Raw genomic sequence first — 61,514 nt, forward strand, 5'->3', positions numbered from 1 at the left:
GAATAATAGGGAGTTTAGTTTACGATCTACGACGCGGTTAGCTGACCTTGTTCGACGTCGCTATAGTCAAATATTTTGCTTGAAAAAAGCTACGGGAAATAATGCTTCTGTTGATGGTGGTAATGAGGATGATGATGTTGGCATATGCGATGATGATAGTCATGATGACGATGCTGGTGATGATGGTGGTGATGATGCATAGATTCACTGATTTTTCATACCATACATTCTTTTTAACGATTTTTTCAATTTCTGAATAGTTGCTTGTAAAACGACCAAGCATGCGCAGAGTAGTTCTTGATTTTTGTCACGCACAGCCTAAAGGTAACGATATTAAAAAGCAAGAAATCAAGATAATGTATAAAAGCTTAATAGTATGAAAAAAACGCAAACCTTACTTGTTGATCAAATAACGTTTCTAATGATTGAAAGATCAGAAAGGATGCGACAAGTTGTAGCATGTTTATCGAATCGAATAGTGTCATTATTTACGATTCTCTTATGTTTGGTAAAGTTCTTCAAAATTTTGAAAAAGTTAATAGTTGACAACATACTTTTTGTGCAGCGACTACACTCTAGAGTTGTGAAAATAGACAATTTTAATTAGTCACAATTTGGCTGACTCATTATATAGGGATAATAACTAGTAGGGCCGTCACTAGAAGCTTAATTGGGAAGAGGGGATGCATATTCATATATTCGTCTTATGCCCGACTAATTTCTTTATAGCTATTTTTACGGTTTACGCAATATATTAGTATGTAACCCCCTTCCCCAATCAGCTCTAGCGACGGCCCTGATATAACCAGTTAATTTAGTAAACGATGTTGCAGACTCAGGGAAAGTCAGATTATCACAGCTCTGACTTGAATTGTAATCATATATTGGTAGATTTTTAAGTAGAAATATTCTTTTGAAAATGGATAAACAACAGGGTTGGTATTATAAAGTATTTTGAAATTCTGAAATTAGGCCGTATAATATATTCCGACGTACCCTGAACTGGCATAGACTACCGTTGTCTGGTGAAGGAATTGTTAGCGCTAACCATAGTGCGACTAAATCAAGATTTGCTTACCCTCTCAATTGATGCTCAATATGGAAAATCAAGTCTTGGCCAGCAAGCAAAATCACAAAAAATTTCAGGACTTACCTTAATTCCTGGTACAGACTGGATTTCTATATCCCAGTGAATTAAAAAGAACCAAATCTCCTCATTTGATCCGGTATATAAAGATTGCATATCAATGTTGCTAGAGGAAGTAAATCGTTTGACAACATATATGAATTGACCCTTTTTTTTATATCAGACCAGCATTTGATTTAGGCAACAAAATGGGAATTTCCGAAAAGTGAAAACCAAACTTAGTAAAATTGCCAAGTTTGGCAGCGAAATATGGTAAAGTACGGAAATTATGGCCATGCGATGTAGGCGATTTTACTACGGAAATATAGTTACACGCTTCCGGGCATAGTAAAAAGATTACAAAATTTGCCTACTTTGCATGGCTATATATATTTCATACTACTCGACATTTTGCTGCCAAACCTGGCAATTACACTAATTTATGTATGCTGTTTTCTTTCTTCTTATTAACTAGAACATAAGTTGTTTAATTATGCAAATTATAGGTCCATTGTTTTAACGGGGCTAGTTTTTAGGCTAATAATCTTAGGAAAGTCTCAAGACGGTCAATCTCAGGGAAAGAAATAGAACTTAGAGAAGAATACTTCAACTTCAGATGAAATTTTCTTGCTTTTACAATTTTGCCACTATGATATCTTCTTATAGTTTTTCACACTGTTTTTTCTATCACGAAGTCATGAATAAGATATTTAATACACCTATTTCCAGTCTCCTTCGGCCTCTGCCACGGCTAAAGTAATACGGCTATAATTATATGGCCCATCCCCCAAATAGGTCAGCCTGATTCGATAAAATATCTACCTTATATCCAAAGCGAGTCTTTAAAATATGAAAATTTAATGTAAAAAAAAAACATTAGTAAAAAACATTACAAAGTCCCTTGAAAGTTTTTATAAAGGATCTGTTTGCTAACGCTAATCACTAACCTTGTTTCATCTTTAATTTTCCAGTTATTGATCAGAGATGACCAGACGCAAGCAACAGGATACACACCTACATTATATTATGAAAACTTATTTGATTATACCAATTTATTATATAGCTCAGCTGTATATTTGCATAATTTGAGGTATGCAGAGCATTGTCGAAAAACTCGAATTCTGAAGCTATATATAATCTACCAAAAACATTGAAAACAAGCAGTACTATTATTCATTGCTTATCTATTATATATATATATATATATATATATATATATATATATATATATATATATATATATATATACGGAAAAAGCATCCAACATTATTAATTATACTCTTTCCTATATACCAATATGATTTGCAGCCGCCACCAATGGTATTGATAAACACTTTGGGATAATCTAAACGAAATCAGTAAATGCTAGTAAAATAGAAGTGTAGGTAAGTGTAGGTAAGCAGATTATAGTTTAGCTATATAACTTTCAAATTGTTATCAGTGTTAGACCTCTATATGCATCAAGGGATTTGTATCATATTATTTTATAAAAGAATTCAAGCTGAATCCATGAACATAAATATCAGTTTACCTTTGGTGGATCGTTTTGCCCATTTTGCCAGACATAACCATGAGTAACAGCGGTAAGAACAGTCAACGCTCTTCCCCACTCCCGTTCACTTGCCAAGTGATTATGATCGAGTATTGGCATCTAGATTTGAAAGAAAATTTAGCAGCTTTTCTGTTATTTTCTGTATTTTCAGATAATATGTATCTATATGACTGTCGAATGGCCTGTAACGGTAAAGGGTAAACTAAAGGCCGTTTTCCACTTCAACCGTATCGTAGGGAAACGTAGCGTATCTCATTGTTTTAAAGTCGAATACTCCGTAAACAAAGAAATACGCTACGCTACGTTACGCTACGATACGATTGAAGTGGAAAACAGGCCTAAGGCTAAGACCCCGTTTACACTACACTCAATTTATTGGCACGGCGTCGGCAAGGCAAAAATGGGTACCAATTTTATTAGTGTTGAGGCTACCAAAACTAAGACAGACACGAGACGAAATGGGCCCGGGTACCGATTTTAACAGTGCCGTACTATTAAATCGAGTGGAGTGTAAACGCGGCTTAAGACCCTGTTTACATGCACTATACTGGATTGTTTCCGGAGTGGATCAAATTTTGTAGGGCAGTAAAAGGCAGTAAGAAATTTTACTAGTAGTGATAAAAAATATACCAAATCTATATACCAATTAAACTAATCAGCATAATCAACCAATCACAAGTTTTACTTACATACAAGTTTTACATATCGTCACAAGCGAGTCTGTTACAGTGTAAACGAGGCATAACCGGCTTCAATGCCAATGGGTTTGTCATTATGTGAAATTAAATTGAATATATATATTAAACTACGGGGAATTGCATTTTTATAATGCTGACCGTTTCATCTATATTATACGCAGTAGACAAAATATAACACATAAATACAGGCCCGTTGGAGAGACGTTGTTGAAGGCGGGCTAATTCATACAAAGATTTCCCCAGCTTGCGAAATATTTCTTATAGGTGCATGGGTTCTGCTTTCTTGACAAATAAAGTGTTGGTTACTTCTTGGTTTCCGTGTTTGGATGGCCTCATCCAAACATGCTGGAATGTTGCGAGAGTTAAGAAAATCGCGCGCGTGAAACACGAGCCGAAGGCGAGTGATTTTGCGAGCTTTTCTTAATCAAAGCAACATTCACAATTGTTTGGATCAAGCCGGCCATCGAAACACAGGAAACCATTAAGTCATTGTTTTATAAAATAACAACAACAAGGTAGTAAGTGCTCCAGGTTTGATTTCCATACGCGAATTAAATTTCGAAACACGTTATAATTTATTTTATAATAGGTGTTCATGAGCTTAATTATGACGAAGAAATTTGATTTTATACTAATTATGTTTTATAGTTTTAAACACTTTCGTAAATATCGGTCGTTCCTTACTTGTTCTACAGCTTGTTGTAGTTTCTTGAACTGAATGAGCGAGGTTAATTCATTGAAGATATCATCCCAGATTGAGAAGTATGGATTGCTAAATTTGAGCTGAAATATATAACTAGACAGTATTAGCTATATAACTACACAGTGTATTATTATTTGCGTTCTAATGCAGTATAATGATGAAAAATGTATATACATACAGTACTGTTTACATAAGTTCGCAGGAAGAAAGGAACAATTAATCTCGTTTCGGCGTTTAAAGGCAATTAATCGGCCAAAAGACGAAGATATGATTATGCACCCCTCCCAATTAAACTTCTAGCTATGACTCTGTGTTTTAATTCTCTTTCAAAAAGTGCTTGCCGTTCTTCAGTTGGCGCCTAATAATGGTTATTCAATTTCGTGGAGCGCGATATTTAAACGTCTGATTACCAACGAAAATAAAGTCTGCAAGTTATTGTGTAAGAAATCGAGTCATTAAAATGCTGATTGGCTGAGGATTATAAATATACTTACCAGAGGGTTTTGATGAGGAAGGAAACCACGAGTGTACGATACGTCGTATTTTTTTAATGAAGACATTACCCATTCCCTTTCTGATTCTATTATTTCAAACGCATTTAAGTGAAGGAATGTGTCGACGGTGTCGTTCATTTCAAAATTGGTGAAATAGAAATGTATCAAAATGAAGCAACAAGGATGTTTTTCAGTGACAAATGACAATGGCTGAGAAAAAGTCTTTGTTAAGATCTTTTAAATAGGGCGGAAGAATAAACTTCATAATGGAGAGATGACGTTCAACCTGAATTACCACATATTTGAATATTCAAACGTTTGGTGAATTGTTTATGGCAAAGGCATATTCGTGACGACGCCGGAATTGTCAAAAAGGTCACCGAGCTATTCTTCGAAGATAACGCAAAGGTCAAGCCACAAGTACCGGTTATTACGTTAGGAAAGGTTGGTTATTATACGTTGCGGCTACGTCAGAAATCAGGTTTTGTTATTGTCACTATAGTGAATAATTATGATCAGTGTTCATGACCATTCCCAAGTGCAGACGAATACTTTTCATGTTTTTGTGCATGCCTCGGAATATTATGATGCGACAAACATTGCATCGTTTAATGCGACCGCTACGTCTTTTCAAATGACTACAAAGAAAATATCATGAATTTATCTGTGGTATACAGATTAAAAAGTCTAGAAATAGTTGCTTTTAAGTCGCCCTTTCCAACCAATTCATAATTATATAATTTAATATACACGTGTCTCAAGTATATATTCATGAATTATATATCAGGTGAATTGGACAGTCCATATAGTCTGTAGGTGGTATCAAAGCCTCTTTAAAGATTCATTTGAATGTTTGGATAGTCTATGTTGCTAATCAGTAGGTGGTGTGTAGTTTGACTGTATATGTTCCGTAATGGTTTATTTATTTGATTTTGGCATCATTTGTCTTGTTCCTTACTCGTTTCAGAATAGACATATATTCTTAAAAAGAGAATGTGTAGTAACATGAAATTAATAATGTGCTCAAAAAACTGAAAAAATAATAAAAAATCACGAAATAAGATTAGAATTGTCTGCAAATGTTTCGTAGCCTGCATGCGTTAAAAAGAAATAAAAATGGGAAATTCTAAAGGCCAGTCAAATTTCAGTCCTGCTCTTACAGTATTCCATCAAAGAAAACAATGATAGTTTCCGTGCGATTTCGATAAGCAGCTCATGCATGAGTCAGAATATTATGCAATAAATTAAATAACAATGTAATTTCCCCCCTTCATATACCTGTGCCTGCTGTGCCTGATGTGCCTGCTGTGCCTGATGTGACGTGATATACTGCATGGTGCTGTACATGTTTCATTTTTCTTGTTCGCCGCTTGAATTGTCACATATCTGAAGGATTGAGACGAATTTGACGACTATTATTACAAGTTAACAAGTATTAAAACGCGTAGCTACACTGTAGGGGCGAGTCCCATGAGAAATACCCCTCACGTAATGTTTTATAGGGCCATTTAAACGAGGAAAAGGACGCGACCGGTTAAATAAGACCTCATCGTATAAACTATGCAAAATGCTTTTTCGCGTCTTAGATAAGACGCGTCTTGTGCAAGACGGGCCTGACAGGCGGGTATAAACGTACAGCTCCTGTCTTACTCGAGTTGCGTCGTATATAAGTTGCCACTTATATATTTTCCCTCATATAAATGGCCTTTTATCTCATTAAAACATCACTTTTATTTTTGCAGTAAAAATAAAGACTAATTTCGCGGATTTCTTCCGTTACTAAATATATGGAGTCAGACGGGGTTATATGAAATAAAATTAAATATTGAACTCGCCTAGTTACAACTTGAACATGCAGACTTCGAAACTGCACGAGGCTTTCCACGCATTCGTTGTATAGCTTCAACAATTCACCATTTTCGCTTCTTACGACTGTTAAAGTAAGGATATCTTATATTATTTGAAAGGAAACAAGGCAAGACATTTATGCACATGGGTAAACGTCATATGACAGCCATATATTGAAGTGAGCTTCAGAGGCCATGCAGTTTTATAATAACCGGCCCCTGATCTGAAGACAAGGACTAAACTGCCAATCTGCTGACACATCAAATTGAAATTTATGTTTCAAATTTGATTTACAAACCATAGTCACGAATAGACGGTCCTTTACGGATTTCTTTCACAAATTGCCGATGACCACGAGGCATATAATCCAACATTGATTCCAGAAATGCCTTTTCACCATCTAATAGAGAGAAGACAATAGAAATATATACGGTATCCAGTAGAAGAGGGTTAATTTTGTAGCCAGCTCGAATTACTTATGTATGTAATGCTTTGCATAATTATAATAATTATTAATTCATTCAGCCACAGTTAAGAGTTTGCAGATACATTGCCATGCTTCACAAAAGTTACACCGAGAATTTCCAAAACAATATGGTCGTGTTTGCATGTGAATTGAAATATCACTTCACTAGGCTGAGAAAAAAACACGAACAAAGCAAGTCATTCGAAATATACATGCATGCATGTATCTATACCTGACTTCAATGTGAGTTTTTGCCAATGTTTGCGGGCAATTTTTTCCGACAGTCTTAGAAAGTATTTGAATACTTCTTGTCTCCAAAACTCTTTATCGATACTCTAGCACACCGGGGAAAACTGTAAAATATAAAATATCTACCTTCGTGCGTAATGCCAAGAGCGGCATCAAACAGATGGAATCCAGTACTTTGTGCTCCACTTGCTCCTGAAAACTAATGATTTAATCATATAAAAATTATGATGTTCTACTAAAGAGGGATCTTCGTGCATGCGTATGGCACTGATCGGTTCTTTTTTCGGACTCAGTCGGATCTCAGCATATATCGGGTAATCAAGGTATTCAGGCACGCTCATTGAGCATTGTGGCGAAAGAAGTTTTGGCATATATTTTCATAGAAAAATCACGAAAATTCTCCAGGAGAGCATACTTTGATTCCCATGTCATCCACCAATGGCGCGATTCGGCGGCATGTTCTAAAGCATGGACTGGATCATGCATTGGACTGGAGTTGTAAACTATGGAGTGGTTGGACTTGTAAAACATGGACTTGTAAAATATTTACTTTTAAAATAATTTTTTATGGACTTGTAAAACATGGATTTGTAAAATATGGACTTGTAAAATATGGCCTTGTAAAACATGGCCTTGTAAAACATGGATTTGTAAAACATGCCTATTGTAAAACAAGAGGCTTGTAAAATATAGACATGTAAAATATGGACTTGTAAAACATGGACTTGTAAAACATGGATTTGTAAAACATGGACTTGTAAAACATGGACTTGTGAAATATGGACTTGTAAAATATGGACTTGTAAAACACGAACTTGTAGAACATGGGCTTGTAAAAAATAGACTTATAGTCTTGTAAATCATAAACACCAATCTTCGAATCTGCTGGTTTGAGCTCATTAAACACCCCATGCACACAACAACACATTACAAAATATCTTGTCACTCTCTGCCCCAAAATGCATGTCTTTGTATGTCTGTAAATAGTCGTTATCGCCGTCCAATTCCGACGGCAAATGAAGGAGGTGGCAGAGAGTGACAAAATATTTTGTAATGTAGATTGCCTTAGATTGGTGTCCATGTTTTACAAGACACAAGTCCATGTTTTGCAAGTCCAGGTTTTACAGGTCCATGTTTTACAAGTCCATGTTTTTTGAGTCCATAGTTTACAACTCCAGTCCAAACCATAGGCCAGTCTATGTTTTACAACATGCCCGATTCGGTGACAGAGAACTTTTAATCTAGACTAAGGAAAGACTATTCGTAGAATTTTTTACTGTAATCAGTTACTTAAAGTCAGTGAAGGAGTTGGCTATTCTAAAACGCACTTTCCCACTCCCAACTAGCTCCCAGCTAAAACGGCGCCAAACGGGGAAATATCCTGGGAAGCAGGTTGAGCCAGTGCAACTGACAAACGTCTTACAAACCTGAAATGGTTTTGAGCTTACTCCTTCATAAATAATTCCATCTGGCAACGATTTGTTGTTCTTCCACCTAAATGAAAACAAGTTTGATATACGTTATACTAATCGGCTCGGTGATCGCTGAATAAAAAGCTCGACTTCGTCAAAAATCAATTCAAGGTATTGTTTCCACAAAAAAAACGGCGTACAAAATTATTCTTATCGCCGTGCAAAAATTCAAAAAACTTTATTAGTTATTAGCTATAGTTTAAATTGTGTATGACAGAATACTCAATAACTAGTAAAGCATACTATACCCAGTTAGAAATGTCCGTAATTTTGTATAAAAGAAAGCAGGATTGCATTTTTCTATAAACATGGATATAAACTAGTATTACAATAATCATGATTTTAAGGGTGGTCACAATGAAAACCCTGATTTTTCATACCAGACATTCTTTTCAACGATATCTTCAATTTTTGAATTGTGTTTCGTAAAATAATCAGGCATGCGCGTAATAGTTCTTGGTTCTCGTCAAGAACAGCCTAGTTAAAAAGCGAATCAAAGATAAAATAAGGAGGGTTTCAATCAAAAGGATTTAGGGAAGACACTATTAATTTTGTCTTCCGTAGACAGTCGGACGCATTTTTGATGGAGTTGGGCACATCTTTTATTTGCGTCAATAACAATATAGGTATTTGTGACTATTGATTTTCCTGCATTCTGATTGGTCAAAATTCATTACCATTGAAGTGATAGTCAACGGTCAGTGACTATAGATTTTAATACTTTTTTTCAAATAAGAATTTTGAAGTTATTATAAATTTCAATGTAAATTTCATGAAATTGTGTTGTTTTTTATTTGTAAACACCTCGAAATTTATACTAAAACAATTAGTCGCCTCAGGCGCAGTATAATAACAATCACCTTCGCGACTAATTGTTAAATAACGTTAAACTAGCAGTCTTTCTAATCATGCATAGGGGTGCGGTGGCCAAGGGATTTGTTCTTGTGCGGGATGCCTGCGTTCCAATGCTGGATGTGCCCGACCATCAAAGATGTGCCCGACTGTCTACGAAAAGAGAGAAGAGACTCGTTCTATCAATAGACATCGGAGACAAAGAAAAAATATTCCGTTTTACGTTTACCATAAACTTTTACCTTTTGTGCAGCAGCTACACTCTAGAGGTAAAAAAGTACATATATGGTTTTTATCGGTGTCACGCGGTCTCAACCGGCTCCCAGTCCGAGTTATCGACTTCGAATAACTGCGCATGCGCTGAAAAAGTAGACCGTTGAGCACGTAGCTATACTGGTTGCGATGTTCTCCCCAGAGTTTCTACGTTCAATATGTTATCGTTTTTCTCGACGAAAAAAGCTATTCATTGTATTATTTGACAGAAGGCACGCTATTCTTAGATTTTTCAAGGCCGGTAGGCCACTATTTGTTGAATACTTGTGGTATTATTTCTTTATAATTATATGATCTTCATTGTACACTTCGAATACAAGCAAGCGTGTATTCACAAGATTGAGTGAGCGTTTATTCACAAGACTAAATAATCGCCGTTTACAACGACAGATTTCCATTTATGGTAAAAACCGTTGTAAAAGCCGTTAGCGTTCGGCTGAGCGGATTGGAAAACCGGTCCGCAAACGAACTTTTTAGGCTGAATAGCGTGAATACCGCACCATTTGGTTAACTGGAAAAATGGAAGTTGGATCCACGAAAGGGATTAGCATTTGCTGATAAAAATTTGTTAAGTTTAAAGACCTCATTAGCGCTCATGCAGTCAGTGGCAAATGAATTCCTAGTCAGCAAGTAAAATAAAAGAAAAAATGATATTATCAGGATTTACCTTAATTCCTGGAACAGATTGGATTTCTATATCCCAATGAATTAAGAAGAACCAAGTCTCCTCACTTGATCCAGTGTATAAAGATTGCATATCAATGTTGCTACAAGAAATTGTGCAAGCGTTTGACAATATAAATTGTTTGAACGCGGGCTAAGGCTTGCAAACACGGTCGTTTTTAACTCTTTTCCACCGTTAGCCTAAGGAGAAGCCAGGAATATCTGATTGATCGGTAGTGATAACACAATTTCTATGTGACACTCGATGAGTGTATGAGTGTGAGTCAGGGTGAGCTGGTTATAGTTTTTCCGCATTCCTTTTATCACAAAATTCCGCAATATAATACATTATAGGGTATTTAAGGAGATTTTTTTCAATACCCTTTTTCCCACAGCTGAATTGAATAAAATATCTACCTTATATCCAGAGCAGGTCTTCACAAGGTGAAAATTTAAATAAAAAATAACAGTAAAAAACATTGCAAGTTCCATTGAAAAATTCACAATGCAAGGTAATAATAATAATAAAATAATAATAATAATGATTTATTGCAGCTTATCCACAGCGTGGCTCTACATCTGCAAATAATTTATAATAAAATACATTTACTATATCTATAATAAACTGTCTCTATAGAAATTGAAGCTATACAAGGATTAATTAAGGTCCATTGGTATAATCACTAACCTTGCTTTATCTTTAATTTTCTAGTTATTGATGAGGGATGACCATAAGCAGGCAACAGGATACACACCTACATAATATGAAAACGTGTTTTTGAACTATACCATCGGGCCTAAACGAATTCATGACTACAAGTTGTTGACTGTCTTAAAAAATTAATGCATTATACTAATTATTTTAATTAAGAATAGTTCAAAGGCCGATACACATGCACTATAGGCCACAAATATCACTGCAACAAGTTGCTTCGTGCGTACATTTGGGCGGCAATGATGATATCATTGCACGCAAGAGCCATAATTACCTGTTGACCAGTCTCGTGGCTGCAACATGGCGCATAAAATTAAACTGTCTTGATGGTGCGACGTGTTGCATGCGGCAATAAAATTAATTTCGATCGGAGCAGAATTTTTTTTCGCTCAATTTTCCCTGTTTACACAGTGAAATTTGTTGACGTGTTGCAACGACGTGTTGCAGCGAATGGTCGCGTAGTGTATACCGGCCTTAATGTCATGGCTCAGTTGTATAAAAGACTAGTTAATTTTTAACTGTAATTGAAGACAGAATAGGCCAATCAAAGTCGTGTATTTCTGAGTTAACTTGGATTTAACTATGCAAAATGCATTTAAAGAGTTTTAAACAACCGGCGCAAGGTGAACAAGGGGGAATTTCGTTTTAGACAAACCAGCAAGTTTGTTTACATTCAGTAACCCAATCAGAATGCATAAATTTTGATAAAAAGTGCAATATAATTATACCATTTTACACGAGGCATTAAAAATTAAGGCATTCTGAAATTCTGATTGGCTTTACCTGAAAAATGTAAACAAATATGGCGATTAGTTTAAAACGAAATTCCTCCGTGTTCCCGAGGTGTATAACGTGAAGAAATCATTCGGCATTAGTTGTTGACTTTCCTACCGATATGATTTGCAGCTGCAACTAATGGTATTGATAAACACTTCGGGATAATCTAAACGAGATAAATAAAATGCAAACTATATGCATGAGTAGTGATACTCCCCACTTCAGGGTCGGAAGTAATTGCTGCATCATTAGGGAGATTTAGCATGAGGACGTGAAAGTCAAATACGACGTGAAAATATCGAGTAAATGGCGTGGCATGTCCATATTTGGATGTATCACGCCATTTATTCGCCATTTTCACGTCGTCTTTGACGTTCACGTCCTCGTGCTAAATCTCCCTATTATGTATTCATGACGTGCCTTGCTCTTTTAAGACCTTAACCCCGGCAGTGAACTGTAATAAATAACTGGAACGATACCTCCTCATTGTTTTTGTGAAGCCAAAATTTGCGGTACTTTACCTCCAGACACGCGTGTCTGAAGGTAAAGACTAAAGTTCCGCAAATTTTTTGCTTCATTGGCGGGTGACTCGCGAGATCAGTGCAGATGCAGAGCGAATTTGAAAGTAATTTGTTTTTTTTGTTTTTTTAATGGTTTTAAACGGTTTTTCCCCGAGCGGGCGCGGAGCGCCTGCGAGGGTACTAATTCCGCTCGGAGATTCTGAGTTACACCCGGAACCCGGTAGAACATAGCCGAATCCAAAGTTGTCCAAATTCTTTGTCATGGACGGTCGACGTTGGGTGGTTTTGTAAGCATGGGTGGTTTTGCATGCGCGAGTAACGTCTGGTAATCAACGAACATTCTGATTGGCTAAGACAGAAAGTTTGTATTTCAATGAGAACGTCAGCAATTTAAATTAACTGTCATTTCGTAAACATTTTTGTAATTTGTAAAAGTGTTTCATAAACTTTGTGCAAAGAAAGTAAAACGAGAAGAAACAAGATATATGAAGCATGACAGTTAGCAAAGATGAACGTGGATACGGTCAAGACAAAGCCGTGTAAGAGGAATAATTCATAATCTGCAAACTTATAAATGTTTTCAAAGAGAAAGGGTACGTGTTTACTTTGTTTATTTCGTATTTGTTTCGCGATAAGAAAGCCGTATTTGTATACTTTTCAGCTTTGTATGCCGTTTATTTGTAAAATTTTCAGCTTTTTATGCAAACGCATAAACCTGTGAAAGGCTATTACACCTTTGCTTTAACTTCAACAAGACGCCTGGGCAGGCGTACACTCCGGCTACGGCACAGGTTGGCGTACCGTATACATGCGTCCGTCAAAATAACGAGACCGGGCAGGGGTTTGTGATGCCTGAGAGCAATATTGTTCTTTCTTGAGGGCAAAATTTAGCTGTTGCTACCAATATTATTTTAATAGATGAGCTATAAAACGGGGACAACAATGATACGTGACATCTGTAGAGTTTTAATAGCTTAGAGTTCCAATGTAAAATTTCCACACATTGTTAAAGCTTCTCCAGTTCGTTTATCTTCCACAAAATATCAAGTTAATAAACAGGCACAGCCTGTATACAGTATATTAAAATCGAAGTTATTGTATATGATGCATATACGAAGCTATAATATTCACCAATGATCTAACGACTGATTGTGCCAAAATCCTACGAGTAAAACCCGACGCACTACGAGTGCTAATGCCAAGGAAAACAGTCGCAGTATTTGATGGAAAAACCAAAATTTAAATCCTTTCAAAGTTTATAATCCACGGCCATTTTGACGTGAGCCCGTGAACCGTTCGAGGAAAAAAGCGGTTAACTCCATGAACGTAGGTCGCATTTGTGACATCCAAAACTTCCGGCCGCTGGTGTTTTAAGACTCCGGCGTACCTACGGTAGCCGGAGTAAAAAGTGTTTTTGAAAGTGTAATTGAACGGGCAATGTTTACACTAGCTTTATGATTATTTTTGTATTGAATGATGGAAACATTAGCTATAATATACTCGGTAAAATATAATAGGACTGATTTGAGTTTTGTGTCATTTCATAATATAAGTTTAGGTCAGGTTAACTCAGGAAATTGTGTACTTGGTTTGAAATAGCGAGGGGTTGCTGCATGCATGTATTTCAAGTATAGAATTATAATGGATTAATCTTAAATTCAACCAGGTGAACTGTTTTATGATTTACGAAGGGATTTGCCGATCGGGTTGGCGACAAATTCTCTCAAACGGAACAAGTTTACAACGATGTGCAATTTTTACAACAATATTTGTACTACACAATATTTGTACTTATAGCCGCCTCCAAGGACGTTCCAAACTGACATTCGATCGAGACATTTCCGTTTCTAATCGGTTGTGCATGATCAACATGCAAGGCACAGGTCTGGAGTGAGATCAAACACAAACAGTGTAAAACCGTCTGCATATGCTTCACGAGTTATACCATTGCCCTGATTTTCAAACATTTTATGTGTCCCAGCGTACAGTGTTTGGAACGCTGAAATGTAGTTACTTCCTCTTGCATTCGCAAATTTTATTTGAAATGGTTTTCAGTCCTGAGGCTTTCAAACTGATATACATGCAAAGCTATTATATACATGTACATAAAAATGTTAAAACAATCGCCCATTTTTTTGCTTGGTTGTGCTTTTGGAACGCTTATATTCCGCAAAGACGGAATAAAAGAAATATTATCTAACATTTAGCCGTATATACATTAATTTTCTCGCTTTCGCAGTTTAAGTATATGTAAGCTAAATAGACACAAAGTCGACCAAAGTTTGAAACATTTATTTCTTTGTACAGCTGCTTGTAATCACGGCAATATATCCCCGTGGTTTAAAAGCATAGTGTTTACATGAAACGTTAAAGTTTCTTTATCGATTTGAACATGATTTTGCTGTAGTTCGTCAACAATCACGTCGAAACCACTCATCGTGCACGAACAAGATCCAAATGAATACAGACGTCAGACAAGCAAGCAGCGTTATATTTATGAAATATATATTTATTGAACTTCCATAAGCTATTGCTTTTATTGGTGATGCCATCGGCATTCCCATATATATTCAACATATGAATTGTACAAACGGCCGTGAAATTAAGGAAAAACGTGTTTAGGTTTATTTATATATACACACATAGACTCATAGTCAGTTCACTCTGCACTATGCATTATGTTATACAATCTATTAAATGTTATGTTCAGGATTGCTTAATAACAGTCTGTTTGTGCCTTCGTTGTCATCGGCAATTCTCGCATGTATTCAGCGTATGCCTCGTGAGGATTTTCCCGTGCGCTGAAAAGCCTGTTTCGGACACTGGATTACTCTGCATGTAATAGGCTAACTCTCTGAATGTGAGGAAAGTGGTCTTGGTCAAAAGGATTCTCTGGTGCGATTTTCCATTCAAAAAAGCCACAAGATTTTTCTCTGTCGTTTGGGCGGCAGAAGAACAGACGGTCTTGATTTTCTCTCCTTCCTTTTTAACTTTTCCCACACAAAAGTTTAACCCGTGCTGGAACTTCGGTTTCGGGAGCTCTAATCTGTCACCCCATTGCCAAAAGTTACACGGATTTTTACGATCGCATGCATGCAGCAAACAAAAAACGGTTTCCCAAAGTTGCGTTTACTTACATCCTTCACAACTCTCATCCTGCTAGGTCTTTGGTGGATATCACACAGTGGACGAATTGCGCCATTGGCCCTCCACATAACCATAGCCGTATCAAATAGCGAACGAGTTATTTGGGGAAATTAGGGGAAAAGAGTTCACAACATTTAGGGTTGTTCTTTGTTGCAAACCCAAAACTTTCCTTTCTTCGTAGAGATTGCGGTCGCACGCACTCCATGTAAGCACTCCATTGCCGTGTTTTCTCGGGCAATTTCTGTTCGATGTGCGATATTTATGTGCAAGCTACCCTTTGTTTGGAGGGGAACATGTTTTGGTTCGTCCTGTCATAAAAACCTATTACCGTTAATGTCGCATAAACACGTTTGGACAAAGTCATCAACTGACAATGTGTTCAGTCATATATTCAATTATGCCGGCGTTAATGACCCTTGCCATTGTCCTATACCATGTGCTATATGAAATTCCCCTTGTCGCTTTGAGAAAATCGGTTGAAAGGGATAATCAAATTGCACAAAGTAAAACTGGCAACTTGGATAGCAACCGCGATTGTATTGCGTCAGACCATAAGAATTTTATTCCGTAGCTGACCAAGTGAATTCGTCTTAAACCAGGTAAGCGAGGATATCGTTTGCGTAAAAACTAATATGAATTAAACTACAATTCTATCAAAATTTAATGACTGCAAACATAAAAAAGCATAGTGCTAGGATTTGGAATAGAACCCACATTAGATGTGCAACGCACATTAGATCTTAAGTGGCAGTCTCCCTAACAGCGGTCCGTCGAATTTCGCGTCAGAAAAACAATTTCTCTGAAACTTGGCCAATCAAAAGGGTTTGGTACAGAACTAATAAAAATGAAATACTTTTTTGGAAATATGTTTTTTTCGCTTTCCTAGAAGCTCGAACTTTCTTGTGCCGAGCCGGTTCATTTGGTCATCCCTTTCAAGGCCGAAATTTCGCAATATTTAGGACTGCACCGTATCAAAACTAAACGCTCTGGCAATGCGTTTTATTCACCATTTGTTTGATTCATTTTTACTTATAAAAACATACAAATGTCAAATTCATCGAGTGCTTAGTTGACAAGATGTCAGCCTTGAAAACCACCCCTCTGTGCAGGTTGCGGAAGTGCACTAAATTATAACAAAGTTCGGGAGCAAAATTCGCGTTTGTTTGACCAAAATTGAAATAAAAAATTACATCCATATGCAGATGATACCTTTATCTCCAAGGTTCTAAAGTCAAACCTTCGGGTATGCCGCTGTGTGCGAAGCAGCGAGAATGTCAATTTGGTCAAGTTGGCGCTTTGTTTACATAAAATAACACTTCTTAATCCGCACTGAAATTCATCAATTGCTTGCCTAAGAACTGCTCCCGGCTCGAATTATTCCAAGAATTATTCCTTAAACTCACCTAAACAAAGATACATGAATGATCTACGCAAGTTTATATGAAAATAGATTTAGAATACTGCGACAAAACCAAAGTTTAGCTAGCTATAGAGCTGTGCTGAGCTGTTCTGCAGAGGAAACCCCGCACAGTCATAAGCACCAGTGAAAAACCAGTGGAACAACTTATCTTTATTTACGCGTAATGCGAACTCTGTTGCAACTCCAGAAAATAATGCGACTTCTGTGTTGCATAAAACCAAGTAAAATACTGAGGGCTTGCCACAGGCTGTGGCGTAACTAGCCCCACCGAAGTTTTTGATCAGTGTAATTACGGTTTTGTCAATATGATTACGAATTTTGTACTTAATTGTAAAATCCATGGTTTGTTTTGTTAGATGAATAAAAGCCACACCCGTAACCTTAATAATTTCAAACCAGGCTTGTTTATTTGGCCGCCATTCGCGCTCCGTCGCAAAGGCTCAAATGCTATGTTGTGTTCATCAGTTTATTTGATCGCGGCATGCACCACCATAAAAGTCTCTAAGTAAATGCATCGGCGTAGCCGTCTTTGATCTAAAACAATAACAACCCGAGCTTCTTTTTTCCACCCTAATCCTGACTTTCTCACCAAAATTTGGCTTCATACTGCTGCTCCAGCATATTCATCTTGAAATTAGCTAGATAAATTCAGTGCAACATGACACACCCCTAATTAAACGGCTATCTTTAAAACCAGGAACGGGGAATCAAGGAACGGGGAACCAGGAACGGGGAACGGGGAATGAGAATCTCCGGAATCTTTAAAACCCGGAACGAGAATCTCCGGAATCTTTAAAACCCGGAACGAGAATCTCCGGAATCTTTAAAAGCCGGAATGAGAATCTCCGGAATCTTTAAAACCCGGAATGAGAATCTCCGGAATCTTTAAAACCCGGAACGAGAATCTCCGGAATCTTTAAAACCCGGAACGAGAATCTCCGGAATCTTTAAAAGCCGGAATGAGAATCTCCGGAATCTTTAAAACCCGGAATGAGAATCTCCGGAATCTTTAAAACCCGGAACGAGAATCTCCGGAATCTTTAAAACCCGGAATGAGAATCTCCGGAATCTTTAAAACCCGGAACGAGAATCTCCGGAATCTTTAAAACCCGGAATGAGAATCTCCGGAATCTTTAAAACCCGGAACGAGAATCTCCGGAATCTTTAAAAGCCGGAATGAGAATCTCCGGAATCTTTAAAACCCGGAACGAGAATCTCCGGAATCTTTAAAACCCGGAACGAGAACTCCGGAATCTTTAAAACCCGGAACGAGAATCTTCGGAATCTTTAAAACCCGGAATGAGAATCTCCGGAATCTTTAAAACCCGGAATGAAAATTTCCGGAATCTTTAAAACCCGGAACGAGAAACATGTAAACAGAAGGAGCAATAAAATAAATCCCGTTCTAAACAAGTGGTGTCATTCGATATCAACTTTTTTGACATAAAAACAGTCAATGTATGATAAAATGAGCCTGCCTCTTGAATTCTGTCGTTGGAATTTTCCAGATTCGGTCTAAAACGTGAAATAATGTTATTTGAATAGCCATGCTACAGTGCTACTACGCGCGCAATTTGTTAAATCAATGTCAAGTCTAAAATATCGTGAAAATCAAGCGTTATCGGATGCTTCTTATCCAGGCGAAATATTGGACCATCACCGAAGCCCTATTTTCTCTAAAAATGCGTTTTTCTTCGCCTCGTCGTGGTCCTTGTCCTCGCTGTCTAACCAATATATGAAATGTACATTGGAAATTGGAATACACTGGACAAGTGGCAGAAGGCATTCAATACGATCGAATTATGAAATGAATACATGTCCACATCCGTGGAAAAACGTTACAAAGTGAACTATCTTTTATGTAGTCGGGTGCATCATATCTTCTGTGATTAAAGCTGTTAAAAAGTAAGTTTTATCAAACCTAATATTACTATTAATATTGAGAGTAGTTTGGAAAAGCTAGCACTCAGTTCTAGCTTATATATATTAAACTGAAAAACACTGAAACGGTGAAACCCTTGCCCCCTAGCTCTCCTGCCCTACCATTTCAATGCCTAATGGTAGTTACAGGTTTGACGGGTACTCCCAGTGTATTTATAAACATTTTTGGTACATTTTTCCACCAGAGCCAGTAGGATGCACATAGACAGTCCAATCTAATTTATTCACACCAAAAATTTGAGCAGCTTTTGAACAAGTGAAATTATAACCATAATTTTTCCTCAGAAGAAAGAAATCAAAGGCCTAGCAATAACAATGTTAATTTAGCTTGTTCATTTAGCTTAATCCAGCACATACCTTGGCCTTTGGTTAAAAAAGCAGCACTTGGTTTGTCACTAGCTATTTGTTTTCCAAAGGGGTTGACAAGTGTTCACTTTGTTGTATATATAACATTTCAATTGTCATTTAGCTCAGGGTTGTTGAACTGTCAGTACATAGTTAGGGAGCAATGAAATTGTGCACATATGATATTGCACTGCATGAAAGCAAAAGAAATCATTTCAGTATTACTTTGTGACACCTAAAAAAATATTTTAGTGGTAAAATGAAAGTCAAACATATATAATTGAGGAAGCTAAAATCCTCACACAAATTTGAATCCCTTTACACCCATGTAAATTAATGTGACAGTTCAACAACCCTGAGCTAAATGACAATTGAAATGTTATATATACAACAAAGTGAACACTTGTCAACCCCTTTGGAAAACAAATAGCTAGTGACAAACCAAGTGCTGCTTTTTTAATCAAAGGCCAAGGTATGTGCTGGATTAAGCTAAATGAACAAGCTAAATTAACATTGTTATTGCTAGGCCTTTGATTTCTTTCTTCTGAGGAAAAATTATGGTTATAATTTCACTTGTTCAAAAGCTGCTCAAATTTTTGGTGTGAATAAATTAGATTGGACTGTCTATGTGCATCCTACTGGCTCTGGTGGAAAAATGTACCAAAAATGTTTATAAATACACTGGGAGTACCCGTCAAACCTGTAACTACCATTAGGCATTGAAATGGTAGGGCAGGAGAGCTAGGGGGCAAGGGTTTCACCGTTTCAGTGTTTTTCAGTTTAATATATATAAGCTAGAACTGAGTGCTAGCTTTTCCAAACTACTCTCAATATTAATAGTAATATTAGGTTTGATAAAACTTACTTTTTAACAGCTTTAATCACAGAAGATATGATGCACCCGACTACATAAAAGATAGTTCACTTTGTAACGTTTTTCCACGGATGTGGACATGTATTCATTTCATAATTCGATCGTATTGAATGCCTTCTGCCACTTGTCCAGTGTATTCCAATTTCCAATGTACATTTCATATATTGGTTAGACAGCGAGGACAAGGACCACGACGAGGCGAAGAAAAACGCATTTTTAGAGAAAATAGGGCTTCGGTGATGGTCCAATATTTCGCCTGGATAAGAAGCATCCGATAACGCTTGATTTTCACGATATTTTAGACTTGACATTGATTTAACAAATTGCGCGCGTAGTAGCACTGTAGCATGGCTATTCAAATAACATTATTTCACGTTTTAGACCGAATCTGGAAAATTCCAACGACAGAATTCAAGAGGCAGGCTCATTTTATCATACATTGACTGTTTTTATGTCAAAAAAGTTGATATCGAATGACACCACTTGTTTAGAACGGGATTTATTTTATTGCTCCTTCTGTTTACATGTTTCTCGTTCCGGGTTTTAAAGATTCCGGAAATTTTCATTCCGGGTTTTAAAGATTCCGGAGATTCTCATTCCGGGTTTTAAAGATTCCGAAGATTCTCGTTCCGGGTTTTAAAGATTCCGGAGTTCTCGTTCCGGGTTTTAAAGATTCCGGAGATTCTCGTTCCGGGTTTTAAAGATTCCGGAGATTCTCATTCCGGCTTTTAAAGATTCCGGAGATTCTCGTTCCGGGTTTTAAAGATTCCGGAGATTCTCATTCCGGCTTTTAAAGATTCCGGAGATTCTCGTTCCGGGTTTTAAAGATTCCGGAGATTCTCATTCCGGGTTTTAAAGATTCCGGAGATTCTCGTTCCGGGTTTTAAAGATTCCGGAGATTCTCATTCCGGGTTTTAAAGATTCCGGAGATTCTCGTTCCGGGTTTTAAAGATTCCGGAGATTCTCGTTCCGGGTTTTAAAGATTCCGGAGATTCTCGTTCCGGGTTTTAAAGATTCCGGAGATTCTCATTCCCCGTTCCCCGTTCCTGGTTCCCCGTTCCTTGATTCCCCGTTCCTGGTTTTAAAGATAGCCCTAATTAAACTGGTAGAGAACGAGTAAGCTATGACTCAGCCTGCGAATACAGAATCTATTTATATCGCTTATTCCACTGGGGGGGATATAATAATAATAAGCGATATAAATAGATTCTGTATTCGCAGGCTAGCTATGACTATGTCGAGTTGCTTTTTGAAAACGCGAGGATTTGGAGGTTGTGGAGAATTTCGAGGCAAAGCTGAACTTGTGTCACTGGACAAATGCACCAGTGATATTAACAGCCATTTGTCTCGCTGCCATTTGGGCCGCGAGGCCATTTCAGAGGGAGATCTAATATTAGCGCGGTTAGGGTTGTTTTGTACGCCCGAGACGCAGAAGAGGGATATGTTTATTTGTGCCAAGCATCGTGCACATCTTGGCCAATACTGGTCAAAGCCAAACGCCTGCAAGTACCCTGGCCACAAGGGAGGGCACAAGGCAGCCAAAACAGATCGCGCATTCACTCTTGCAATCGTGCAAGACGTTTGGAAAGTGTTTGGTGTCTTAGTTCCCGTTGGAGCGCGTAAGTACCACTGATTTTCCAGTTGCTTTCAATATTGGCAATTATTTTCAACTTTGCATGTTAGTGTAAGCCTTATAAACACGTTGTTTTTTCCCAGCAATTTGTAATAGCTGTCGGAAGGCACACAGTGAGAATGTCAAAAGCAATTGGCAGTGGGTCCATGAAGACGAAGTTGCAAGCCAAGGTGATACTGGAAGTGCGACGCCGCCGACTAGGTACCTATATGTAGTAATTAATAGGTTATGTTCATGAGGTGTTAAAGAGATTCAAAGGCGATAACCATGTTAATTCGTTTATTTACAAGTCATTTGCGCAATATCGTTTGTGTAAAAGCGACACGTCGATTACTGTCAGCATAAGTTCCAGCGATACTGCGCTGAAAACCTTTATCGAGCATGAATACGATCTTTAGCGATATTTGGGGGGTTTTTTGCATGGCACATGGGAAGGACCGGAATAAAATTGTGAAGCAAAAATATGAGGAAAGAAATCATAAATCCAAGAAATTAAAAAAGCAAGAGCTTTCTACCCTGATCCGCAAAAAATCGTGCGTAGAAAAACTACTTCCCCCCTAATTTCCCGCTATATGATACTTGACAAGCTTTTGCACGGAAAGAAATAGCCTGTGTAGCGGCCCTGTTGTATGAACGGAATGAGGGCCTGCAATAATCCCTACCGTATTTGAATATACGCCCCTAATTAAACATTCAACAAAATTGACCAATCAAGGAGGTCAATGGGGAAAACTGTCCCGAAAAATTGTTTTCACTTGAGTGCAGACGATGGGACGAACGGAGAATGGCTTCAAACCAATTGTGACATGTTTGTTTTTCTGTTGTCTAATCAAATTTAGCAGATCCGACGGTAATTAGATATACCAGACAGTTGAAGTTATTCAAACGTCAATCATGCGCCGGGACGATCAATCAAATTCTACGTCCAAAGTTTGGCCGCGTATATTCAAATACGGTAGGGCTTACTGCAGGCCCTCATTCTCCTCCCCTGCTCGCCCTTCCCTAGTGCGCGCGGTTTTCTTTCGCACCCGAATATTATACATAAGCAGGCTGGGAAAGAAACGTGCACTCTCATGACGCTATCCATGTACTCTGATAACTCGCAGCTCTCAGCCAATCAGCGCGTTTTGCCGACTGGATAATGTAGAATTATAATTCTTGACATATAAAAAGTCTTTTTTCTTTTCGCAACGTGCAGGGTCAGTAAAGAGAGAGCCCTTGCAGATATACGCGACATGCCGCCGGACACTCCATCAGTTTTATTGCACCCATCAGGGAATGACAAACAGTGGACTCCAGGGCAGTGGCGCAAAACTGCCGAGTCTTCAGACGAGAGCCCAGAAGACCTGTGCGCTCAAGCTCTACCTCCAGATCAAGTATTCACAACATATAACGCAGCATTGGAGAAGATTGCCAGTATATCCGACAGCAAGGTGGAGCCTCTGACATTCAGATTGAAGACTGAGTGGGACAAGGCAACACAGAGTGAACAACGGTTGTGCGTGGAGAAAGTGGATGAGGCCTGCCGTGCCGTGTGTCAAGTGATCGCCCCTGGCGCAAGTGAGCAGCTGCTGATGGCGTACGTAAAAAGTGCGTCTACATCTGGATCCGAGCTGGAGGTTCTGATATCTACTTACAAACAAGCGCCAACCAAAACCTTGAAAACCCAGATCCTAAGTATATATGCATTGCGGTTTACCGTCACCAAACTCAAGGAATTGCACGCTCCTTTTGAAAAGCTCAGCGATCGACAAATAAAAAAAGCACGATCCCACGCTAAAACAGTAGGAGCAGGATTCCTTGTCGAGAACGTTCCCTACCACAGAGTACGCATCGATACTACAAAGCTCGAACACTTTTTGACTTTTGTAGACCAACCATACTTTTACCAGGATGTCTCGTTTGGCACGAGAAAAGTAAGGCTCGACTCCGGTCAGCAGATGATCATGCCTAATGTGGTGAGGACTGTTGGCCGTTCAACCATGATTAAACAATACGATGCAGCGAAGAGGAGTTCGAGCCTCTAAGTCGAGCGACTCTGTACCGAATCCTGAAGGTAAGAGAAGCGTCGCAGCGTAAGTCTCTCCAAGGCCTTGATGACACTGCGGCGAGCGGTGCAGAAGGGTTTGAAACCCTAGCCAACATAGTTAATGAGCTAGAGCGTTGTGGCGCATCCCATGAGTGGTGCGAGGGATCGCGCAACCATTTACGGGATTCTAAACGATATCTGAAGACCAGTTACAGGGCCCATTGCCGAGACGACTGTGATAACCAATGCGCTGACCACACTGTAGAAGCCACGCTCTAAGTGATGCGCCGAACAAAGAGCTTTACAGTCCCTGCACTCACGCCCACACACGGCAGTGCGACAAATGTGACCTGTTGACCAACACGCTCGACTCTATCCTGGAGAAGATCAGGGAGTCTGGTGAGATTCAGTTTTACAGCCAAGACCAGCTTGAAGATACATTCTACGACGCTAACCAGCCCAAGGAGATGGTACTTCAGTGGAAGGCGCACATCTTGAGGGCGGAAAACCAGGACCGCGGTAAAACATCGGCAGTCGAATCCCTCCAGGAAGACACCGTGTTCATAGTGATGGACTGGGCTATGAAGTTTACCCAAATGAGGTACCGGGAGAAACAGTCCGAATGGTTTGGCAAGCGAGGAATGAACTGGCACGTCAGTTGTGTCCTGTCCAAACCAACTGACAGCACCGGCAAGCTGGAAGTGAAGTCATACGTTCATCTCTTTAACAGCTGTGCCCAGGAGAACCCTACAGTCTATGCTATCATCATGCATCTTCTCAAGGAAGTAAAAGCTACGAGCCCACACATCACTAAGGCATTCCTGCGTTCAGATGGAGCTGGGTGCTACCATAGCAACAACCTCATTGCTTCCTTGGAGCAGAGTCTCTCCCAGACTGGTGTCAAAGTGATGAGGTATGTATAAAGGCTACAAGAGTACGGGGGAGTTGAAATAAATAAGCTAGGAAGCAATTAATTTAATTAACTAATTAATTAACTAGTTAAGTTGTTTTTGCTTCCTTATTTTATTTCAACTCTCCCGTAATTATAATTAATTACTAACGTCTTAAATTAATTAATCTAAGGGATGGACCATTACAAAAGTGATGGGAGGAGGAGGGGACTTTTCTGTCTCGCTCGAATGTTTTTTCGGATGCCCCAACTCTGGACGAATTTTTCTAGCGGTTCATGGTTCTTTCTTGGCTCTGCATTCCCTCTCCTCAAATATTTTTTCTTTCAGTTTTGCTTGCACGTATATTTGTTTTGCTTTTTGCCCACTCCTCCCCTCCCCTCCCATCACTAATTGCTTCCTCATTTGTTTCAGCCCCTTCTTAATAATCATTAACCATTAACTTTTTTCATTAATCATTAATTCAATGAATAATCAACTCCAAGAATAAGTTATGAAAAATGAATAAGTGTGAATGAATGAAATGTATACGAGTAAAGTGAGATTTTGAATTATGAATAAAAAAACAAGCTCTCTTTTAAAGGTACGACTTTTCCGAACCACAATTTGGCAAAGACGTGTGCGACCGAATCATCAGTCCCCTGAAGAGCGTAATAAGGCAGTACTGCAACGAAGGCCACGATGTTCTGACTGCAGCTGACATGTTCGCAGCTCTCAAGGCACGGCCAGTTAAAGGTTGTACAGCCGCTGTATGCGAAGTTGATCCGGCTGTAAAAGAGATAAAGGCCAACAAGATTCTAAACTTTAGCAGCTTCCACAACTTTTCGTACGAAAAGAATGGGCTGCGAATGTGGAAAGCCTTTGAAGTTGGGTCAGGTCAGCTATTGTCTTGGAGTACACTGCATGTACAAGTTCCGGCCGGGAACCTCTCTGCCAAGCCTGTCAGCGAGGACCTGGATTTCTGGGACGTGCAGCCTCGCGTCGTCCAGTTACAAAAGGAGGCGGACCCTGAGACGGCTCTGTTCGAGTGCAACGAGGCCGGCTGTTTCCAGTCGTTCGACTCCTATGATGCCTTCCAGGATCATGTCAACTTTGGCCATCATATCCCTGTCAGCAAAAGCCAAGAGAGCACGTATGACAAGCTGCGTCGTGAGTGGGTGCTGAAGTTTTCTAGCATGACCGTTAACGAGGAAGCCCTGCATCAGCCCTCCGCGTCAAGCGACGTGACCACTGTATCGGAACCCCTCAAGGCCGGATGGGCCTTACAGAAACCCAGAGGTAGTGGGACCCGATTTTCTGAACGCGTTAAACAATATCTTCAGTCCTGTTTTGACGTCGGCGTGCGAACAGGAAGGAAGGCAGATCCTGCCCAGGTGTCAGTGGACATGAGGAATGTCAAGACTGCAGACGGGCAGCGGGCATTTTCACGAGAGGAGTGGCTCACGAAGGTCCAGATAAAGGGGTTTTTCTCCCGCCTAGCCGCCGCGCAGAGAAAGAGAACGACGGGTGAGATTTCCGTTACGGCATATCCTGCAGATGAAGGAGACGAGGAGTTGCTTCAGGAAGAGCTGGCGAGACTGGAGGAGAAGAATAGGGAGGAAGAAGTACATGAAGTTCTCTCCCAAATAGCATTGGAGCATCCCATCCAATATGAAGACCATGACATTTGCAGTGTGTCTAAGGGAGGGGCATTGATGCAATTTACTGTAAAGCAGCTTAGAGCCGTATGTGATTATTTCGAGCTGCCACGCAAATCTGGAGACAGAAAATCCACTTTAATTGGTCACGTCAACAATATGGTGAAGGAATGCGGCTGTTGAAAATAAGCACGTAGATCAAAATTCACGTAGTTTATAGTGTGCTCAATTCCCCCTACCTGTTTACTGTTACATCTTTGACTACGGTAGTTGACAACCCAAGAACAGTCCTGGCAGTAAATTCAACGTCTCTGTGTGACCCGTGATGAGCTTTGTGTAACGTATGTAATACTCTATTCTCGAACCCAGCACCCCCCCCCCGCTCCTGACGCATGCGTGGAAGAAAAATTTGAAATGACAACTAACAAACAAATCTTGGTGTTATTTAGTTAGATCAGCTTTTGGAAAACCAGATAAAGCTCATTTTATGTTACGCATGCGCGCCGTATCAGTCAATCAACGAAGGTCCTCAAATGGCTCTTACCAGAGGCTCCCCGGGGGGGCTGAGGAGCGGGGAAGCTCTGGGCTTGAGAATGGCAAAACTGCATCCTGCACATGCGCGGCATTTTTATTTTCTTCTTAGTTTCTGGGGAAGATTACTGCAGAGCCCAATGTTTCACATACAATACAGCCACCCTATAAAAAATAGGTACGCTTGGCGTACAAGCATCTGCGATAAAGCCGCCGTATTTGTTTTACTGCCTTTTCGCAGGCGTACAGCCCTAATTAGTCGACCTGAGTGTTTAACAAACACACACACAACTCGATAGCATAGTATCTAGCGCTACGCGCTGATACAAAGAGCCTTGCATTGCCAAAAAATGATTTACCCTCTCCTAGACCCTTTCAAATGGCCACGCCTAAAATACGTACTGTACAAAATAATATGTATAGTAAAGAAAAATATATGAATAGTGAATTAATCATTCATCGTACGAAATAAAATACATACGACCAAGTATAATTTGGACATGTGTGGTTTAGGGCGTACAGCTCGTAGAAAGAACCGAGGGAGCTATTGCCAACCTTTTTAAAGGGACGGTTGCTTTTTTAGGAAATTTTTCTACGACATAAGCAGCCAACCTATGTCGAATTGTCGACCACCTGTAGAGCACTTCTAGACAAAAAAAGCGCTGAGTGGTCAAATATATCAGGCGAGCGGTGAGGCAAACAAGGACAACGGGGTTCAGACTAGCCTCCGAGCAACTGTTTCTTATAGCGTCAGTCACGCAACGCTTCCCTTCAAAACCTCAACGATCTCCCGTTACAAATCCTTTAACACTGACTAGAAAATATTTCTGGCTGTTACTGTTTGCTTGATGAAGTTAGTTAACTGTATATAGCCGATAGTTTTTTCATTTCAGAATTTAGGTCTTTTGGATATTTTTTGGGTGTTATTTTTGTAATAAAGAATGGCGGCTTTAATACGCAAACCAATTTTATCCCGCCGTTCTATGCAAGAGAATATGGGATCGCATTTCCTATGAATTGTTTTGGTATCTATACTAAATATTCAGAGTTTATTCAACCAACATGAAAGAGATCAAAAAGTATAATTCATTTTCCTCTTCCTGTCTAGCGGCGCCCTTATGACTGTGCGGGGTTTCCTCTGCAGAACAGCTCTATAGCTAGCTAAAATTTGTTTTTGTCGCAGTATTCTAAATCTATTTTCATATAAACTTGCGTAGATCATTCATGTATCTTTGTTTAGGTGAACTTAAGGAATAATTCTTGGAATAATTCGAGCCGGGAGCAGTTCTTAACTTCTTATAGGCGAGCAATTGATGAATTTCAGTGCGGATTACTAAGTGTTATTTTATGTAAACAAAGCGCCAACTTGACCAAATTGACATTCTCGCTGCTTCGCACACAGCGGCATACCCGAAGGTTTGACTTTAGAACCTTGGAGATAAAGGTATCATCTGCATATGGATGTAATTTTTTATTTCAATTTTGGTCAAACAAACGCGAATTTTGCTCCCGAACTTTGTTATAATTTAGTGCACTTCCGCAACCTGCACAGAGGGGTGGTTTTCAAGGCTGACATCTTGTCAACTAAGCACTCGATGAATTTGACATTTGTATGTTTTTATAAGTAAAAATGAATCAAACAAATGGCGAATAAAACGCTTTGCCAGAGCGTTTAGTTTTGATACGGTGCAGTCCTAAATATTGCGAAATTTCGGCCTTGAAAGGGATGACCAAATGAACCGGCTCGGCACAAGAAAGTTCGAGCTTCTAGGAAAGCGAAAAAAAAAAATTTCCACTAAACTATTCCATTTTTATTAGTTCTGTACCAAACCCTGGTAATTGTTTTTCTGACGCGAACTTCGACGGACCGCTGTTAGGGAGACTGCCACTTAAGGCCGGCGCACACTAGAGCTATGTGCTTAGCAAAAAGTCATTCGTGGCCATTAGCGTAAGCCAGTTGCTCTCGTGTGCGGGCGACTTTTCCAGTGAATTTCGTCATTCGTGCCAAAAGTCTCCGGAAAAGTGGCCCGCACACGAGAGCAACTGGCTTACGCCGATGGCCACGAATGACTTTTTGCTAAGCACATAGCTCTAGTGTGCGGCGGCCTTTACACTTTGGTATTCACGAAAAAAAAAATCAAAAAAAAACAAAAACAAAAAACAAAACAAAATAAAACCTAGCTACGCGAATTTTCAACACCGTCGCTGACGATGGAATAACAGGTCTTATATAATACTTAAAGATTGTAGCATTTAATGGACCGCCCTTGCTATAGACTGTTATTTTAATGAAATTTTCATTGCACGGTCAGTAAAATGGGAAAGCAATGCAATAAAATACAAGGCATTGCAAAACAATACATGCGGAAGCCGCCGCAACCCCAACCGCAAGTAAATATATTAATAATGTATTTGTCTTAAAATGCTGTAATGTTTAATGATTTAAAATGTGATAAAGTAAATTCAATTCTCTGATTATATTGCTCTAATCTTTTGGAAAAAATTACTGACTTCAAAAATAAATCTAAATTATTAAAATGTTGATGAGCAAAGCAGGAAATATATACTAACCAGTGGATTTTGATCAGGAAGGAAACCACGCGTGTATGATACGTCGTAGTTTTTCAATAGAGACACTATCCATTCTCTTTCTAATTCAATCGTTTGAAATTCATTGAAATAACAGAGTGTATCGTTCATTTTAGAGCATAAAAAAATGAGGCAACAACAATTAAGCAAGATCGTTTTTTAATGACACTTGTCTCGAAAGCGTCCTATATATATAATAATCGCCGACTGTCGATGACACATGAGAACCAGGGTTAAGTGCTAAAATTATTATTCCAATTTCGCTTCAAGCTTTTCAAAAATACATCATCCGGAACATGCAGTACAAAGTTCAGACCATGTATACTTGGACTTTAGGTATATACTATATATTGTCCAAATTTGGTGTACATTTCATGTAATTTTTACCAAGAGCTTAAGACCCTGTCCACACGTATCCGAGTATTTTAAAAAACGGAGGATTTTTTCGGCGTTCACACGAAGCGTATTCGAATCATTTTTGCCCGTCGACATGCACGTAAACGCTAAAACGAAGAAAATTTGATAGCGCCAGGCGTAGAGCATGCGCATTTCCAACTAATATGAGCGCTTTCAAACGATCGCTGGGCTCGAATGGCAATAATTTATGCGCGCCCAGATAACAACTATGTTAATTTGGCGGAGTTTGGGTTCACTTTATGCTCGCTTTTTCTTGAATTAAAATGACTAAATGACCAAAATCTTCGTGGTCTATCTATAGTGAGATGGGAAGCATCTTAATCATATTGATTCGCTTTTTTAGACACTCTCCGGCAGGTTTAGCATAGTACGTAACATGAAGCTGAATGCATGCTATTAAACTTGAAATTATGAAATAGGCCAAAGTAAAACAGCCAAGCAATTTTAGTTGACCATCTTGAATATGAAAACAAAACACCCGCCTGTTATGGCCCGTTATAGACTGGATCCGATTATAAACGTCATCGAATTCGAAAACTTCCGTTTTCGCCCGTCCACACGTAAACACGAAACCGGCGTTTTCGGTTGCCGAAAACGCCGGCTACGTGTGGCGCAAGGCCAAAACGGATAAAAAACCTCCGTTTTTAAAAATATCCAGATACATGTGGACGGGGCATTGACGTTAACGGGCAGACTGCATAGTAACCGTAGGCATACTTAGTTCACATTTCACGCTTCAAATTTCTTGGTCAAGATTTTCCAACATCGAGGCAGGTTATAAAGCGCTAATAACTCATAAGCCCGGAAGAAAATGAATGCAATACAATATTCAGTGAGGAACGATCTTCAAATACAGTATGGTAAAAGTCTAGCCCTGTTAGCCAAGATAAAATCAGGAGACAAAGTCCTTGATATGGGATGCGGAACAGGTGAACTCACTTCATTCCTTGCGGAGAAAACTGGTATAAAAGAAGGTTTGGTGGTTGGTGTTGATCCAGACGTTGAGAGAATTAACGTTGCTATTCAGAAACATTCTGGTACTCAGGAAAATATCGTATTTCAACCTGGCGACAGTTCGAGTCAATTTCTTCACTTCAATGAACAATATTACGATATACATTTCAGTAATTTCGCGTTTCAATGGCTCAACAATCAAGAAAAGCAAATCTTTGCTCAAACTGCTTTCAAATGTCTGAGACCAGGAGGCAAGATTGCGATTCAAAGTCAAGAAGATGACGCCGATATTGTCAAAAAAGCCGCTGAGCTATTCTTTAAAGATAAAGAAAAAGTGATTAAGCCACAAGTACCAGTTTATTACGTTAAGAAATCTGACGCCGAGGCGCTGCTTCGGAAATCAGGTTTTGTTATTGTCACCAGTGAATATTGTCAACGTTCATACACATTCCCAAGTGCAGACGAGTTTTTCTCATGTTTTTGTGCCTCAGATTATTATGATGGGACAAGCATTTCATCTCTAAGTAAGAAGAGATTTTTCGATGATATCATCAACATTGATAAAACTGTAACCTTTTTGGCCCCGACGATTTATCAAATAATCGCAAAGAAAATATCATGAACTCTATTGGTGGCATGGGCTAGGCTTGACATAAAATAGCTATATGCAAGCATAAATGTTGTGAACTTTTTTTGCCTTGCTACTGCCCAAACTGTGATCATATCAGAGCAGCATAAGTTTATTAGTTTACTGAAACGTGTAATTCTCCTTAAATAAAGTTGCTCACCTACTTACTTATCATAAAGTAAATGTTGTTATACTACAATAAAAATCGCTATAAAGAAAGCAAGATTAATTGAAATTGATGATTTGTAGCTTATTATATTCACAGTTATTAGAATATACATGGTTTTGGGAGACTAGATGGAATTTGCCCAACTACCAATACTGGCAATAGCAATAGATTGGCTTAGCTCCTCAACCGTGACTTGAACATGTTATTTCAGACCTTACTATTGGTTTATTTGTTCAAAATACAATAGACGGTGCCGAATAAGGAACAATTTTTTGCATAAACGTTCCCGACATAGTTACAGAGTTCCATTGTACTTTTATGTAGTCTCTAAACCATGTATATTCTAGCTGCATGTGTTATAATGATAAAGATGTACGTGCGACTCGGGTCCTTCGATAATTAACATAAACATCAAATGACGTATTGCGTCATAATAATGTTATATAATTATCATGCCATATTAATGATTACGCATAATTCATAATATACGTCATCACTGTTTATGCAATCACGTCGTACGTGATATGCAAACAAGAACTACCAACCTATACGTTATCTCATTTAAAATTAAAATTTTCCAATTCAATTTTAACAGATCGGCAGCTCTGTATTAAACAAATATACGTGTGTTCCCACAAATTGATTATTTTTTTAGTACATTTTCCATTTACGGTAAAAACCGTTGTTGAAACCGTTCACTGGACCTGTTGAGTGGATGCGTAAACTGGACCGCAAACGAAGCAGTTCAATTGACTAACCTGAGAGCGTAAATATACCGCAGGGACGTTGCCAGGGGAAGTCGTGGAAGCCGAGGCTCCCTCCTTTTGAAAAAATTATTGCTCATATATACTTTCTTCAAAATGAATTAATTTATTGAAGAAGAATTAAATCTACTCAGTCTTTCAAGTATGCTTGTTTACTACGCACCTAGCTTTATCAATTGTTTTTTATAACTGAATAAAGAAATAAGAAAAGATACTTAAAAGTGGTTGCTTGGAGGCAAGTCAGAATGCAAATTGTATTTGTGTTTGATACACGAAATGCCATTGTGTGACGTTTTATCAAGCAGAGCTGCAGCTTGCAGTGCTTCCACTTTCTTCACGGCTCCCCCTATTTTTAAGGTCTGGCTACGTCCGTGGATTACCGCACCAAAAAAAATAAATAGAGTTATTTCAATTACTTAAACATGCGTCAAAAATGTACACTGAAATACTTGTATGGTCTCGATTTAATCACGTACCTTTTTAATTGATTATTGTTTGTTTCGAAACGGAAGGGACAAAACAACGGATGTTTTCTACGATATTGTATTGGCAAAAACAACCTTGTTATTTTCCGCAGCCACAACCGCTAAACGAAAATGCGTAAGTTTAATCAGCAAATGCGTAATGCGGTTTTCCAGCCTAACCTAGCGATGACCGTTGCGCGAAACATCAGTTCTTGATTCATAGCACGTTCCGGTATCGCTCCGTATAAATATAGCAACTCAAACAAACTTAAGTCAGTGTTCTAACGTGGACCTGCTTGTGAGTAAGCAACTGTCGTTTGTGCCTTCAATAAAATAATTGACGAATCAATATCTATTCACATTGGAACTCTAGAAAACTGCATATTCTACGCTATTTTTCTATTAAAGCTCGGTGCGTGCGCAAACCAAAGTAAGTAAGTAAATTTAATAGATATAATTGTTATTCTATGCGCTATGTTCACATTTTGCGCCGTTTGTCTATTTCAAGTCATCTGCGCATAATTCTTTGCTAATTTAATTCGCATGCCGCATGTTTTAGTTAAGTATCGCTATTCCAAAAGGCTAAATTCGCTGATCATTCCGCATGCCAAATTCATTGTCTTTTTGTTATAGCATTGATTCCCATGTATATAATTATCGGCAATAGTCATTTATCATTTATAGTCTTAGTGAATGTTATTCCCAGTATCAGTACTCGTTATTGGTTTGTTTAATTGTTATATTCTAGTTCGAACCGATATCCAGTCGATTTTCAATCGCTTTTTGGTGGATTCTCAATCGATCTACAGTCCGATTCCAGGTCATATTATCTACGGACAATCGTTTCTATACTGTGTTATCCCAACGACGAGTTAGTAATTATTTGTCAGTCTATACCTGTAGTAGCCTTGATTTATATTATCAAATTATCAGAACATTGTTATCAGAATCGTTTGTCGAGTTCGTTTTGTTATCCATGCACGCACCCGTCTATTCAGTAGTTTCGTTTGGATTATCGTTGCTATTCAAATTCTGTTCAGACGAAAGCTAAAAATATGACACATAAAAAGGCCTTAAAGGGCTGCTTTCCACTTACGCGCGGAAAACTTGAAATTCAACTTTTTTAATATTTTACGCATGGATCACAAATGCATAGTAAAATATGTATGAAACTAAGTCATTACGATTTATTCACCTAGCTTTTTGAAATATGACATATATAAGAACTTAACCGTATACGCGTAACCTAGAGTATACATTATTAAGTCTTAATTGGATGGACACATCTGTGCGCACTTTTTAATAATAGCTCTCTTTAAAACTAAACCTTCTTATATCAATAGACGCTGGGAGGAAAATGAATGCAATACAATATTCAGTGATTAACGATCTTCAGATACAGTATGGTAAAAGTTTCGCCCTGTCAGCCAAGATACAATCAGGAGACAAAGTCCTTGATATGGGATGCGGAACAGGTGAACTTACTTCATTCCTTGCGGAGACAACTGGTATAAAAGAAGGTTTAGTAGTTGGTGTTGATCCAGACGTTGAGAGAATTAAAGTTGCAATTCAGAAACATTCTGGTACCCAGGAAAGTATCGTATTTCAACCTGGCGACAGTTCGAGTCAATTTCCTCACTTCAATGAACAATATTACGATATACATTTCAGTAATTTCGTATTTCAGTGGCTGAACGATGAAGAAAAGCAAATCTTTGCCCAAACTGCTTTCAAATGTTTGAGACCAGGAGGCAAGATTGCGATTCAAAGTCAAGAAGATGACGCCGACATTGTCAAAAAAGCTGTTGATCTATTCTTTGAAGATAAAGAAAAGGCGAACCCGCAAGTACCGGTTTATTACGTTAAGAAATCTGACGCTGAGGCGCTGCTTCGGAAATCAGGTTTTGTTGTTGTCACCAGTGAATATTATCAACGTTCATACACATTCCCAAGTGCAGACGAGTTTTTCTCATTTTTTTGTGCCTCGGATTATTATGATGCAACAAGCATTTCATCCATTAATAAGACCAAGTTTTTTGACCAGATCGTCAACCCTGATAAAACAGTAACCGTTTTTGCCCCAAATGTTTACCAAATAATCGCTGAAAAGATGTCGTGAACTACATTATGCATGTGGGAGACTAGTAGTTGACATTAACTAGCAATAATATATGATATGAAAATCGTTCTTTCCAGTTAACTTAACATTAAATATATTTTATATAATAATCTACAGAGCGTATATAATTGAGAAATGAAAGTTAAAGCCGAGAAAAGTGCTTTCAAACAGGAACTTTAAAAACTACTTTATTATTGCCAAACTACTTACAATTGGGGGTGCATATTGGTCGCATACTCAACAGCGTAGTTAGCCTGAGAATTGTCCCGCTTTTCTAATACTTTAGTATTCATTGACTGTAAACACCATATATAGATGAAGAATAAATTTCTAAATATACGAATGATCATAATAACCCGGAATATTTACTGTGGAGACCATATAGATGAAGAATAAATTTCTAAATATACGAATAATTATAATAACCCGAAATGTATATACGTTTTTATACATGCACGATTATCTTATTAATTGAATATTATTCTAAAACTTGTTTGTTTAGATGGACCGCTGTGTTTGGATCAGTGCACTTAACGTCTTAATCTTTGTGAGATAGACATAGTTTACCTAACTTATATTCTTATTCCTTGTTAAGTACGCTGTGTGTGTATCTGTGCATATAGCCTATATATTTATGTATTTAGGGGTTAGGTGACAGGTGTCAATTGGGACGAAAGTCCTGTTCTTTTCTCCTGTCACAGTATTGTGTACTTGTACAGGGTGTCCCAAAAAAAAAGCAACCACTTAAATATGCAGAACATTAATACAGCTCTAAAGCACAATAGATAAGCACCTCTGGGAATTGAAAATGGCTCTTAATCCTTCATTTACAATGCTAAAAGTAATTTTAGCTGAACTATGGTGCAAACCCGAACAATATATTAATATTCTTGCATATTTAAGTGGTTGCGTTTTTTTTGGGACACCCTGTATAATATTATGTTATTTATGTTACAAATTATTAGAAAATAAAATAAAAATACTCGTATATAATATATCTCAATTACCAATTAGACAATCTAGCTACGGCCATGCATAATGATTATACCTGGTGTCCCTAAAAAGTATCCTCTATTGAAACCACTCTTTTGTTGTTAGCGGCAATTTTTTTGATACACTGTGCAATGCAAATATGTTGTTTTATTCCCGGCCAAAATGGGTGTTTTTTTAGGCCCAATATTAACACGTTTTGGTTATCTGTTATCTATATGTGTTTTAGTGTTAGTCCTTGATCGTTTCTTTTTTATCGCGTGCAATTTGTCAACGCGCCATACGCGATCACATTAAAACGGTGAAATATGTAACAGCGATACTACCTTAAAATTTTATTAAAACCGAACAAAAATCCACATGTATCCAATTAAACGTATCCATTTTTACCCCAATTATAAACCTAAATTTAATCGAACAGCATTAAAAGAACGGCTTATTCTTGCCTCGTGGATGAGTTACCGTTTATCATGTGAGCAAATTCAAATCGTGCTTCGGAAAATTGGCCCGAGATTCGATAAGCGCAACACAACTCATGCGAGACAAAACTTTAACGTAGACAGATACGGTTACATACGATCTTCAATGAGCGTCGGGTCGTATATCCGGTCAAGCCCTGGGTCCAAGTTAGCTAACAGCTTTTAAATTCAAAATACATTTCGCCCCAAAATCCCCCTGTTACGACCAAAAATAATAAAAGGAATAAAAACCCCCCAGTAACATTGTCCACCGCTGCATGGGTATCCAATTTTAGTAGTCTGAAACTATGACGAAGAGCATGCATTGGGTAATGTGCTTTTCCGATGTTTTCAAAGCTTGTTGCAGATTGAAGTCCGCCAAATATATCCGACATCAAGCCTCACTGGACGGTTTTGTTAAAAGGTAAATTTACGATGTGAGAACAAAATTGACCACTTTCGGTTAGGTTTTGCTTTCAAGGAGCCAATCCCCAGGTTTCTGGATCTTGAAGTAATGGTGACTTTTTTAGGATCATTCGGCGATTATTTATTGAATATCCTATTGTATATGCCAAGTTTAGGAAAAGTTCGACATATGCCTCGTTTCTCTCCAAGTTTTCCTTTTTTTGTTTTTCATTTAGTAGAGATCTATCTAGTCTCATAGAAGACAGATGTATATTTACATTGTTAGGAAACAAATTCCCTGGATAGGTGTTCCAAGGGCAATTTAAAACATTATAAGGTGATTCAATTCTGCATATTTTTCTTCTAGTCTCAGGATCCCGATTGCCTAGAGAATCGTCTCCTACCACTAGAATTGCAATTACATTTACATAAATTTTTCCATCAATCGAAGGAGACTGTTCATTTCACCCTGTTTGTGACGTGCTTGCCCTTATCCAGTATCTTCCCGCGGTCTCATTAGTTTGAGATTCAACAACGAATGTCTCTCCAGGAAACACAATAACCGATTCAGGATTTTTGACAGGTTTCACTGGCTGTCCGTCGCTCTCTATGACAGTTATCAAGTGTCCATGGACACCTGGAGAAGTAAATCTAGAGCTAGTTAAAGGGAACGAAGAACAAAAGTTAGTAGATCCTGAGCTGTATAGAAGTCTAGTTGGTTCACTTCTATTCATTGGCAAGCAAACACGCCCAGACATCCTAAACGTCTTCAATCAACTGTCGCGATTCTTAGATAACCCAACACATCACATTGGAGAGCGGCCAAACACGTCCTGCGATACCTAAAAGGAACTATTGCTTTACAATTAACATTCTCAAAGAATTCAAACCTCAATGTGATTAGTGAGTGACTCAGATGCTGATTGGAATGGAGATCTCAACGACCGCAAGTCAACCACAGGATGCTACTTTAAGTTTGAAGAAAACGGTGGTGCCATATTAGCTGGGAGAATCATCTGCAGAAGTACCAAGCTATGGCTGCAGCAGTCCAAGAAGCTATCTACCTACGAGCACTCCTAAAAGATCTTGGTATACCAGTTTTCATCAACCAACCCACATTGGCGAAGACAAGCAATCATGCATAAAGATGTGTCATAATCCAGTGACGCATTAACGATCCAAACATATCGCAACGAAATTACATTTCTTAAGAGAAAGAGTGGAAAACAAGGAAGTAAAGATTCACAATGTTCCAACCGAAGAAATGCCAGCAGACATTCTAACGAAATCATTACCTAGAGTGAAAGTGGAAAACACTTGCCGATTTATTCGCTTGTTATTTATAATCGCCATTTGAGTGATGTAAAAGAATTGACTGGGTTGTGAGTATTGTCCAATGTACATACCAGTGTCGTCCAGTGAGTCATACATTTTGCATACTTCAAGATCCAAAGAATAGAAAATTGAAAAAAATCGCTGGAGGTCTACTCAGAACCCTTAATAATGTCAAGCAAGCATCTACAGACTGGGGATCCAAAACCTGAATTCGATAAGACGAAGAAATTTCGAATTTATAGTATGAGATATTGCCCTTTTGCACAGGTAGGAATATCGTCAGCCGTCAGGGTTGATTAAACTCAAATTACTTTGTAACATTGATATATGTTAAACCTCATGGGAAAGTTTCTATTAATTTAATAGCCAGGCTATCAATTTCGTGTCAGGTATAATTATTAAATCATACGTATAATTATTAAATCATAACTCTGGCAATAGATGTATATATGTATATGTTTGTCATGTAAAAGCAAGCTCGCTTTAATATCACTTGTGAGATAAAAGTATGTGTTTGTCCTCCTGACTATATTTAAGTTGTGATTGTCTTCCATGGCACGGTCATGAGTTATAAATAAGACAAAAGCAAATGAAGTTGATATTTAGGGCCTGTTTACATGAAGCATTAGTATTTCATTATACCAGGTATGCAGTTTTCAACTCGCTCCATGTAAACAGGCCCTTATTAAAGCATATCTGTCTGCCGTCACGCAAGCTATTACTCTAAGACACGGGAAAACAAACCTTTGAACTCGAGGTTTTAAGAATGCGATGTGAGAAATTATACATATAGAATAGAAATAATAGCAATATTTTTATTATATATGGAATTTGTAAATGAGTTATTTGGCAGAATGCTCAATTGACATCCTGTAGTATGAAACTGTTTATTAATAAACATATATCAATAAACTTGATTTTCTTAATACAATTTTATTAAATTTGTTTGGTTTATTAACAAGGACAGCCTACCACACTCATCAGGTTGAATTCAGATTCAAATTCCCCTGATGAGTGTGGCAGCTAGGTAGGCTCTGCTTGTTATACAAAACAAATGTGTATAGTTAATCAACTAATAAATGTTAAGTAAACCAACCATCTTATATTGTATTTATGTATTGAATTTTTCAGCTGTTATATATTTAGAAATCCTGTGATTTAAAACCAAGTTGTATACCTGAGACCTTTCGGTCAAGATACCATATTATTTGGCAGTTTTACCAGATGATACAACTCTGTATCATTAGTTTTATGGATGTTAGAGCATTTCTTAATGAAGCAATTTGTATAATAGGTAGACAATAATCTTCCCTGAACATTTTGATAAGTGTGCCTCAATTTCCTGCATATGACGTACATATTGTTAGTACTGTTTACATACCTTACCTTACGGTAGCTCATGAGCAAGATTTACTGTGTGAACATCATATATTATTACCTGTTGCATTTTTTCTACCATATTTCGCAAAGTTTTAAATAAAATAAATCAATCTACTCTCATATCTTGTTTTGTTAGTTAAAAACTGGGAGTTATGCCTATTTTTGCATGCTTTGTCCGCAGGATTTACATGTATATTGAAGTAATGCTACTAATTTGCCACCATATCATTATATTTCTCATAGCATATTTGAAAGCACTTCTTATAGTAAAGAGTTCTGCTCTCTGCTACAACAATCACAAACACTATTGTGGATGAACTATACTTCAATCATTAATAGCCCTGATTTAGGGCAGTGTACATGTCTGTCAAGTTTGTATATACCAATCGTAACATGAGGCGCACTTATCCAAATATTAAAACAAGATTGAAAAGTGACAAAACTGTACCTTTTTTAACATGAATTCATTTTCGGGGTCTAGTTTACCCACTACAGTATACCATCAAGCTAAGCTGGACCAGAGAATACACAGGTTTGAGGTTTTCATCATAAAATTCACATAATTATCATCAAGCAACAACATGCTGTTCTGTAGGCTTTGCAAATCCTGGCCATCTCACAGAACAGAAAGATTTCTTTAACAATTTTTCATTGATATTGTTTGGTTAATGATTGTTTCAAGGTTTCAATTGCCTTACAGATGTAATCCCTTTTTAGTGCAAAGTTGGTTTGAAAATTTCCAGTATTATTGTGAGTAGCCAGCCAGTCAGTCATACATTCAGGTTTTTCCATCATTCACTTGTCTTATTTAACAATTCCTTAGCCCTTTTGCGCCATGTTCACAAAAAAATATCGAGGAATCTGTGTCGTTGCTGTGAATTTTACAACATTGCTTGATTTGCTTCTCTGTGGTGTGGTTTGGTAAGGAGGAACTAATCCCCTCCCTGAGACACCTAATTTTTTCTTGCGCATGTGCTGTCAAGACCTTGATCAATATTCACGATATATCGATAGACGATAGGAGCAACGAGCGGCATAGGGTTGCTTCGAGGTTTAAACATTTCTGACACAAAAATCGAGTAACTGTAAATCCTCCAGAGTCTATATACGAAGTTTATGAGTTTGTGTTATGCATTGGGACCATGAATGAAAATAAAATTTATCAAATAAAGAACTAGCAGAAACAACGCTGTGTTGTTTAGACATCTCTAACGTGAATATAGTTGTTGATACTTGTTATTTTTACTCAGTAAATAAACTATTTAGCACTATGAAGCCTGGATATTAGATGCAGTATATATAAAAGCGCTAGACCAGCCTGCCCAGGGGCCGGTTGTATATGAATGCCCAAAGCCGGATAGCGCTACCACCGTGTGCATAAAAAAAGCACGACCTATAATAATTCTGATAATAATAATGAATATAAAATAAAAGCATGGTTTGTCGGTGATTTTTTTAAACTTTGCATGAGAAAATAAACTGAAAGAATTCAATAAGGGCAATATCGCGGCTAATTTAATTTGAGTACTTTTAGGTATTGCGTAATTTGAGTACTTAAAAATTTTCAAATTTTCCATAAATTATCGCAATACTATTAGGAATGAACTTTCCGTTTGATTCGGGAATACGTTTAACCTTATACTTTATATTTCAAAAACCTGGTTACGTTGGGGCAGTCGTCTGCTTGCCTACATAGCCAGTTAAGTATCGGGAGGGCGCCAAATCTTTGCAATGTCCTTGGAACCGTGGTTTATATTCAAGTCACTAAAAGTACGAAAAAACTGGTACTCATAATTTGTGACAGCAGCGGATGAAAAATTCAGGCCCATGGGCCCATCACCTATATACCATAGGGAGAAGCGGGGGGGGGGGGGGTGTGTCCGTAAATATGTCGAAATGCAATGAAGGGGAGTTCTTCAAAACGACGTTCTCCAATGTATATATATATATAGTTGCTTTATCCAGTGTACTTTCAGGTCAGTGCACAACGCTCTCCCTGAGTGTTATCCGACCTATACAATCGAATACCTTGTATATATATATATATTGACTGTGAATGAACTTTTACAGAGAGCAAGAATAGTAGCGGCAGCCAAGGGACTTGAAAATTATGATATCGTGAATATCAAATTACGTGATGATCTCCCGGAGTGGTATCTTGCAATCAATCCAGCTCGTTCGGTGCCCTCCGTTGAATTTCCTGATGGTCGCACTGTTAATGAATCTCTTGTTGTTGCAGGTATATACATGCTGTGTGTTACACGTACATAATAAACTACTTTTAGAATAGCTTTATCTGCAACCCTGCCTAAAGTATTTGCCTAGAGTATATTCGAATGCGTATCGACCTCGTTCATTCGTTAGGATTGTCAGGTCAGTGAAAGCCAACGCCCATAAGACCGAATGTTTATAGGAATTTAATACGGCTCTTTCGTGTATAGATTTCAGCAGGAGTTTTGTTGTTTATTTTTATCTGCAGCCCTTATTTTTTCCACCATTTTTAGATTTGCTTGACGAACTTTATCCCGAGAAACAATTACAACCAAAGGATCCCATTGAGAAAGCCAAACAAAGAGTTTTTGTCGAAAAATACGGGAAAACGGTTAGTTTGAGCTGCAATTTTAGATTGTATCCTTTGCTCCCTTTTTATCTATAGGTAAGAGGTGACATAAAGAAGCAGTTAGTGCAACAGTTTTTTTTTTCATGGTTATCATGGATTTTCAAGTTATCGCTGTTTTTCATATTGTTCACACTATTTTCCTTGTATAGTTTTATGAAATAGGTGAAATAGATTCATATTTATTATTCTACAGTTCATTCCACCATATTACAAGCATTTGAGAGAACGTACCGAGGAAACCAAAGCAGATTTGGCAAAGAGTATTTGCGAGGTTGAAAAATATTTAGCTGATAAGAAAGAAAAGTATTTTGGAGGTAGGTAAATTAAAAATTGTTTACTATTGACGCTGATTTTATTATTTTTAACAGGCGAGTCAACAGGAATTTTAACCGTATTTGAATGATTTTTTTAATAGATTCTACATTATCTCTTTTGAATGAATGTTAACGTTATGCAAATTTTATCAGTGATTTTCTGCACATCCTTATCAGAACAATTGATACAAACGCGATCTTCCCCGGCAGTAGCTAGTTCAAAATCCGGCTATAGCTATAGGCTTGAAGTGGCAGAATGTTATATACAGTAACTCAATAGTGTAAAGGTTAAAGCAAGTTGATGTACAGGAAGTTGCATGATGTTTAGCGTATTAGAAAAATAATCTTGTAAATTTGAAAGAATCAAACCTACCCGCGAAAGAGTACAGTTTTACACGGGGTCAATTTAAGAACTACTCCCTGAGTGTTGATGCATGTGTGTGTCTCGACGAAGTCCCCTCTTTGGAATCAAACTTGTAATTGAAATATGATAATATTCAAGGTCTTGTCGTCACGACAAATGCCATGCATATATTGTATCGCTACACTGCATGGGTATACTCTTTATTTCTGGCATCTTAAAAAACGACACTTTCTTATCCAGGTAATCAGGCAGGAATGCTGGATTTCATGGTATGGCCTTGGTTCGAACGCCTTCCTACTATATATAGTCTATCTGCTGACGCCTATCCATGTCTGGCAAACTGGTTTAACCTGATGCAAAATGAGCCTGGAATTAAAGAAACCGCATTTTCAAAAGAGAAACACTTGAAATTTTACGAGGGATATCTCACTGGTAAACTTGAGTATGAGTTAGAGTAATTGACGTTGCTTTCTTTATAATTATGTATTTTCAAACATGAGCGTACTCGCTCTCTCCGTAAAGTTTAATATTGCCATTATGGGAGCCAGTTATGTCTGGTGAATCATGTATGTAGTTAATAGAAATAAAATTGATGGTTGCAGGCTATATAAACAGACTCTTCAATTACTCTAATTTCATCCAATCAATGCTCATATATAGTGTTTTATATAAGTTTTTTAGAGCTGGGTTTAGTATTTTTCATTTTCCTGTTTTGAAAAGTTTCAATCCAAAGGAATAATGAACTCTCTTCTAACTTAGGCCATGTGCACACGAGCGTCGTTTTCGAGCGTTTTCAAATAGTTTTAGTCTATTTTATTGTTTAGACGCCCTGCCCATGTTGTAGTTAGCATTTAGCTCTCCTCTCCATGGGGACCACGACAATGAAGAACGCCATGTGTTGTTGTTAAGTATCTCTAGGTCTTTCAGTAGGTTTATATCTTATAAATTGCATGTGCTAATGAGCTTGTAAGTCGTTGTTATTTAAAAAAAAGGAATCAATAAGAGCAATTTACCACAGTTTGTATTCTCATCTGTAGCAAAAGACGCTACATCCACACGATCTAAGAGAAAATATGCCTATAATATGATAAATTGGCTTCAACTTCTATGGTAAATTGACGATGTTTGAGACCGTTTTGGCATGTACACGATCGAAAACGTTACTGTGTGCACATGGCTTTAGACATGTTTTGTCAAAATATAATCACTCTATCAACTATTTTTTGTCTTTTCAAAAGGGGATTAAAGAGTTCCTGGGCTTTTAAATATTCTGGCTGTAATGTTCTTTTGCGACCTCGTTTTTTTTCCTATTATGAGTTAATTTTGCCCGTATGCCAAAAAATCACTTATTTTTGTATGCATGTCATGCTTTAACATTTCATATTTTGTACATGTATGCTTACGTCTGCAGAAGACCATAATTGGCATGTTCATCGACATTCAAATGTTTCGTCTAAGCTGGGCTAAAGGCCCACACACACACTTCACGCGATTCGCTAACGCGACGCGAATTTTTCCATTTCAGAAGCAAATAAATTCAATTCCGAACGAAAATTTTGAAAATAGGTAATTAGCAAGAATATCACAGCATTTTCAAAATGAGCAAATTTTGAAAACTGAAAAATTCGTGATATTCGCGTCGCGTTGGCAAATCACGTCCGGTGTGTGTCGGCCTTAAGAAAGCAGGAAGTTATAAGAGAACACGCACAAGACGAGTGTATTGTGCATGTTAACTATACGTAATTTGTATACATAAAGACGTGCAGAATGAACAAAGAAGCTCAAGGAAAGGGTTTTTTGTGTTTACTTCCCAACCGCAATTAACTTTGTTTAACTTTTGGTATTGGCTTCATAAACGTCATCACTATATTATGTACTTTCCACTTACACATTTTTCATACGCACGTACACCAAGGGAAAATTTATTATTTATTCAACAAATGCGTATTAAATATGAAATCCAAAATTCAAGAATTGTTATTGTTTCTTTTAAAGCGACAATAACAGAGATTATAATCGCACATTCTTGCCGGATTCTTCTTCTTCCACAATAACAAACAGACAGTGTATAATGGCAAAGTCTTTAAGTCCCCGCATATTGAACTTTCAAAGGTACATGCATGTGTATACATCACTGACAAATCTAAAAACCGATTCCGAGAATCATCTGCCAATGACATATTCTTGTACAAATGGTTTATAAGTTTCCCACGAAATTCTTTCATAGCGCGCCTATTTATCTTTCATGCATGCCTGGAATGCCAGCATGATGTCTGAATATGTCGCTTTTTTACAAATGACATATCATTTGGATTCGAGTTCTTAATTTATAGATATTTAGATATTATAGATGTTTAGATTATATATCACTCAATGAAGAAAGGTAAGTTTTTTCTGATATACTCTATTTTAAACGCAACCAGGTGCCGGTTATTATCAAAATTATCTATTTATTGAACGACTGGAAGTCAGCAAATTCACTAAAGGTAATATATATAACCAGTGACACATGCCGCGTTTAGAGGAAGGGCATGTGTAGATGTGTCTGGTTGCATGGAGTCACGTATAGAACACAGACAAATAGTTTCCTGGTGCGCGTCTTTCGCATGATACAAACTAAAGTCCAACTATTTAAATACATTTTGCTTCCTAAAATGCAAAATGAGACATTTCTCGAGTAGACATCTTGTGTTCTTGATATTCAAGATAAATCTGATATTTCGTCTCTATTCCGGTAACCTATATGTAATGCAATTTACAAATTACGTGGCGGAGATATTATATTACAAGGCGATACTGTGCGATACTAATGGTTAGAACAATGAAATTTTTTTACAGGCATTGAGACCCCAGTTAAGTCGTGGCATATTAGGTTTGATTAATAGCGCTTCTATACATTAGGAATTGATTAGGATTGTTCAGCGGTATAAAATTTTAGTATTAGATAAAATTAGATTGCAAGGATTACAGAATAGGTTATAGTAAAGTCCTCTTTAGAGTCAATGCATGTCAAGAAATGATGAAAAGGCAAGAGATATAGCACTAGAATTGTTGTTGAGTGCTGTACGCCACGAATTTAATAGTCGATTTAAAAGTTACGTTCGGTTTTGCCTATGTACGTATTGCAACAACCAGGGCATTTATATTCGTACACGACGATATTGCTAGTTAGTTAATCTGAATCGAATTCTGTGTATTCATTATTTTTCAAAAAAGATCGATATCAGTAAACTGATGGTATCAATTGAAACGAAGTGGATAATTATGCTCTTAAGTTATATATAGAAATTTAATCGTTTTCCTAACAGACATCTCGACAATTCTAAAAGCATTATGCTAAATTAACATCTTACTGCCCTTGGTCTTATGTTTTCTGTAGGTACGTTCATAAGAATGGATTTTGTTTTTCAAGAATTAATATTTTGTTGTCTTGTACTCGCAGGAGGTAAGATTGCGATAAAAAGACTTGAATTTAGCAATTGTCTTGCAGTTGTACTGATTGTAAACATGATAAATCACCGGCAGCCACGAGCATGCACTTAAATTTTTCAATTCTCGTCTTTAGCATCTGCTCTGAATAGTGGTCTTGAAAAACAAGAATCAAGTACGCACCCATTGATGGCAACTCGTACGAAAAGAGAGGTTTCGGAATTGCTTAACAACAGCGCAAATGGAACTGATGAAGGTAAAGTTACCTTTAGAAACTAAGCTAGAAGCTTAAATATTCCTCTTATGCTTGACTAATTTAGTTTGAAAGCGACTGTTCGATCCTAAGCTAGTGCACGTGGTTTGGGAACTGAGATTGACCTAAAGGTCTGTTCACACGATCCGACAATATTGCCAGTAAATAAGTGATTTTGTTATTATATCTAGAGTCAAAATGAAAATAAACCGGAGGCCAAAGTAGAGCCAATTCCTAGACATTACCTGTACAGATTAGAATAGGAAACAATATAAAATTTACTTCAAAAACGGTAAAATTCTTTGTTCTCAAAAATATACATTTTCGCCACTTTCCTGTGGTTTGCACGGTCGCATTACTAGAGAAAGCATAGCAACGGGTATCAAGTTTCATAATATGCCCTGGAGAAAATTATGAAATTCGATGCCCGCTCGTGTTGATCACGCGTGATCATGGAGATTGGAAGCCCTACACGCGTGGACATTTTGTCCAATAGGAAAGCAGAAAAGATGAATTTTAACACTAGGTATATAACAAAGTATGTTGAGTTGCAATGTATATGGGCAAGAAATCAACTAATTAAAGACAATGCAGTACTGCTTTATCAAGAACAAACTACATTCCACACGTCATAGGTGAATTGGTTCCAACAAATTCGGAACGTCTGAGCCTTAACGTAAAGCAAGTTAAGTGATAATTAGGATTACCCGAATATAGTTTTTAAAAAATTCTAAGGCACGATGAATTGAATAATGAACACTCATGCAAGGACATTGGATATTGTAAAGTGGTTGTGGTGGGGTAACATTTTTATATTCATGTTAGCAGACAGTAAAAGCAATCAAATTCAAAGGAACTAATAATGCTGAATATGTAGAGTAACTCCCCTCCCCCCAACAATCGTGCTGGCTATGGGCTGTTCACATGAGCCCGGTTACCGAGATTTAACTAAGCGTAAAATGGACTTGAGGTATTGAAAAAAAACAATCACATGCTATTGTTAGGATGATTGCATGTCTACCGTAATCGTGTTATATTTACCCAATGCAGTGCCCCAAAGACCATTAATTTTCACGCTTCGTCAAATCTCGGTAACCGGGCACTGAACAGTCCCTTAAATGCCTTTCAAGGGACAAGATTTTTGTTTAAAATAATTACTAATTCGTATAATTATTATTGAATCAACTCTTGTCCAATCACACCAGCTATACGGCAAATTAAAATTTTAAAACTTCCAAGTCCAACGAAGCTCAGTCAAACACTCTCTTGAAAATAATTTTTTACCATATTTGTTTAATTTTTACTGCGTTTTTGAATGCTTACAGCGGAAATCTGCTATTATTGCACTGAATTAGTGTAATTCTAAAGCCAGTGACAAATGACTGGTGACTTCTGATATTTCTCACATTTCAGACATAAAGGAATGTACGCGAAAAGTTGACCTCGGGTTTTTGATAGACAGTTCCGGCAGCGTCAAGGAGGAGGATTTTGAAAGAATGAAAACATTCGTGAAACGTCTTACTGACCATTTCAAGATTTCACCGAATTTCACAAGAGTGGCTGTGATAACGTACAATTCGCGTATAAATGTGCGTTTTCTATTTTCTCAACTGTTTGAATCTCAAAATGAGTTGGATACAGCAATCGATGAAATTGGATATACTGGAGGTGGCACCAACACAGGTGCAGCGTTGACTATAGCATATACGGTCATGTTTAATCCTGTTAACGGCTGTCGTCTTTCAGGTTTGCAATTCATTATATTTCAAATATTTTTATAATTATATTATCTCTCTATTATTATAATCTTTCTATAATTTGTATTGCTCTTTGTATTTGCGCCTCGGGCTTTCATTCAATGATCTTCAATGCAATTTTTTTGTAAGTGTTAAATCTAAATTTTTGAAATTGGGGTTTATACAGTTCGGCTCCTTTTTCTTCTTTGATTCTAATTTTCTTGAAAAACAGCATCCATGTTCTTATTAATTAAAATTGGTTGGGATAAGAAAAGGAAAGTACAACGGAAACTAAACACGCCAATGCTGTCTGGATTTTTACGTTTGTTTGTGAAAATTTTTTCAATGCTGTGCTTTTTCCAGTCAGGGGTTTTATTGTCGTTGAAAATATTAATTTTTCCGCCATCATGACACGATGAGGCGCGGCTTACGGGTAGTACTGCAGCTCCTCGCAAGAATTATTTTCATTAGCTGAACTTAACAATACATTTCTGTTTCAACCAATTGCATAGCTTCGTTCTTTAGAAAGCATAGAAAAGCATTATCCAACTGAACGAAAGCTTCCGAGAACTGCGACATGTCCCCGACATACAAAATATATATGGGGACCTGGCGTGGCCATGCACCATGTCATTTTTTTTCCTGCCATGTAAATTTTGAGTTAATATATTTATTCCTATTTTTAGAAATCTATTGTTTTCACAATCAATGAACACCAAAATATTAACATAGCGAAACAAATCGACGAGTTTTTAGCTCTCAGTAAAGCACCATTCCTCAGATTATTTTCGTAAGCGTTAAGTTACTTGGCTTTAAAAAAAATTCTCGCTCGGGAATGACGAATTTATGAATATACATCTAGTCTCGGTCATGTAAGTAATTTCGTATTACGGGTGTATACTATAGTATATTTGTGAATAATAAAAACATTGCAATATGTCCTAATTATAGGTTTAAATAATTTAGATGCAGAGAAAATCTTAATATTGTTAACTGACGGGGAAAGTTTTAGCTCTGTTGAAGAACCATCTCAGCAACTAAAGAACATTGGCGTAACCATAATCACTGTTGGAGTAATTACTGATCGTTTTTCGGTTCTACAATTGGAAAGAATGGCGTCATGTCCGCTGACAGATCATTACCATCTTTTGCACAATTTCACTGAGTTTTTCTCTTTGGGTTTGGCAGAGAAGATATCCTCATCAACGTGCAATGGTTTGTTTTAATTTCTGATAATTATCGTAACCTATAGATTAAGCCCCGTTTACACGGTACGAACTTGAACTTAAATTGAACGGTTAAAACGGTTTAAATTGAACTCGTTTAACTGGTACTATAGCAGCGTTTACATGACCATTTTAAAAAAATTTATAATGATCTGCGTACAGGTAGTGCATGCGTGCGATTTTATAAGTTCGTTGAGAGAACTTGCACGGTCAAAATTTTGGACAATATATTTTTAAATTTGGCGGACTGCAGAAATACCCAAGGTAGAAAATTCGGTTACCAAAACGTTTCTAAACAGCTGTTCTAGCTATCCATCTAGAGGTCAGCAAACATTGACCTTGGCTATAACGTTACGACGTTTTATATTTCACTGAAATGCTCTTTATAGTAAAACTCGAAGGCCATTATAAATGGATTAAATGCAAATTAGCGGACAAACGTCAGCCATTTTGTCGCCAATTTCTAGTAATGAAGAATTACACCCTTATAGTTATCACATTCAAATCCAAATCAATTGGATTTCTATGACAATTTTTTGGCATTTTATCCATTGAGGATCAATTTCGGGAGAGTAAGATAGTTTAGAACAGAATTTAATAAATAAAATGCCAACCCAAGCAGATAAAATAACATACCACCGATAGTCACGGATGGAAAGTGTTGGTAGCCGGTGAAGAAGAAAATAACAAAACACTTGCTTTCGTCGGCTGAATCAGTGAAATATAAGAACCAGGCTAACTACGCTTGCTGTTTTTAGCTAACTCGTTAGATTTGGATGAGAACGATGGATGTATGCATTGGCATCGCAAAGAATAGGTTTAACTGTTCCTGTATTGTATTGATGCGATTCCAAATGAAGACCAATAATCCTTTAGAAATTATAAACCAACGGTTTGATTGTCAACATATTTAAGGAGGGCGACCGACCGGCCACCTCAACAATCTTATGGAGATACTGAGGAAATATTTGTATACTTCCATCTTTCCGCGAAATCATTACGAAACAATCTTATCGAGGTAAAATGTTGAGAAATTTACTCTTTCTTTTGCAGCAAGCTCGTACAGAGTTCTATGTGAGAAACATAACATCACAGTGGTGATTGGAAGGAACGATGTATCGCATCTTGATCTTGACAACCTGCATCTTGCTGACAGCACGTGTAAAGCAAAATACAACGAAACACATGTGTATATCACAACTGGATTGAACGAATGTGGAACGACGTATTTTGAGAGGGGACAGAAAATGCATTATAATAATACCTTGAGAACATCTGACTCAGAAATTGGAAAGGAGGGTTCATTTGCATATCAGTTTAGTTGCACTTACGGTCGTTCAAGAAATATCAGTGGATTGCAATTTCAACGTTCGAAACAAGTTGTCGAAGTCACACAACAAAGTAAGTGTTTCAACTAAAAATATGAGTGAACAATGCTAGATCGATACTCTCATAGACAGGGTTAGAAAATACTTTTGCCTGCGGTGATTATCAAATCCACATGTTATTGTGTGGACTATTTGTGGTTTATTCTCTGGTTAGTTTCACCTTGCCCAATGAAGTAGAATATTTTGTGGCATTTTTATATTTTTTTTTTGAGTCAATGGAAAAAATTGTTTTCTATTTACAACTTTGTAATCCCGTGTTTACAGATCGTCCTCTCAACAGCACATCCCGAGTGCAACCCGACTCCTTGAATACGGATTGCTCGATAGTGATAAGAAATGATTTTTTCTAGTATGTTTTATAACGTCCCATTTTTTTCTTCATTTTAGATACTTTGAACACTGACTTTTCAGTAAGACTCGAATCTTATGCAGACCCTACATGCCCCTCTACTTCATATGAAGACTTTCCTGCCTTCAAAAGCTTGAATGAACGTATCAACATTCTCTATGATGTTGTCTTTAAAACGAGGAAATTTCACATATTTGTACGCGCCGAAACGTGCCGTGCAACACCAAGTAACAATTCTGATGATAGGCCTCAATATGAATTTATATCCGATGGGTGAGTTTTTATGCCATACACCACTTTTTTCTGGGTGAAAAAGCAAAGAGGAATTTCGTTTTGAACCAATCGGCAAATTTGATTACATTTTTGTCAATACTTTTGAATCATGTAAAATGGTATATAATGCACTTGTTCAACCGAAATAAAATCACGACGTCAAATGCGATGTATGAAATTCTGTTTTTTTCGCGCTAAGATATTAAAACGGGTACATAAAAAAAATTTAGCATATTTAAATGTGCAGCATGGGCTCCTATTGAAATCACGACTGTGGCTATACGTTTTTTGTATTAACATTACCATTTGTTTTTCGAGCTGTGATAAAGATCCAACAATCATCCACCACACAAGCGGTCTTCTGCGCGGTCACCGATTCAGTATCAAAGTTTTCAACTTTTTTCTCAACCACACATTTGTTTACATCCATTGTAACCTAAGATTGTGCGACAAAGACGTCCCTAATACAGTTTGCGCAAGAAGCACAGAGTGTTCCAGCAGAAAGCGCCGTGATACTTCCTTATTCAATGTTACTGACAATGCATACCAACTTTCCATCGGCCCTTTTTTGTACCAGGAAAAGACAAGTGATCAAGGTTTGTCTCGTTTTTTTAGCCTATTTTTCAGCTCACAAATACTAGTGGGGATAACATGGATTTCAAATTTCCAAGTGCTATATTTCAAAAGCTTAAAAAAATTTAACAATAGTCCATGGCAAATTATCTACAGGTAAAAAGTTAGACACTTCGTAAATGTCTCCTTAGTGTACGCGCACGCGCATTTCATCGCTAACGCATAAACAATTACTTAATGGTTTCCGTGTTTTGATGCCCTCATCCAAATAATGTTGGAATGTTGCGAAACTTAAGAACAACGCGCGAAACACGAGCCAAAGCCACTCCCACTTCAGGCTACGAACTAGTTATGAAATCTAATTATTTATATCATTGTTTCTATTACGTAGCAGCAACTCTTTCCTTTGCACAATCAGAGTATACGGTGAACGAAACAACATCCTCGGTTAAACTTTTCGTATTGTTAAATGGAACAATTACTAAAACCGTGACAGCTAGGTGAGAACTTTTTGAATTGTTAAAAAAAAACGTAATAGACTTAAATGTCATAGAGCAACTTACTCATTGTTCTATGTTATTTTATGTTCCCGTTGACATTGATTTTATTCGCATTTATAGCAATGTATTTTTTTGTTAAGATGGACTTCGTTTTGATATTTCACTCTATGTATTTTACAAAAGTTTAAGGCAATTAATATCTATGAAAGAAATGGGAATTAGGCTACAAACATCCAGCCATTTTGTCGATAATGTCCGGCAATTATCCATCTTGCCTTACTCATGTACACCTTGTGCTTCTTCAGAATAAGTACAGCAAACCTTGATGCTGTTGGTGGAGTTGATTACGTCACGATAGTGAACAGACAAATTACGTTTAGTCCCGGAGATCCAACAGTCAAGCTATCCCAGTTGTGATCCTGGAGGATAATATAATTGAAAACAACGAGAGATTTAAGGCGATATTAACCGCAGAGAATGGTGTCAATATTCAAACTGGTTTTAATACAACGATTGTAACCATCCAAGACAATGACGGTAAGTATATTTCAATTTTGTCAGATATCGCATCCCCTGCAGGAAACAAAACATATCAAAACATAAAATTTAACTTTAGTCCATAGAAACTTATCTACAGGTAAAAAGTTAGACACTTCGTAAATGTCTTCTTAGTGTACGCGCATGCGTATTTCGTCGCTAACGCATAAACAATTACTTAAAGGTTTCTGTGTTTTGATGGCCTCATCCAAAGCAGCGGGAATGTTTCGAAAGTTAAGAAAAGCGCGCGAAATACGAGCCAAAGCCACTCCCACTTCAGACTACGAACCAGTTATGAAATGTAATGATTTATATCGTTGTTTCTATTATGTAGCAGCAACTGTTTCCTTTGCACAGTCAGAGTATACGGTGAACGAAACAACATCCTCGGTTAAACTTTTCGTATTGTTAAGTGGAACAATTACTAAAAGCGTGACAGCTAGGTGAGAACTTTTTGGATTATTAAAAAAAGTAATAGATTTAAATGTCATAGAGCAACTTGCTCATTGTTCTATATGATTTTATGGTCGCGTTGACATTAATTTTATGTACATTTTTAGCATTGCATTTTCTATTAAGATGCACTTCGTTTTGATATTTTACTCTATGCATTTTATAAAAGTTTAAGGCTAATAATATGTATAAAGAAATGGGAATTAGGCTACAAACATGCATCCAGACATTTTGTCGATAATGTCTGATAATTATATCTTGCCTTACTCATGTACACCTTGTGCTTCTTCAGAATAAGTACAGCAAACCTTGATGCTGTTGGTGGAGTTGATTACGTCACGATAGTGAACAGACAAATTACGTTTAATCCTGGAGATCCAACAGTCCAAGTTATCCCAGTTGTGATCCTGGAGGATTATATAATTGAAAACAACGAGAGATTTAGGGCAATATTGACGGCAGAAAATGGTGTAAATATTCTGCCTGGTTTTAATACAACGATTGTAACCATCCAAGACAATGACGGTAAGCAGCTATATTTCAATTTTGTCAGATATCGCATGCCTTGCAGGAACAAAACATATCATTCAAACAAACCATATCAAAACATAAAATTTAACAATAATCCATTGAAACTTATCTAAACGTAAAAAGTTAGACACTTCGTGAATGTCTTCTTAGTGTACGCGCATGCGTATTTCGTCGCTAACGCATAAACAATTTATTAATGATTTATGTGTTTTGATGGCCTCATCCAAACAAACGGGAATGTTGATAAAGTTAAGAAAAGCACGCGAAACACGAGCTAAAGGAACTCCCACTTCAGAATACGAACTAATTATGAAATTTAATTATTTATATCGTTGTTTCTATCATGTAGCAGCAACTCTTTCCTTTGCACCATCGGAGTATACGGTGAACGAAGCAACATCCTCGGTTAAACTTTTCGTTTTGATAAATGGAACAATTACTAAAACCGTGACAGCTAGGTGAGAACTTTTTGAATTGTTAAAAAAAATGTAATTGACCTAAATGTCATAGAGCAACTTACTCATTGTTCTATATTATTTTATGTTCCGTTGACATTAATTTCATGTATATTGCCTTTCGTGTTTACAAACTCTCGAGAACAATAAAAATCGCTTGGTGAACAGTCTTGTGAATTCAATTATTTTCACGTGTTTGGAACCCCGGTAAAACACTCGCACTCGTTTATGAAATATTACTTATAGCATTGCATTTTCTGTTAAGATGCACTTCGTTTTGATATTTTACTCTATGCATTTTATAAAAGTTTAGGGCTATCAATATGTATAAAAGAAATGGGAATTAGGCTACAAACATGCATCCAGCCATTTTGTCGATAATGTCTGATAATTACATCTTGCCTTACTCGTGTACACCATGTGCTTCTTCAGAATAAGTACAGCAAACCTTGATGCTGTTGGTGGAGTTGATTACGTCACGATAGTGAACAGACAAATTACGTTTAGTCCTGGAGATCCAACAGTTCAAGTTATCCCAGTTGTGATCCTGGACGATAATATAATTGAATATAACGAGAGATTTAAGGCGATATTAACGGCAGAAAATGGTGTAAATATTCGGCCTGGTTATAATACAACGATTGTAACCATCCAAGACAATGACGGTAATTATATATCAATTTTATCAGATATAACATCCCTTGCAGGGAAGAAAATTTTTTACCATATCTTTGACCATTGTGCTTGATCTTTGACCATATCTTTAAACCAAAAAAAATCTGATACATTCTGCGCAGGATTACATTTGTTGTGGCATGGATCATTAGTTTGTAAAGATTCGGTAAAGGCAATAAATTATTTGAAAGGAGTTCCTAATAATATTAGGAAGTAGATTATTAGGGCAACTGTTAAACATGAAACGTTGAACAACCTAAGTCCTCCCAACTCCACTATTCCAACCTTTTGGATGATTTGCTTTTAACGCAGCTATTTGCATTAAGAAACCACATTTATATTTTCATTCTCGCACGCTGAACATAAAAAAATCGATTTTTGCAGGAGACGAATAACGTGTCACTATTAAATTTTTATTATAAGATATTGAGCATGGTTTACATATTGATTTTATTAACACAGAAAGAAAAGTACACAATTTATTAAGATAGCTTAGTTGAATTTATTCATTTTAGTGTGTCATGTGGCGGCAGAAAGTTTGCAACTTGTTGTGGCTGAAGGTAACAAAGATATTTTGTTTGTTTTCAAAGCAGCTGGAATGATAGAAAGGGATGTACAAGTAAGGTGAGTTTAAACGGCAATCGCTATAGCTATATAGGCTAGAAACAATAATTTATCACAATATTGTTATACAGCTATGGACTATACTATGACACGGCACATAAATTATATAGAAGCTATGGTTAGAATAAGATAACCGACTTTTTTTGTACCTCGTGGATATAACACGATTATGAGTTATATGATAACAAGATAAATATTATCTACCACTTATTAACCGAATTTGAGGTCCGTACTAGAAAAATATCAGACCGAGGTCTTGACAGTACGGACCGAGCGATAGCGAGGTCCGTATATAAAAGACCGAGGTCTGATATTTTTCCAGTACGGACCGAACGTATTCGGTTAAATAAGGGATTTATTATATGGCATACAGTATTTAGTTTATTTATTCATACAATGCGCTGCAGCATTCTTGCCGGCTCTTTCGCCAGCCAGTCGCCAAGCAAGCACTGAAGTGGCTTCCAAAACTTTGTTTTTTACCCGTTAAATAAGAATGATACAGCTAGTAATTTAAACAAAAATCAAAGATGAATAAATATAATATTCACATGTACCAAATAATGCTCTACCTCGTCCATTCTCCGTCGATATTTTTCGTGTCAAAAATAAAAGTACAAGCTTGTTTTTGTTCAAAAATATGAGAGTTGGACCGTTACTACGGCAACGGCCCAATACTGGGGGATTCCAGACCTGCAAAGAACCAATCAGCGCACGCTATTTTAGTCACGAGACCGCGTGCCATATAATAAATTATGTTATTGCATATTTACGGCAAGGTACATTTTTAAGTGTGCAAATTTCGAGTAGGTAGAAAAGCTCAGTATAATAATAAGCATATTTATTTCTGTTTAATGCAGTGCTTCGACGTATGATATTTCCGCATTTGCTGCACAAAATGACTATGTCGCGAAATCAGAAGTGGTGACCTTGCAACCAGATCGCGCTGAAGTCTCGTTTTTTGTTCGCGTCCTTAAAGATAACATCGTTGAGAATACGGAGAAATTCGGAATACGTGTCACAACATCTGACCCACAAGTGAATATTGTAAATGGAACTTTACTTGTTTCCATAACGGACGATGACAGTAAGTGTTAATATTAATGTTCGATTAAAGGCGCTGTTACACTTTGTAATTCTCCTTGCAACGCAAATCTATTTTTGAGGGATATAAACGGTTGGCAAATAATGGTTGTCTTCTCTATAATTATAATTACATGGAGTAGGAACTTGGTTTCTAGAATTGACAAAAAATTACAGGGGCGGATTTAGGAGGGGAGTGGTCAGGGTGTCTAGCCACCCCTTTTCCTCGCGTAATTTTTTTACCAAGCAGAATCGTAAAAATCATGTAGTATAACAATGTAGTATAAATGCATAAATTGGGGCATTTTTTAGCAAGGTTCAGATTTCACTACCGCAACCTTTCAAGAGACACAAATAGGTGGATAAAAGGCACGCAGCAATAGTGGTGGTAAGGAAGTTGGGTCTCAATCTTTCTACTTTCACCGCTGTGAAATTATCATGATAAAAATTCATCTGCATTTCTGTATTCACATTCTTACATAGATATTGCGAAGAAGTAGATGGTATGGAAACCTGCAATATTTTTTCTACTTCTGAAATTTGTTACAAAATTTACTTTTGAATTATTTTAGACACTGAAGAGTAGACCTAGACCCTTTCACGTAGAGCCCTCCAGCCATCCACTCTTGCCACCCCCCTTCCAGAAATCCGATAGTAATTTCATCACAATTATTTTTGTTATTCTTTAGAGATTACCTTATCCTTGGAACGGTCGGTCTATCGGGTAAAAGAAAATTTTAAGTTTGCAACCATCAAGGTAGTTGTGACGGGAGAAACAGCAGTGATTGTCACAGGGGGGTACGTATTTACTTTACTTTAGTGAATTTCCTAATTTTCCTTCTTATATTTCTATGAATGAAATAAAATAAAATAAAAACGAACAAACAAACATTGATCAACGGGAGTTAGAATTTTAGAAAGAGTATAAACGCGGTAACCAAACGTTTTATACATGTTAGTATTCTGTTGGATATGGACGCTATGTTGAATTGAGTTGCAATGTCGTGCTGGACCTGTCATGAGCATTGGTTTCCACTTTTTATAGTGTTTTGAAAACTGATGACGAAACAGCGGAGAATCCTGATGACTACACCTCCATATCCGAGGAACTTGTTATTGCACCTGGGGATCAGAGTAAAACTGTGAAAATTTTTCTTAAAAACGATCGGTTGACGGAAGGAACAGAAAATATTATCCTTGACTTAACAACAACAAACAAAAAACAAATTTCCATCCTAAAAAGCTCAGCTCTTTTGCTGATCCAAGATGACGATGGCAAAGTATCTGACTTTGTCAAATTTTGAAAAAAATGTTTATTCCCTAATTTTCGCTGGATAAGTTATACAAAAAGAGTGCGATGAGATCTCTTTACTCAAAATTCGGATACAAACGAAGCTTTTTCAAATTTTGTTGGGAGTAAATCTTAGTAAACTCGCAGCAGGTCCTTTGCATGTCCACATTCGTCACAATACTGCATTGAAGTAATCGATAAAGCTTTTATTATATCATTGAGTGTTATAATTATAATTAGCAATATATATAGAGTTTTACGCCACCGAGAAATATCGTGTTTAAACACACGTAAGAATAAGATATTTTAACGTAAAAATATCATTTTCGAAAGCCAATCAAAAACCGCGTAAGGAATGTGTTTGACCAATCACAAAATCTTTCAAGTTCACAGTTTCTGTTTGTTTTTTATTTCATACCATATTTATACACACGTTTTAGACAGACTATAAATATAAGCGCATTTTACTGAACATTATTATTTTCAATGTGTTCCCTTCAATACATATTAATTTTGTTTTCGAGTTACTAAGAATTCTCGTTTGCTTATAATCTGTTCATATAATAAACAGAATATTACATTGTTGCTTGGGAATATGGATTTACTCGAAATAAATTCCATGTTTCCGCGTAACCATATAATATTCTCTATTTACAATACTTGCGTTAGAGTCGGGGTAATCTAAAGTTTGAGAGATCCATGAAATTTATCCCAGTAAAATACTCTGTCATAGAAATCTAAGCAACTAGGATAGCACGATGCCTTATCTGGATGATCTTGTGTGGTTGATTTTTAAGTGGATATATCTATTATTTTATGTGTTAACGTAGGTCCATCCAATGCAGAAACCACATCAGAGAGTAACACTGGCGTCATTGCTGGCGTCGTTGTTGCAGCTATGGTTGTCTTGGTCATAGCTGTTGCCATCTTCGCTTGCTATGTTAATAAAAAAGGACTAAAGGAGAAAAAACCCGCAGAAGTGCCTCCTGTTAGCAATCCAGTTTTTGAACCTAACATCGAAGTTGACACGGACACCGACACAGAAGCTCACACGGACGTTGACGAAGAAACTAACAGAAATTCCACAGGCGTAACAAATACTAATGATGGCTACTATGAGGACCGACCAAAAATTTATAAAGAACTCGGGGAGAGAGAGCCTGATGAGCGAAATTATCAGCCTTTAATTACTCCAGGTTATGAGCTGCTAGACAGAGATCCCCATGAAAACGACGTGGATAAGTATGCCAAATTAGTCAAAGATAATGACCAAATCCCATACGAAATAATGCCTTATTACAACGAGAAAAAACCCACAGAAGTGCCTTCTGTTAGCAATCCAGTTTTTGAACCTAACATCGAAGTTGGCACAGACACTGACACAGAAGGTCACACGGACGTTGACGAAGAAACTAACAGAAATCCCACAGGCGTAACAAATACTAATAATGGCTTCTATGAAGACCGACCAAACATTTATAAAGAACTCGGGGAGAGAGAGCCTGATGAGCGAAATTATCAGCCTTTAATTACTCCAGGTTATGAGCTGCTAGACAGAGATCCCCATGAAAACGACGTGGATAAGTATGCCAAATTGGCCAAAGATAATGACCAAATCGCATACGAAATAATGCCTTATTACAATATGGAATCATAAGCACGCATCACGCGACCTAAGTTAATATTATGAAATGACTATATTATATATGACTATATTATACTAATTTTTCCCGAGTATATTACAGCTAATGCTTCCCCATCATTCAACACAAAAATAATGATAAAGCTAATGTAAATATTCCCCGTTCAATTTTGCTATATTATACCACGGCAGCATTAAGTAATGGTTTAAAATCGATGTTTCAAACGACTAAAACAGTAGAAATATTTTTATACTTTAATATAGTGTGTATTTTTAATATCAAACTTCAAATTAAACGATCAAAAACACTTTTTAAAGTTAAAGCAAAAGTGTAATAGCCTTTTACAAGTGTATGCGTTTACATTAAACAAATAAACGGCATAGAAAGCTGAAAATTATACAAATACTGCTCGTTCTTACTGTGAAGCAAATACGAAAGAAACCAAGTAAACACGTACCTATTGAAAACAGTTATAAGCTTGCAGATTATGAATTATTTCTCTTACACGGCTTTGTCTTGACTGTATATATGTTCATCTTTGCTATCTTTCATGCTTTATGTATCTTGTTTCTTCTCGTTTTATTTTGCACAAAGTTTATGAAACGCTTTTAAAAAAAGGTTTATGAAATAACAATTAAATTGCTGACGTTCTCATTGAAATAAAAACTTTCTGTCTTAGCCAATCAGAACGTTTGTAGATTACCAGTCGCATGCGCATAACTTATAAAACCACCCGACGTCGACCGTCCATGACATAGAATTTAGACAACTTTGGATTCCGCTATGTTCTCCCGGGTTCCGGGTGTAATTCGAGCGGAATTAGTACCTAATCTCCGAGCGGAATTAGTACACTCGCAGGAGCTCTGCGCCCGCTCGCGGGTATACAATACTAATATACATACTAATTGCCATTTTCATGTAATATGCATTCTAAAACATTTCCAGTTTTATCGTTTAGTTTTCGTTTAGCAATTGCATGCATCCAGCAGAAATTTTGGCACGGTATGGGTCACGCAATATTAATGTTTTTATCATATTCATTTTGAAATCAATGGTATTACTTGCAATCTGATTGGTTAAAAATAGTGTGATTAACTCCCAAATCACACTATTTTTTAGCATTAATCACATCATGTATAAGCCAATAAGATTGAAGCTCTGCACCATAATAGCCAGTCAGATTTAGTATTTTAGTGTAACTATCCAATCAAATAAGTTGTCCAAATACGTTTATTAGTACTAGGCAAAATTACAATAATCGATCATGGATTAAAACTAAGTATAACAGTTCTACATACTATTTACAAAAACAACTTAACTAGACTCCCTAATGTTCGAGTTCCATTCACAAAAAGTAATGTCATTAGTTGATGTCATGGGGCGGCGCAGTTCTCTAATTTCGACTGCCACGAACACACACCACGCGAGCTCTAAGAAAAGCAAAGGCGATCTTTCGTCGTAACAAGCTAACCACCATAGATGGCGAATGATTCACGTATTACTGGTCATGTTTATATTTTTCTCGCGACAAAATTTTGTGATGCAAGTTTCAAAACGTGCAGCAAAAAGTGGAACTTTGCTCTACTTTTCGGAAAATATTATAATCATGTTACGCAACATATTTCAGATAAGATGGCGGACGATTTGAGAGCGA

The 61,514-nt window shown here is 37.3% G+C and overlaps 5 protein-coding genes across 5 annotated transcripts in view; 4 read left to right on the forward strand and 1 right to left on the reverse strand.

Annotated features, from left to right (window-relative positions):
* Positions 1-4,689, reverse strand: part of LOC114538136 (indoleamine 2,3-dioxygenase 2-like) — an 8,792-nt gene extending 4,103 nt beyond the window's left edge. Inside the window, exons 1-9 of the mRNA XM_028559250.1 lie at positions 4,574-4,689; positions 4,061-4,159; positions 2,658-2,777; positions 2,420-2,471; positions 2,074-2,140; positions 1,949-1,966; positions 1,154-1,253; positions 555-575; positions 222-318 (exon numbers count right to left, since the gene is read on the reverse strand). Coding sequence (XP_028415051.1) covers positions 222-318; positions 555-575; positions 1,154-1,253; positions 1,949-1,966; positions 2,074-2,140; positions 2,420-2,471; positions 2,658-2,777; positions 4,061-4,159; positions 4,574-4,639 — 640 coding nt within the window. The 5' untranslated portion in view covers positions 4,640-4,689. The remainder of the gene's footprint in view (positions 1-221; positions 319-554; positions 576-1,153; positions 1,254-1,948; positions 1,967-2,073; positions 2,141-2,419; positions 2,472-2,657; positions 2,778-4,060; positions 4,160-4,573) is intronic.
* An 11,352-nt stretch (positions 4,690-16,041) lies between these two features.
* LOC114538137 (phosphomethylethanolamine N-methyltransferase-like) lies at positions 16,042-34,978 on the forward strand. The gene is made up of 2 exons (XM_028559251.1): positions 16,042-16,155; positions 34,203-34,978. The coding sequence occupies exon 2, from the start codon at positions 34,217-34,219 to the stop codon at positions 34,976-34,978; it is 762 nt and encodes a 253-aa protein (XP_028415052.1). The 5' UTR covers positions 16,042-16,155; positions 34,203-34,216.
* A 3,261-nt stretch (positions 34,979-38,239) lies between these two features.
* Positions 38,240-43,467, forward strand: LOC114538115 (glutathione S-transferase omega-1-like). The gene is made up of 5 exons (XM_028559232.1): positions 38,240-38,433; positions 41,617-41,785; positions 42,051-42,148; positions 42,360-42,480; positions 43,085-43,467. The coding sequence occupies exons 1-5, from the start codon at positions 38,335-38,337 to the stop codon at positions 43,300-43,302; spliced, it is 705 nt and encodes a 234-aa protein (XP_028415033.1). The 5' UTR covers positions 38,240-38,334; the 3' UTR covers positions 43,303-43,467.
* A 1,743-nt stretch (positions 43,468-45,210) lies between these two features.
* Positions 45,211-51,502, forward strand: LOC114538138. The gene is made up of 7 exons (XM_028559252.1): positions 45,211-45,227; positions 46,224-46,289; positions 46,410-46,529; positions 47,940-48,272; positions 49,229-49,477; positions 50,542-50,889; positions 51,264-51,502. Exons 1-7 carry the CDS (start codon positions 45,218-45,220, stop codon positions 51,500-51,502), a joined length of 1,365 nt encoding a protein of 454 aa, XP_028415053.1. The 5' UTR covers positions 45,211-45,217.
* Positions 51,503-52,209: 707 nt separating this feature from the next.
* Positions 52,210-58,512, forward strand: LOC114538140 (FRAS1-related extracellular matrix protein 3-like). Its single transcript, XM_028559253.1, has 10 exons — positions 52,210-52,227; positions 52,952-53,108; positions 53,443-53,551; positions 53,854-54,086; positions 54,442-54,550; positions 54,980-55,212; positions 55,738-55,846; positions 56,704-56,930; positions 57,616-57,724; positions 57,972-58,512. The coding sequence occupies exons 1-10, from the start codon at positions 52,210-52,212 to the stop codon at positions 58,228-58,230; spliced, it is 1,563 nt and encodes a 520-aa protein (XP_028415054.1). The 3' UTR covers positions 58,231-58,512.
* The last annotated feature ends 3,002 nt before the right edge of the window (positions 58,513-61,514 follow it).

This window comes from Dendronephthya gigantea, unplaced genomic scaffold (genome assembly GCF_004324835.1).
Source record: "Dendronephthya gigantea isolate DGI-Jeju-01 unplaced genomic scaffold, DenGig_1.0 000175F, whole genome shotgun sequence".
NCBI lineage: Eukaryota > Metazoa > Cnidaria > Anthozoa > Malacalcyonacea > Nephtheidae > Dendronephthya > Dendronephthya gigantea.

Excerpts from the sequence above, each read along its gene's own strand:
- LOC114538137 (XM_028559251.1), top strand. The coding sequence starts at position 34,217 with ATGAATGCAATACAATATTCAGTGATTAACGATCTTCAGATACAGTAT.
- LOC114538115 (XM_028559232.1), top strand. The coding sequence starts at position 38,335 with ATGTCAAGCAAGCATCTACAGACTGGGGATCCAAAACCTGAATTCGAT. Across the intron at positions 41,786-42,050 it reads TGAATCTCTTGTTGTTGCAG|ATTTGCTTGACGAACTTTAT; the intron begins GTATATACATGC and ends CACCATTTTTAG. Across the intron at positions 42,149-42,359 it reads TCGAAAAATACGGGAAAACG|TTCATTCCACCATATTACAA; the intron begins GTTAGTTTGAGC and ends ATTATTCTACAG.
- LOC114538138 (XM_028559252.1), top strand. Across the intron at positions 46,290-46,409 it reads TTGTCTTGTACTCGCAGGAG|CATCTGCTCTGAATAGTGGT; the intron begins GTAAGATTGCGA and ends TCTCGTCTTTAG. Across the intron at positions 49,478-50,541 it reads ATCCTCATCAACGTGCAATG|CAAGCTCGTACAGAGTTCTA; the intron begins GTTTGTTTTAAT and ends TTTCTTTTGCAG.
- LOC114538140 (XM_028559253.1), top strand. Across the intron at positions 54,551-54,979 it reads ACTAAAACCGTGACAGCTAG|AATAAGTACAGCAAACCTTG; the intron begins GTGAGAACTTTT and ends GTGCTTCTTCAG. Across the intron at positions 55,847-56,703 it reads GAAAGGGATGTACAAGTAAG|TGCTTCGACGTATGATATTT; the intron begins GTGAGTTTAAAC and ends TGTTTAATGCAG.